The sequence below is a fragment of the Lampetra fluviatilis genome, chromosome 31 (genome assembly GCF_964198595.1).
Source record: "Lampetra fluviatilis chromosome 31, kcLamFluv1.1, whole genome shotgun sequence".
In the NCBI taxonomy this organism is placed as follows: domain Eukaryota; kingdom Metazoa; phylum Chordata; class Hyperoartia; order Petromyzontiformes; family Petromyzontidae; genus Lampetra; species Lampetra fluviatilis.
Window position 1 is genome coordinate 10,010,640 of NC_136305.1, and position 60,948 is coordinate 10,071,587.

Below are 60,948 nucleotides of genomic sequence, written 5' to 3' on the forward strand. Positions count from 1 at the left end.
CTGCTGTTCTCACCAAGACCTCGGAGAGGCGATCGTTATAAACAAACAAGTGGCTTCAAAGCGAAATGTTACATTAAATGCGCGTGTGATATTTTCACGCGTGTTTAGTGTCAATTGTGACTCAAGCATCATTGTCTCTTTACCACGGCGTATGTGTTTTTTGTTTGTTGTTGTTGATAATAATGATAAATCTTCACTTTTGATTTAAAGCGTTCGTGACTGCAGGAGTTCATATCCTTGGGTATTTCGGTAAAGTCACGTAGAAGGGAAATAATAAAATTAAATAAATATAAAACAATACAAATTCTCACGACGTTTCGACTGCAACACAAGCAATCATCAGCAGGTGTGAAATCCCTTCTACGTGACTTTACCGAAAGAACCAATAATATTAATCTCGAATAGAAGATTTCGTGACTGCAGGAGTTCATATCCTTGGGTCTTTCGGTAAAGTCACGTAGATGGTTCAAAGAAAATAACGTTTCGATCACAACACAAGCGATCGTCATCAGGTGGAGCTCTTTCCTCCTCTTTCCTCCTGATGACAATCGCTGCTGTGATCGAAACGTCGTCGTTTTTTTGTTATTTTCTGTGAACCATCTACGTGACTTTACCGAAAGACCCAAGAATATGATAATAATAATGTCACGGGCGGAACGGGGAGTTTTAATGAAATCACCGTTGTGGTGTCTATGGTAGAAATCATTACAGTACAGGCTCTGCGATGTCCACTCGAACGGGGACAGCATTAATCCGCCACACGGATGAATGATAGATTCTGTTTATGTTCAGGGCAGCCAACGGGCGTCTATGGGCGGGCTAACGTACAAAGATCCCACCGTGGCAGAAAATCACCGAACCGATTTAAAGAAATGTGTCTCTGCTCGATCACAGCTTGATGCCATGGGCCCGAACATTTACATAATTTACCAGAATCAGAATCTTTATTTATCATGGAGAGATCCGATGAGCCATGTTCCACAGACGCCCAGCAGAGGCGGGTCAGAAAGTTATAACGCCTAATTATACAAAAAAAAAACGATAGCAGTGCACGGTATAAAAAAGGTAAACAGAATCACGAAACGTGAACATTTGTTTGCTTTACCAGCTAAAGCCACTGAGCTACTGGTTATTTTTTCGAGAAGCGAACCCGGTCAAATTCACTCTGTCACGGGACTCATTCTGCCCCCTGAAAGCGCCTCTGCAGCCCCTTGTGGGTTTTGCCTTTTGTGTCGATGCCGTCTTTAGAGCGATCCTCATTTTCAGTGTCTCTGGCAACAGCGTTTGGCATTCTCCAATATTCCATCTGTTGCTTTACATGTAGGTGTCGGCCGTTGTTCGTACATTGCACGATATTCTCATTAGCTCCTGCTTTCTTTTTGCAGCGACTCACAATAAGAGAAGTAATCTCGCGCAGCAAGCAAGCCAATCCTCGTGTTATTTTTAGCCGTACGCATGACCCACCGCACGCTGTATAACCCACATTCCCGGCATAATGCACTCGGCCGCACTCCTCCACTTGCAGCGATAGTTGCCATCGCTGCAGGTGGGGGAGCGGTTTCATCCTTGAGCGCCATGCGATGCCCCATTGCCACGCAGACACACGCACTCCTAATGCCGCCCAATATAACCCGGGCCACACTTTTGAATCTCGTTCAAAAAATAAACAAGGCACGCTCTGCGTACACTAACGATGGCGTTAATGTGGTTGTTGTTGTCGTCACGTGACATGCAAGTCATGCTGCAGCGACCCGAGATTGATGGTCACCGCAGTGAATTTGCCGTCTATAAATCACCTTCTGGGTGTGTTATCATCGTTATTACGACTGCTGCTGTATTCATCGTTTCCAGCCTGCACGTACACGTCTGTCCGACGGGTATGTCCCGGTGTAGAGGGAGTTAGAAGCGGTTCGTTAATTTTTCCTACTCCTTCCTTGCCCCTTTTGTGCCGTTGGGACCATGACCGCTGTACAAAAAGAAAGCTTCATAGCTCATCGGATTCCTCCACTCTGAATACAGATTCTGATTCTGACTGTTTCTTGCACCGACAGCTCCTTACCAGCGTCTTCTCTCTCGCTCGCCATCGCTGCGTCGTTCAACTGAGTCGCCTTCCGTCCAACATTTAATGTTTAAGGTCGTTGCTCTATGCGCGTGTGCGTTGAACTTCTTTCGCAAATGTACGTAGCCAACCGTACCAATCGGAGGCGCGGGTGAAAGCACAATAAACTAAACGCAAAACGCATTTCCTTTCCCCCCTCCCTCTCGCACAGGGGGTCTGCAACCAACGTAACAAAAGAGGAGACTTTCTTTTGCCGTTTCAAATTCCGTGAGACAAAACAAATTAAACCTCAATATTTTTCGATTTAAAGCTTTCGTGACTGCAGGGATTCATCTTCTTGGTTCTTTCGGTAAAGTCACGTAGAAGGGAAGTAATAAAATAATAAAAATAAAACATAATAAAACAATTCTCACGACGTTTCGGCCACAACGCAAGCAGCCGTCCTCAGGCGAAGAATGAGAACATTATCAAGCTAGGAGCTTATGTAGGTGTAGCGAGGAGGAGCGCCTTAACAAAAGAATGTGCATATGAAGAGGAATTTAGCATACCAATGGGCAATGAGTAGGAGGTGGGCGGAGGGGTTTCAAAGTCCCATTATGCCCATGCATTATGCAGGATAAACAGCACCACGGGGGGGCGCAAGGAACAACGTTAATAAAGGAAAGGAATGTTAATGATATGTAGCTGCATTTACCCAACAACCACGTAGAAAACCAAAGTAAAAGCTACATAAAAAACTAAAATATAAACTGATACTTACTATACTCTACAATAAGCTGAGTTGCTAACAACAAATAATAACTTACAATTCTACGTCGTAAGAAGTATATAATATACTTCCATCTAAACTTTATTCTCTTAGCATATACAGTACTATATACTGCCATAGATAAACCCAACATTAAATTATATACTGTATTGCTGTAAACCACCCTATACTTTATACATTTTAATATAACACTATGTATTATTCAACTCACCCTAATGTGTATCGAAATGGTTTATTACGTCCTTCCAATGATTGCTAAGCCTGAATCCATCTTCTCGGTTAAAATTGTCTCTGTGTTTGTATATGTGGATCGCCTCATGAACGAATCTCTCATGATAGCCAGATGGCTTGCAGAGAACCTCCGTCTTGGAGAAGTCAATGTCATGTGAGCCCACTGAGTTGTAACAGTGGTCTGCCACGGCTGAGGTGTTTGTCCTACCGTGTTTTAGATCAGCTTTATGTTCACGAATGCGGTCTGAGACGTGTCGTTTGGTTTCCCCAATGTAGCTGCTACCACAGAGGCAACTTAGTTTGTAGACGCCAGGGTACTGTATGTCTGGAATCACATCTTTTACAGACGGTACCAGATCACGGATTTTATGTACTGTGTTGAATCGGACCTGGATCTTGTGTTTAATCAGGATTTTGGAGATCTTTTTTGTGACCCCAGCAATGTAGGGTAAGGTGATGGTCTTGAAAGGCTCCTCAACAGGATCTTTCTTGATGGTTGGAGTGATGGCTTTGCGGATTGTGTAGTCGGAGTAACCATTAGCCTTAAGAGCTTGGCGTACGTGTTTGAGTTCACTGGAAATGTGTTCATGGTCGGAGATGCATTGGGCTCTATGATATAGAGTCTTGATGAGGGAATTCTTCTGGGATGGATGGTGGTGGGAATCCGGTTTTAGATAAGCATCCGTGTGGGTGGCTTTCCTGTAGACAGAGTGGCTCATTGAACCATCAGGTCTCCTTTTGATTAGGACATCCAAAAAGGGTAGCTTGCCATCATTTTCGACTTCCATGGTGAATCTGATGGCTGGGTGTATGGAATTGATGTGGTCGAGAAATTGGTCTAGAGCAGGCCGGCCATGTGGCCAGATGACAACAGTGTCGTCTACGTACCTCTTCCATAAGGTCGGGCGTAGAGTGGCAGTCAGACCACTGTTACAACTCAGTGGGCTCACATGACATTGACTTCTCCAAGACGGAGGTTCTCTGCAAGCCATCTGGCTATCATGAGAGATTCGTTCATGAGGCGATCCACATATACAAACACAGAGACAATTTTAACCGAGAAGATGGATTCAGGCTTAGCAATCATTGGAAGGACGTAATAAACCATTTCGATACACATTAGGGTGAGTTGAATAATACATAGTGTTATATTAAAATGTATAAAGTATAGGGTGGTTTACAGCAATACAGTATATAATTTAATGTTGGGTTTATCTATGGCAGTATATAGTACTGTATATGCTAAGAGAATAAAGTTTAGATGGAAGTATATTATATACTTCTTACGACGTAGAATTGTAAGTTATTATTTGTTGTTAGCAACTCAGCTTATTGTAGAGTATAGTAAGTATCAGTTTATATTTTAGTTTTTTATGTAGTTTTTACTTTGGTTTTCTACGTGGTTGTTGGGTAAATGCAGCTACATATCATTAACATTCCTTTCCTTTATTAACGTTGTTCCTTGCGCCCCCCCGTGGTGCTGTTTATCCTGCATAATGCATGGGCATAATGGGACTTTGAAACCCCTCCGCCCACCTCCTACTCATTGCCCATTGGTATGCTAAATTCCTCTTCATATGCACATTCTTTTGTTAAGGCGCTCCTCCTCGCTACACCTACATAAGCTCCTAGCTTGATAATGTTCTCATTCTTCGCCTGATGACGGCTGCTTGCGTTGTGGCCGAAACGTCGTGAGAATTGTTTTATTATGTTTTATTTTTATTATTTTATTACTTCCCTTCTACGTGACTTTACCGAAAGAACCAAGAAGATGAACCTCAATATTTGTTTTTAAAGAGCCGCGATGCAACGTGAATAACGTCACAAAGCGGCCCTTTAAAGAGCCGCATGCGGCTCTGGAGCCGCAGGTTTTGCCAACGCCCCCCCCCACCCCCCCACCACTTCATTCGAGCACCTCCCTGTGGTGTCCTCTCCTTCGCCGTCCTTAGCTCGCACTCCTGCCTCAAGGTGTTGGGTTTTTATTTTGTTAAGTTACAGACGCACCGTGGCACCTGGGCAGCAAAATAATTCGCTAATCCAGGACGCGTTTTTGTTGTTGTTGCGAGCGTCTTCTTACGATACACAGCAACAAACAATGATGCCAAGGGATAGGCGTCTCGAGGAGAAATCAATGAATGAACGAATGCAGAATGGAAACACATCTCCAAACGAGGAAGCGGGTGGATTTCCCTGGACGCGGTGTGTTAGGTTGACCGATCGCCCCGTTCCGACTGGCAGGCGACGTTGGGCCGCCTTCCGTGTGCGCGCCACTCCCCTCCCATGAACAGCTCCGGTGATTGAGCGTCCTGCCAGCGATAACTTTCCCCGTGCATCTTCGCGCGCGCTGACAACGCGAAGGTGAATGCCGCACAAGGCGACACGCAACGCATAAATCTGACGTCCCAAGTCTCGCGTATCTTTGTTTATTTAATTCAGACTTGTTTTTTTTGCGTAAGCGTAACACTGCGTCCTTGTTCTCCGTGTGCTGCGACACACTCTCGACGGTTAAGTGAACGCGTGCTTTAATAGCCTGACAATGCATTGAAGTCGTATTTTATTTTTTCCGTGCCATTGCTGGCCGCCATTGAAATACAATTTCTGTCACAAATTGTCACATTAGCTGTGAGTCACAGTTCGCGTGACATCTTATCTGGAGTTTCGCAGAGCGCCCGCCGTCTTTCCCTGGAGCCGAGCGCAGAGGGAGGCTTTTCGCTGCACACAACATCCCCCTGCAGGCAGCAGAGACGCCCTGCCGTGCGAGCTCACCTACCTTCCACGCAGACAGAGGCAAAGGTCCCCCGTATAGCCTTTAGCAAGACTGGTGGGGCAAGTGCTGCGAGCGAGCACCCGGCGAAGGCATGCCCGGCACACGAATGGTCGCGCGGCCGACACGCCAGTGGTGATGTTTAAACACCGCGCCAATTCGAGGCTGAGTCGACCTAGAGGAGGCCCAGCACCGTTTCAGATAATCGTCACCGGTGTTGGCCGGGAGCGGCAATCGAACTCCGGTCGCCGGGTTCGCAGCGCAGCTTGCCAGCCGTGGCCCCACCGCTTCCACGCAGAACGCGCAGCAGTGCCACCAGCGATGGCATCACGACACAACCCGCCGCGCGAGGCCCCGTGGCAGCTTTGCAAGGCCGAAGCGATCTTGTCACTCCCGGGGTCACGGCCGTACCAGCATTCTCGTCGACAAAACAGTCTAAGTGGTTTCCTTCCCCAATTGGCATTGAGGCCGTGCTCAGCAGTTCACAGCCATGAGCCAGTGGGTGGGAATTACACATTGCTATGGCAGGGAAGAGTCTGTATAGGACAACTCCTTGTTGACGCTCCCACACAGTAGTAGGTATTTGATTGACCTGGCCACATTCTGTTTTGGCGAGGTCATTTGCTGTCATTGCCCTCTCCCTACGCAATGGTGCTGAATTCCAGTGAGAGAGTGCGATTTGGAAATGCGTGAGCCAGGCCATCTCTGCGGTGTATGCGTGAGGTATTTGTGTAAACATCACCGCCTCGACTGAGACCCTCAAGTTTGCATTGCATGATAATATTGTTTACCTGCAGATCCACCGCGTGAACCTGGGATCTCACGGGTGCTGGGCCATGACTTTCTCATGAGTCAGACCCCTTGAGTGTGCACTGCTTCCAAATTTCATTTATTATAGAGATTGGTGCGTGTATGCGCGTGTGTTTATCACGGATCTGTGTGCCCGTGTGTTTGTGTCTTGTGTGTGTGGGGGAGTAGCAGTTATCGCGCTGCGCAACGAACCCGGCGACCCGAGTTTGATTCCCGCTTAAAGGCCTACAGCAGTGGCGGTTATCTGAACCTGTCATGGGACTCCCCTAGGCCGGCTCAGCCTCAAATGAGTACCTGACGCGGTGTGTAAACATCACCACTGGGGAGACAAAGGCGGCCGGGCGTGGTGTTGGCCACCTACCCCCTCCTGTGCCATGCAGGCCTTCATAGGTGCTACTCGCTAATAGCACTTGCCCCAACAGTCTGTTAAAGGCTCCACGGGGGTCATGTCTTTGTGAGTGCTGTACGTGCACGGTTTGAATCTCACTCTGCTGCCAGCCTCCATTCCGAACTCAGTCAACTCACGTGAGCTCGCCGATTTAAAAATAAATGCTCTCTTCTTACTGAGCGTGAAATTCTGGTGCGTCCGTCACTGAGGCCTCGGTATTCTAGAGCGACGTTCTCATGTCTTGCATTTGTCAGACACAGGAGGCGCCACGGTGGCTAGGATAAGTTATCTCCCTCGCCGAATATGCAGGAGGTTCGTGGGTTCGATCCTGACCCGGATGCCTGTTGTATGTTTGGAGTTCGCGGTGTCTCTCTCCCCGTGGTCGCGTGGATTTTTTCTGACTCCCCATTTAAAATCCACGTGCATTTAGAGTATTTGGCTGATATACATTTCTACGTGATAAGCGACTTCGTTAAGCTATCATTTGTGGCCAGGTCGCTTCCAAAAAGAGCTATATATTTCCCTTACCTGGTGAAATAAAACATATATATTATAAAATAGTAAATAGAGAACCAATATCCCCGTTGCAGACAATACGTGACCGTGGCCACTTCATCTCTGGCAATATAAGGATGAGTTCTGCCTTGCCAAACAGGGCTCTATTATTCAAATTTCACACAGGTACACTGTGTGGCTGCGCTGAGTAACTGTGGTTGAGTCCAGGCAGACCGCCTGGGAGTAAATCGGGTTCTCTAGCGAAGGGAATTCATCGTGTCCGCCTGGTTACAAATGCACAACAAAATACATGAACTGCTTTTTTGCATCCACATTTACTTTGGCTAAAATCCGCCTCTGAAAATGTAATTATTGTTTTGTCTGCCATGCGATGAACATTAATCTCATACGCAGAGTGAGAGGAACCGTGGTGCCATCTCTTGTGCTGCCTAAAGGTCAGTTGAAGGCATCTGAGATATCATCGTCATCACGATCAATGGGCAGACAGCCCCCGAAGGGGTCCACTGGACATTTCGTCATTTGTTTCCACTCTCCTCTGTCTTGTGCCAATACGCTCAAGCAGTGCCACATCTTTCTGGCACCAATCTCGTGTGATGTCGTCGTCCAGCCGTTCCTTGTCCAGGTCTTCCTCTCTTTCCGGTTCCTTCCATTTGTCCAAACAGCAACAACAACAACACTTTGAATGTTCCTGTTGTTGTCCATCCTACACATGTGTACAAATAGTGCCACTTTCCTTCTCATCACAGCCTGCATCATCAGGTTGTCTTCTTCTATGTGCCAACTTTCTATTACTTCTACGTTGCTCACTCTTTGGGTCCAGCTTCGATGCAGTCCCCTTACATAATAGCAACACATGTCGAGTGCCAATATCTTATCTCTGTCAGTATTTTTTAATGTCCAGGTCTCGCAGGCATACAAAGCTGTACTGAACACGCCATGTTTTTAAGATGTTCAGTTTGGTCTTGTAGCAGATAATATTGAATCTCACAGGTGGCTGTGTGATATCTGCTTCCGTGGGCCGCTCTCTAACACGAAAGGGTGGCACTGCTGTGGAAGACATTGGAAAATAGACTTTGTCTCGTGGCACCACCCCGAACGCACAATCAGAATAGAGTTGCGAGACTGAGCCCGCCGACGAGCCCCGGTCGGCTCCCTTTTGAACCACGGCACCTTTTAATAAAGCGGCAAATGACCACGGTGAAAATGAGAGGTTGAGCAAGTGGCGATTAACGCAAAATCCGCAAATTTCACCAATCCCAAAGCGACCGACCCGGAGGCACCAACCAAACGCAACTCCGGCTCCCGGTCCGCGTGAATCACGTGACTAGCTCCAACGCCTTTCAGGGGGACAATTAAACGCGGGTACGGCAGCTCTAGTGTTCTGTGCTGCACTGGTGAGTTTTCCGCGCGATGATGAAATATTGTAAATCTTTTGAGCTTTTGATTTTACTCCTGGAGGAGGCCGAGTGGCTCAGAGGTCAGAACGCTGAGCTGGCACCGCTGGGATCCTGGGTTCTAATCCAGACAGCTGCCGGCTGTGATAAAAAAAAAACAGATTCTCAAGTGTTGTGAGTTGATGGCCTCAGCCCAAATAATCGTTACATTAAATACGGTTCTGCACTTCATTCGTCTTATAATCAAGCTGAGAATTAAATATATCTGTGTCATTGCCATGTAATGAACATTACTGTCAGTGGCAGAGTGAAACAATACTGCCACTTGCTTTGTGAACCAGAGGTCACTTGCAAGGAATCTCAGAGGTAGCTCTGTCATGTCCGCTTCTGTGCACCATTCTCGAGCACGAAGACTCGCAACTGTTCTGCGAGAGATTTGAACGGAGAATTTGTCTCGCGATGCAACCCTGAAGTAAAAAATTCAGGAAAAAATGCAGAAAATGTTACAAACGATACAAAAACGTTAACAAAATTGCGTGACAGAGACGCTCGATACGCAGCACATGTGCGTGTATCATAGCGCATGCACCGGGGGTTAAGCTTGCACGGCAGCTCTTCATTGCCAAGATTTTGTGTTCAACATCTGCGTGCATATTGACCCCGTGAAACGTAGTGGCCAATCATTGCGGCGGGTATTACATTAGCCAAAGTCCCTCGTTGCTAACGGAGAGAAAGGCCCCCGGTGAGAAACGATGTGGGGGAAAAAGAGAGAGAGAGCAAATATTTGGGTGCCATTAAAGGGCGCCGCGCGGATTTCCCATTTTCGCATGGATTATTCAGGAGGCGCGACACCTCCGGTGGAATAGAGGGGTAAAAATAATGCCGGAGTGGATCCCCAGCAGCACAGGGGTTCAGACGGAGTGGCTGTGAGCCTTCGCCGAGTAGCTGAGCCAACATGGTGGGCGGGTGAGTGGGAGAAGAGAATCACTGAGTGGTATTTACAATCGAGGACTCTGAAAACAATAATACAAAATAAAGAACATTTTGAATGCAACAATATTTTTTCGAAGCTTACAATGAAAAGTGTTGAATAGATTTTTTTTATTTCATTTAAAATTCCATTGTGCGAGACGGTGCTATAAATGCTTTAATATAATGCCAGTTGCATACGTACAGTTTGGATTGCGCGTGTTTAGAAAATCAGTCTAATATGGCAGTGATTGATGACGACGAAGGTTTCCGTTTTTTTGTCGCCAATGAGTTACATCAATGTACGGTGGCATAAAAAAAGCTTTTGGTGTTAATTGAACAGTGAATTACATAATAAATACCAATAACAATAGCATTCGCATTCCTCTTTATCATAGCACCAAGTGAAACATGACATTGAACTGTCTGCCAATAGCTGTAACAAAAAATATTATGTACACATTTTAAAAATACATAATGCACGCGTATATCAAATATAACGTGTGTGTGTGTGTGCGCGCGCGGGTCCTGTGTAAGGGCGGTAAGTGTAGCGGTTGGCGCACTGCGGTAACATCCCTGGTGACCGCAGTTCGATTCCCGCTCGCGACCAGTGACAGTGGCGAATATCTGAACCAGCCCTGGGCCTCCTCTAGGTCAACTCAGCTTTAAAATGAGTACCTGGTGTGGTGCGTACTAAACATCAGCAGTCAGGAGCCAAAGCGTGGCCGGGCGTGGTGCTGGCCACCGATGCTCATTGTGTGCAGTGGTGGCCTTCAGAGATGTTCCAACAGTCTGGCAAAGGCTATACCGGGGACCTTGGTCTTGTGAGTATTTGTAGTGAAATACATTTCTTACGTCTGAGTCCCTTTGTTTTCAAACATGTGTTTTTTGTTATACAAACATACCGAGTACAAATTCTTTGGCACCGTACGTCGCTAACTGTGGTGATCGGAGGTGCGGTGAGGCAGGATAACAAACTAAACATGAGACACGTCGGCTGTCAGGACCAATATCATCCATAATAGAGGTTATTGAGGGTAGATCGCGTAAATATAAATGCGTCGTTAAACCCGCCACCACCCGACACAGCCAATCAGTAAAAAGCGTAAACAAAACGTGTCAATTCGTGACTAGTACAGCACAGGTGTGTTGGAGAGCAAACACACAACATTGATAATTTCGAGGACGACGTTTCGCTGGCAATGACAACCAGCCTCATGGGGCCACAGCCAGGTGGTGGCGGGTTTAACGACACATTCATAGTCACGCGATCTAACCCAACAACCTCTATTGTGGGTAAATACGAGACGCTGACTGCTGGCAGAGGCTCGTTTGGGGCAGACTTACGCAGGGAGTGGGGAGAGAGATACGGGAGGGGGCCGGGTGCCGATTTCTGTGCTCACCCAATTGATGGGTTTTTTTTCTCCACCACGCCTGGGGGTTTAATTTCAGTCGGGTCAGTGACCGGGAAAATATTCCCGTACTTGGCACGCCACATCCGGGATACCACTCACACTTTGGCTGCAGCTACTCGTCACCGTATCTGGTGAGAAATTAAGCCCTACGCGAGTTTGTGGGTCTCCACTGGAGTCTATGCCAGGCTATGGGTCTGGCATGATACCAGGGCTTGACTTCAGCAGGGTTTGTCCGGGTTGCACACGGCACACCACCTCCAGTACACTCCTCGCCATGGCTGCGGCTACATGTGCCACCTACTCCAGCCTATTCAGTGGTAAAGTAAGCCCAGGCGACTTCCATTAGGCTGCGGTCAACGCAGCGGTTGCGTGGCATTTCCAGAATGAATTTCGAAAGAAAAAAATGCTTTCGTCTATGATACATCAGTAAATCTTGGCTTAAAGCTTTCGCGACTGCAGGAATTCATATTCTTTGGGTCTCGTAGATAGAAAAAATAATCAAAATAATAACAATATCACGACGTTTCGATCGCCACACAAGCAATCTTACATTGACATGCTAATCGCTCACAATACGATGGCCACCCCCAACAGCTCCGTAGTACCTCCCCCACATTGGCATTAGCTGCCTGCCTCGGCAGATTTACCCCTCGTTTTCCACCTGAAGACGATTGCTTATGTTGCGATCGAAACGTCGTGATATTGTTATTATTTTGATTCTTTTTGTTCTATCTACGTGGCTTTGACCGAAAGACCCGAAGAATATGATACATCAGTATTTGATTACATCACCTAATCATGGAGGCATTTTTAAAATGATGAAGAAAAAAATCAGATTCATAAACCTTCACAAAAAAAGGAAAGCTTTATAGAAAAGTGAAAATTATTTCCGTTTGAGTGAATAGCAAATCGCCACGCATGATGCACGTGCCTGGCTCGAGCCAAGCCACGTGATGGCTTTGCCATCTGCTGACACAAGCCGGGAACTGCAGACGAGGCGCTCCTCGCACGCCCCCCACGACAGGAGTGCGAGGAGCCACCAGGGTCAAGCGCAACAGCAGCAGGAGCAGCAGGAGCAGCAGCAGGAGCAGCAGCAGGAGCAGCAGCAGGAGCAGCAGCAATAGTAGCGGCAGTAGTAGCAGCGGCAGCAGCAGGTTCAGCATCTGCAGCAGAAGCAGCAAGAGCAGCATCTGCAGCAGCAGCAGGAGCAGCAGCAGGAGCAGCGGCAGGGGCAGCAGCCAGGGGCAGCAGCAGGAGCAGCAGCAGCAGCAGGAGCAGCAGCAGCAGGAGCAGCAGCAGCAGGAGCAGCAGCAGCAGCAGCAGCAGGAGCAGCAGCAGCAGCAGGAGCAGCAGCAGCAGGAGCAGCAGCAGCAGGAGCAGCAGCAGCAGGAGCAGCAGCAGCAGGAGCAGCAGCAGCAGGAGCAGCAGCAGCGGGGCTACCCCAGGCGAACACGTGGGCATCGCATCACGCTCGCCTCTGCGCACACTTCAATGAGCCAAGCAGCCACATTAATCTCCTGGCCGGATGCGCGCGTCAGCATTTTCTCCCTCGGTGGGAAGACGTTAACTACATCGCCTGAAGGCCGTGGGTTCGATCCCGACCCTGACGCCTGCTTTATATGTGGAGTCTGCGTGGTATCCCCGTGGTTGCGTGTATTTTTCTCCGGGTCCTCTGGTTTTTACCTCCACGTTCAGAAACTTGCGTTCAGAGTATTTGGCTGATATACATTCTTCCACGTGATAAGCAACTTTGTTGAGCCATCATTTGTGGCCAGGTCGCTTCTGAAAAAGAGCAATATAGCTCAGTGGGCGTTACCTGGTAAATAAAAATAGTTTAGTTGGTTTTAGAACCAAGAAAAGCCTCATTGAGTAGAAACACTTTGTCAGCATGGTCTGGCCAAGTTTTTGCAGTCGGGGAAGCGATGTGGCTGCTGTCTGTTTTCCAAATAAGTAATTTGCAAACACTTTTTTAGCTGTGGGAGAAAACCTGAGAACCAGGGGGAAACCCATACGGAACAGGGGGAAAACATACAAATTCTATACAGTCACACTCACTCACCTTCACACACTCTCACTCTGCAGAGTAAGGGGAGCACATACAAACCCCACTCTCACTCTCATGCACATTCACTCACACTCACTCTGCAGAGTAAGGGGAGCACATACAAACCCCACACTCACTCTCACGCACACTCACTCACCTTCACTCACTCACTCTGCAGAGCAGGGGGAGAACATACAAACCAACAACAACAACAACCGCCATTCACCACTAAGTGGCGGTGACGTCATCACGACGCTTGTGCCAGGCCATGTGCACCTTGAGGCCACGTGAAGTGTTGAACGCCCGCTGGCAGGAGGTCACGGGGCAGACCCAGGTGCCACGGGTCGACTGACTGAGATGACCGAGATGACTGGCTGATGCACCACCTGTGCACCCTACTGTGCCAACTTGCTGAGCTTTAGCCACCCGGCGCTCCGCTCGTTGTTGTGAGCGTCGCACTTCCACCCTCCGTTGTTGCTGGAGGGCGACAGCCTCCAACTGCCCAGTAGCGTCCTTCACGAGCCTCCTCCACAGAGGCCGATCTTGACACCGCTGGTACCAGTCATCGGCAAGTCCACTCAGCTCCACGTCCTCCTGTACCACATCATTCCATCTCTTCTCTAGCCTGTGCCGCGCCCGTTTAGCCCCCTCGATCTGGCCGAACAAAAGCTGTTTAGGCATGCGGTGGCTGGGCATGCGGTCTACATGACCCAGCCAACGCAGCCTTGCCTGCCGGAGGAGCTCACCGATGGGACTTTGCCCAGATCTTTCAAGGATTTGTGAGCTCCTCACACAATCCAGCCTGGTTAAACCCAGGATGGATCATAGGCAGGCCAGCCTAAATGTTTCCAACCGACGAAGATGCTCCATTAGGGGGGTCCACGTTTCGCAAGCATAGAGAAGGGAGGGAATGACTGTGGCCGAAAAGACCTGAAGCTTTGTGCGGAGCGACAGACCAGGTAGCTTCCACACAGCGTTACGCAACCGATGAAAAGATATTGCCGCTTGACTGATTCGGAGTGAGACCTCTGCTGTTAAACTGGAGCCACATACAAACCCCACACACTCTCACGCACACTCACTCACTCACACTCACTCTGCAGAGCAGGGGGAGAACATACAAACCCCACACTCACTCACTCTCACAACAACCGCCATTCGCCACTAAGTGGCGGTGACGTCACCACGACGCTTGTGCCAGGCTATGTGCACCTTGAGGCCACGTGAAGTGTAAAAAGCCCGCTGGCAGGAAGTCACGGGGCAGACCCAGCAGGTGCCACGGGTCGACTGACTGAGATGAATGGCTGATGCACCACCTGTGCCCCCTACTGTGCCAACTGGCTGTGCTTTAGCCACCCGGCAAACCACACAGTCACTCACTTTCACACACACTCACTCACACTCACTCTGCAAAGCAGGGGGAGCACATGCACACCCCACAGAGAAAGGCATCCAAATCGAATCGCTCCCAGGGCCTTCTGACTGTGATGTGCGAGTGTGACCACTGCGCCACCCTGCCACCCGAGGTGACTGTGTCTTCTCTATTCTTTGAGCACCGCTGTGTTCTTCTACAATATGTAGCATTTGTCACAAATTAATTACTGTGCAGCACAATGATAATAATACAAATACATATGCATTGTTTCTTGTAGAAAACAAAATACAAAGCGTGAATATAAAAATTATACAAAATACTTTTGCATTTTGAAAAGCACCAATATTTTCTGATAATTTTTCAAATCTCCAGTGTTTTTGTTGTTGTTCCCCTGTCACCCGTCTTAAATAGATCGATAATTAAGAGCACCGATACTTTGAGAGGTTTCAGTTCGCCGAGTGGAATCCAGGCCGCCGACTTGCCGAGCAGCGACATATTGCACTCGCGACCATCGCAACCGTCGTGTCGTCACGATGACGCGTTGAAACGTGACATCACAACGACGCAATAACACGTGACAACGCGATGACACGTGACAACATAACGACGTAACGACACGTGACAACGCGATGACGCGACGACACGTGACAACACGACGACACGTGACAACACGTGGCGATGCGCCAAACACCCTTCCCCGGTGTGGGTCTATGGTCCTCTAGGCGAGAGGCCGGCCTTTATTTCAGCCGGCTCTGTCCCGGTTTGGCAACCAAGAAATCTATCCGCACCTGGCACAGCACATCCAGTATACCTCTCATTGCAGCAATCTATTGCGCGCAACTGATATCTGCGGCCAAATACGAGCAGTTGCACAAAGTGGTTTCTCACAGTAGAAACAGACTCCATTTTGAAGCGATCTGCTCTAAGGACTACGATGTTTCCATGGCTAAAAACCTTGCACTGGCTCCCCATGAATTCAAGGATACAGGACAGCTAATGCTTTTTTCATTTTACCAGGTAAGGGCCACTGAGCTTCCTACGGAGCTCACCGAACGACCGGCTCATCGCATCCAGCACTAGCGCCATCCTGGCTGAGCGGTGTTTCCCCATAGCTACACCGGCAGTGGCCGTCTGCAACTTTCTCTCTCACTGCTGCAAATTTTTAGCAGCATGTGAGCACCATCATCCACCTTCATGCATCAGCTCAAGGCTCTGACCTGTCCAGGCTCTCACCTGATCCAGGCTCTCACCTGATCCAGGCTCTATCAACTGTGTAGGCTGGTGTATGAAGGACTTTGAGCTTTGGCTCTGCGCCTCTGAGTTCCCGATAGAATATTGCGTCCGATTCCTGAAATACGTGCACGTCATGAATCATGTTCATGATTATTTGCAGCGACTGTTTAAATGTACCGTTTAGTTTTTCTGTATTGCGCAACTGCTCGCTCAGATGTGGACTAAGCAGTTGCGGACGGTTAAGTCTCTTGAAATTTGAGAGTGATTTGGTTGCGCAACTGATTGCTTGGGCGTGGTGGCCCTGGCTTTTAAAAGCACACCGCTAGCCAGCATATATTAAATGTAGCAACGACATAGTTCCTTACAATTCCATAATATTAACAATATAATCCGATATATTATATGAAAACATAGCATTGTAGTCGTGGAAATTATTCTCATTATTATTTATAGTGAATGTATTTACACCTGAATGCGTTGGTTAAAACTAATTTTGTCTTTCAGCAGACGTGCCAAATGTTGGCTTTGTGCAACCGGTAAGAGACGCTGACGACTGTGAGTGCTGTTTTAGCTGCCCTTGCCCCGCACCTTCGATTGGCACGGTTGGCTACGTATGGTGCGAAAGAAGTTCAATGTACGTACAAATCGTACACCGCGCGCAAGCAGCACCTGCATCGAAGCGCCATCGAGGAGGACAACATCGGGCGGCTGTCCACACGCTAACGTCCTCTCACTAACGTCGCCCCGCTAACGTCGCCCCGCTAACATCCGGCGGCACGGCAAGGGCTCATGTCCGGCGGTTCCTTAGCAGCGATGCGTTCGGCTCACCAGGGCATGGCGACGAGACGCAGCGTGGAGACGCAACAACAACAGCAGCAGCAGCAGCGTTCAAAACAATCCCCGTCCTACCCCCGTCCCGCTCACTCTCCTCTTCTTCTTCCCCAGTCCCCTCCTTGACTATTCCCCGATTTTCTTCTCATCCCTCCCTGCCCGCCCCCCCTCTCCAGCTTCCCATCCAGTTTCCTAGATCACGGCTGGTAACACAGCTAGCTGCCTGTCGACGCGTTTCCCCCATCGCCCACTGAACCGTCCACTTCGGTTCCGTACTGCTGTTGTTGAAAAGCATAAATAAAATATATATTTTTTATAGAGGTTTTGTTAAAAACCTCCTGCTTGTAATGGTTGACGTCACGGGCCTCAGGGTGCATCTCAGTTGCCCGTCCAGCGCGATGCGAGCCACGCGGGGGGCGGGGGGGGGGCAGTGAGGATACCGCCGAGTTCCAAATGCACCCCTGCCACCCCCCCCACCACCACGGCTTTCGCGTCTCCCACAACCGCTCATTCCCCCCACCCCCCCAACCCTCCCTCACGACACGTTGAGCCTGAGCACCTTGGACACCTTGTCGTGCGCATTGGAGTAGAGGAGGTAGCGCTGGTCCCCGATGACGGCCTTCTCCCAGTCGGCGCACGCCACCGTGGGCAGGCGGTGCACCGGCACGAAGCGTTCGTAGCCTTGCCACCTGTGGGGGGGGGGGGGGGGGCACGCGCGGAGTGGGGCACGCGTTACACACGCGCCCGCCGAACCACGGCAGAGAGGGGGGTTGAGTTTTAAAGGGGGCCCCGGTGCTGATTCGATGCGCCCCCCCCCCCCCCGCCACCTCTTTTGTTTGCTCAATTCCTTCCCTGCCAGTCGGGCAGGCTGGCCGAGTGGTCTGCGGGAGCGGCACGCAAGAGGGAGGTGGTCGTGAGTTCTCAACTCCTCCAGGGTCGAGACAAAAAAACGAACAGTGGCGTAGCTAGGATATTTTGTGCCCGGGGACCAACTATTAAATTGGCGCCCCCTCCGTTTAATCACATACCAAAATATAATTACATGACATGTAGGCTGTGTGTGGCGGGATATATAAACTTTAAGGTTGAGGTGTAGATTTGTGCAGTAGTTTCAGGATGCCGCGCCCGCCGCAATAAGTTATAATGTAACGTCATAAGCCTCATTTTGGCGCCCCTTTACCTTGGCGCCCGGGGACATATGTACCCCCCTGCCCCCCCCTAGCTACGCCTCTGAAAACGAGCGCCACTTTGCAGAGCAGTCAACAGCGGTTGGCCTGTGGATAGACTGCCCCCCCCACCCCGGCATAGGAATGTGGAATTTCCACCGCTGGCTCATGGCTGTAAACGGGAGATGAGTGCTGCATCAGTGATCATTTGGAGAGCGGATCGCTTCGACTTAAAAAATAAATACTCTCTACCACCACCCATGGCCGATGTCAAACGCTCCGTCGTTATTCACCTTGGCTATTCAGCTCCGGTTTCTAAATACACGAGGTGAGTATTATAAAGCCGAACCAAAGTGAAAACGGACAAAACCCCTTTTCATGTCGGCCCATAACTGCCCCTGTTCAGCATAGTGAGGTCTATGGGTTTCCTTTCCAAATGAGGGTTTATCACAGTGCCTGCATTCGACCGTTTTGGCTGGGCTCTCAAACTTCTAGGCCCTGGGCCAGAGCCCCTAAAGGACCCCGGCCTTATCTGGCCCCGAGGGGGCACAGATTGAGCGACTCCCCTTAAATGCCATCATTACCGATCAATGCCAACTCAATTAAGGATCGTTAGTGAATTCTCGAGGCTGCATCGCATGAGCCTCGCGCAAACGCTGCATCTCTCGCGGAGAAAAAAACACCGACCGCCCTCGTACAGGGCGATCCATATATAGGTACCCCCACTGATTTCTAACGACCCTCTTTTGCTTTCCTTCTCGACAGGCGATTGAGTATCGTGAAAGCGACGGCTCCGTATCTTACGCGGGGGGGGGGGGGGGCAGAGTGATAAGGTGGCAGCACGCTTCGGCAGAGCGTTAAAAGCACGCAAATGAGTCGCGTAGAGTTTTTTTGGGGGACGTGTCGAGACTTTCAAACGAGACTCGTTGTACTCCACATCAATTCTCCCCGTTATTGTCAGGGCGGGTACCTATAAATGGATCATCCTCTGCATATATTTTTTTCACAACGGAGCACGCTATCCGGACGACGACTCGCCGATGGCTCCGCGCGATGACATGATACCAACCTCGTCGACGTCACGGGCGAGTACTCACCTGTATATAACACTGTTTAACGAGTAGCTTGAGCCGTCGAACGAGTTGGCGACGATGAGGTATTTTTCATCGCCAACGGTGAAAAACTCCCAGTCGGTGGCGCTGGGAAAACAAATCAACGGTTGAACGTTGTGGGGAGGGGGGGGTGTATTGGAACCTCGTGGAACACATTGCCACCTCGTGGTGTGACGAGGGTGGCTCTCTGTGTCCATGCCCGCCGGCCGTGTGAGGAGGGTTTCCTTCGGTGCGTGCGTACAGCTAGCCACTGCTCTGAACAATTCAATGTATCTGTGTGATTGTCGTGCGATGGACATTGATCTCGGCGGCAGAGTGGCTGGGGAAATGCTGGCCACCTGATTTGTGGATGAGAGGTCACTTGAAAGGGCTCTCAGAGGTATGCATTTTGTTCCATATTTGTTTTATTTTACCAGGTACGGCCCCACTGAGCTATGAAGTTATTTTTCAGAAGGTAGTTAACAAACGCTTTGGTTCTTTCGGTAAAGTCACGTAAGTAGAAAAAAGAATAGATCACGACGTTTCGATCGCAACACAAGCAACCGTCAGCAGTCCTCCTGCTGTGTATGTTTCACACCTGATGACGGTGTTGCGATCGAAACGCCGTGATCTATTAGTTTTTCTACCTACGTGACTTTACCAAAAGAACCAAAGAGTATGGATTCCTGCAGTCACGAAAGCTTCAAATCAAGGTAGTTGACGTCTCACCACCGCGGCACCCCTGTGCGGGAGCAGTGGTGTAGCGCCTGGTATGCAGGAGGTCGTGGATTCGATCCTGACCTTGACGCCTGCATATATGGAGTTTGGATGTCCTCTCTCCCCATGGTGGTGTGGATTTTTCTCCGGGTCTTCCGGTTTTCTCTCCACATTTAGAAACGACATCACACGTTTAGAGTGTTTGGCTGCTATAAATTTCCACATGGCGAGCTATCATTTGTAGCCAGCTCGCTTCTGGACAAGGAGCTATACAGCTCAGTGGGCCTTACCTGGTATAATGAAAAATACTAAAATAAAGTTGTACCCCCTGAGATCACTTTCAAGTGACCTCTGGTCCCCAAAGCATGTGGCAGAATGTTCCACCCACTCTGCCACTGAGAGTGATGTTCATCACATGCCAATCAAACACAAATTTATTTACTTCTCAGACCTTGATTATAAGACAAATTAAGTGCAGCACCATATTTAATGTAACGGTCATTTGGGCCGTCACGATCTGGTTTTCATCATCACAGGCTGCCGCTGTCTGGATTATAACCCAGGGCCCCAGCGGTGTCAGCTCAGTGCTCTGACCTCTGAGCCACTCGGCCTCCTCAAGCGATACAAATCTAAAGCTCAGGGAATCCAACTATTTAATCATCGCGCGACAAACTCACCAGCGCAGGACACAAAACTAGAACCGTCGTATCCACATTTACTTGTCCCCCCTGAAGGCGTTGGAGCTAGGCACGTGATTCACGCGGACCGGGAGCCGGGGTCACGTTTGGCCGGTGGACGAGTCGGTTGCGTTCGGGCTTCGTGAAATTAGCGGATTACGCGCTAATCTCCGCTTGCCAGGCCTCTAATTTTCGCGGTGGTGATTTGCCGCTTTATTAAAAGGTGCCGGAGGCTCGTGGACATGCGCGGTCCCGCCAGCCGTCGAGGCGTCTGGCGGGGGTAGCGGAGCACACGCCCGGCGCGGGTTCACCTGTAGGTGAGGATGTCCTGGAACTTGACGAACATGAGCTCGGCCACGTTGAGCTCGTAGATTGTCGAGTTGATGGCGTACTCGCTCGTGTTCATGATGTGGGGCCCGAAGTTGACGCCGTTGGCGACGGCCAGGAACGTCCTGCCCTCGATCGTAAACGCCTCCCAGTCGGTGGCACCGCACGTCTGCGGGCGGACAAGCGGACATCACGGCCTCTGCACCACGGGACATGGGTCGCGACCGAGGTGGTGGACATCCCGCTGAACCTGTATGGGTGAGTATCCTCCCTTCACGCATCGCTCGCTCCCTCACGCACTCACTCAATCGTTCACTCACTCGCGCACTCACACATTTGCTCGCTCCCACACACACACACTAACTTGCTCACTGACTTGCTCACTCACTCACTTTCATACTCACGCGCACGTCCACTCACTCTCACACTCGCTTTCTCACTCACTCACACACTCACTCGCTCGCTTACTCACTTACTCGCTCACTCGCTCACTAACTTGCTCACTCACTCCCTCACACACTCAGTCGCTCACATACTCACTTTCTCACTCACTTGTTCACTCAATCACTCATTTGCTCGCTCAGTCACTCTCTGACTCACTCGCTCACTCAACATCTGCTAAACCTGCCAGCAAATCCCCCCACCATGTCGAGCTTCGAGCCACGAGACTCAACCAACCCAAATGAGCAATGAGCGACTCCGTTTCTCTCGTGGTGTTTCCATGGGGGAGGCTCTATGAGAGAACGTGCCCCCTAATGGACACTGCCCCTCATGTGCCACCCCCTTCATCCCATTGAGACGCAGCTCCTCTGGGTGACCGAGCAGGCACTCATCTTGCAAAACCCATCCCTTCCTTCTGGCAGATATCACCGCCGCCACACAGCTGAGACGTGACCTCCGCCATCGCGAGCAGAGTGCGGCATAACACAGGGGGCCCCGGAAGCAGCCAACCGGGGGGGGGGCAATCTATCCTGTCAGCGGGCAAGACAATACGCCAATCAGCGCAATTTACACCACTGCCACTTGCCTAAGGGCCCCGACAAAAGATCTACCCCTATGACTGGGAGGCAGCCTCGCTGGCAACGGTCACTGCACACGGGCACCTTTGCGCAACCCTTCCACGTTTTGATTCTCAACGTCGCCGCTACGTCATTGTGTTTAACAGCGTTCTCTTTCTCGTGGGTTCGGCTAGAGGTCAGAATCAATAACAAAAGAATCCTCAAAAGTACAATTTAACACCAAGGGTTTAGCGACCCAATATCATCCATAATAGAGGTTTTTTGTTTGGTTAGATCACCTGATTATAAATGCTGTGGGTTTATTCTCGAACACACCAGTGTGCTGAACTAGTAACTAATTTGCACGTTTTGTTTACGTGACAAACTTTACTGATTGGCTGAGTCGGGTGGTGGCGAGTTTAATGACACATTTATTTTTACGTAATCTAATCCAACGAAAAAAACCCCTCTGTTATGTAAAAGCACAATTAGGCGCAAGTTCAGTCTGATTTGCTTTTGCGAGTGGGGAACACGTTCACATTTAGCGTGTCAGTGCGCACAAACCGCACCGGCTGTGTTCAGAGTGCCGGAACCTACAAACCGCGATGCTTTGTATGCCACAACCCCGGTGCCTTGTTGCGGGTTTCTAGAGGCCCTGATGGTGGTGGTCGCTGTCAGGAGTTGAAAGGCCTTTCGCGCAGAGCCGTGCGCTCGGGCAAAAGACATGAAAGTTACACACGTGGAGGTGCCAAAGATAAGATAAGCGTGTGATAACAGCCGAGATGCCGGATAGCCGGAGGCAACCTCAGAAGTTACTGTAGACATTTGTGAGCATGCGAGGGCTCCGTAGAGATAGAGATAAAGAGGGGGATCCACGCGCCCTCCCGCACTCAAGATAAGTTCGTCATAATTGTACGCACGCACACGCTGACGACACTTTACTCTCGAGTCCAACCGCAGGGAGCCGATGCGCGTAAAAGCTGGACGCAGTGAAACACGTACGGCAATACGTAGCGTACCACGTGGTGAGTTAGATCTAATGCTGCGGCATAGAGTGATTGGCGTAGGCCATGTGCGCACCTTCGATTAGCACAGGTGGCTACGTACTGTGTGCAAGAAGTTCAACATACATAGATATGGCCAGGTGTATGGAATGCAATGGGGTCGCCCTGTCAGATTGGCTACGCACTGCGCAGCCCGGCGTCTGGGCCCCATTGCAGTTTCACCACCAAGTAGAGAATGAACCTGTATGGCCTCTTTTGATTAATTCAGCAGGTTCATCAGAATTAATTCTGCTGCCCGTTGTAGAGATACTAAAACGAAACTTTTTACTTTGTTTTACCAGGTATGGCCCACTCAGCAATATATGTATTTTTCAGAAGCGACTTGGCCCCAAATAATAGCTCAACGAAGTGGCTTATCGCGTGAAAATTTATGACAGCCAAATACTCTACGCACATTTTGATTCTAAATGTGGAGGGAAAAACCGGAGGACCCGGAGAAAAATCCACGCGACCGTAGGGAGAGAGAACACGCAAACTCCAAATATACAGCAGGCATCGTCAGGATCGGGATCTATACGACCTCCTGTATACCAGGCGGAGTAGTAAACATCTCGCCACCTGCGCCGCCCCGATACGAGGCCCCAAGCCACAGTGGGGGCGGACTCTGGGGTGGCACAGAGCGGCAGCGCAAACCCGGCGGCGACGAGGACGTGACGAGGCCGGGTACCTCGATGGCCTGAAAGAAGACGAAGCTGCCAGTCTGGAGCACATAGACGCGCGACTCGACGCGCGTGGAGGCGCCGTCGTAGGTGTTGGCCACGGCCAGGAAGGAGAAGGCCCCGACGCGGAAGAACTCCCAGTCATAGGCGCCGGCCGTGGGCACGCGCTGGAACTCGTCGAAGCGCCGCTCGTGGCAGTTCCACTTGTAGATGACACTGTCCGTCAGGAGGTTCTGGTCTGCGGGCGTCATCGCGCGACGGTTACTTGTTTTGTTGTTGATATTGAAAAAAAACCACGATCGGTTTTAATCGTCAGGTTTTGCATTTGCTGTCCGTTATATCGGGGGATGGTTTCCGTGTGCGCACTGCTGGCCCAAGTGGGTTACGGGAGATATCAGCTGTAGCCGAACATTGTTGGCAAGCCTGACCACGGACTACGCTGGCTTCGCCAAGTGGGGAATGATACAACACAGGCAACAGCGCAGTTGTAATGGCCTCTCATTTAATTTTCATGGATTTAATGACTGCTGGCTGGGCACAACGTGGGCAGCACCTGGCATCTCTGGGTTTCTGAACCCATGAGATGGCACGGGCTGGCTTCCCATTGATATTATTTTTCCCGTGTTCATGATGCTCTATGGCAGTGGGTGTGAGTGTGTGAGTGAGTGACTGGCCAAAGCCAGTGACTGGCCAAAGCCAAAGCCAGTCACTCTTCTTTAAGCCGTGGAGTGTGGTTTCACTGCACTACAAACACAGGTTCAATTCCCGCTCATGGCCAACACCAGTTACGAAAATATATAAACAATCCTGGGCCTCCCCTTGGTCGACTCAGCCAATGGTGGAGCCAGGATTTTCAGGTAGGGGGGGCAACCCTTCCAACAATGAAAAATTATAGAGGAGTTGTTAGAAAGTAAGGACTTGTTCCTTGCTTTTTATTCGACGCGTGTGTGGCGATAGCGCAGCCATTGATCGAGGGTCGATTTCGAACCGTGTGTGATCGACATCGCGCTCGCTGAAGGTGAATGCCTTCGGGAAAGTCGTGTACTGTATACGCAACTGTGCACAATTCTGTGAGTCACTTATAACTGCTTTGCCGTTATTTATTGGCAATTATGGATTCAGACTATTGTCCTATCTTCTAATAAAGTCCCTGGCACGTAATAATATGCTACAACGTGGCAGTGGGGGTCGCAAAATGCCGATTTATTACTAATAAACCCCAATGATCCAATCGAAATTAAGGATTTCTATAGCCTCAAATGAGTACCTAGTGAGGTGTGTAAACATCGCCCCCTTGGAGACAAAGGCGGCCGTGCATGTGTATTTATTTTGCACAGAGTCTGGCCACAATTTACCGTGGTCACATCACCGCTAGTTAGTGGAGAATAGCGGTTGACTCACGCTGTGCCACAGTGGCGAGATGTTAACTACCTCGCCTGCTATGCAGGAGGTTGTGGGTTCGCTCCCGATCCCGACCCTGACGCCTGCAGTATATTTGGAGGTTGCATGTTCTCCCCGTGGTCGAGTGGATTTTTCTCCGGGTCTTCCGGTGTTTCCCTCCACATTTAGAAACACGCTTTTAGAGTCTATTTGGCTGCTGTAAATTTGCACTTGATAAGCCACCTCATTGAGCTATCATTTGTGGCCAGATCGTTTCTGAAAGAATAGCTCAGTGGGCCTTACCTGGTAAAATACATTTTTCAAAAGTGTTAGTTCTGGATAGATGTACTAGTGTGTGTGTGCGACAAAGCAGGGCACCTTTTGCGTGGTTGGCCACTGCCAGGTAGGTCTCGCCGCCGATGCGAAACGATTCCCAGTCGCGGGCGCTGTGCGTGACGATGCGCTGGTACGGCACGAAGAGGCGCTGGCGCCGGTTCCACTTGTACACCACCGAGAACTCCTGCCCGCTCGCGTCGCTGCCCAGGTTGGCGACGGCCAGGTACGACTGCCGCACGAAGCACACGCGTGGATCTCACGTGCGTCTGTACGCGTGCGTTGCGTGCGTGTGTATCAGAGAGCGGCGGCATCGTGGTTTTGTGCACCGTGCTGATTCTCCCCGTGACCCAGGTTCAATCTCTAGCCGAGAACACCGCAGGTGGCAGCTCAAATCTCTTAACCCTGCAACGGCGCTCGCTCAGCCGAGTGAGCATCGCGAGGGGAGCGATCGCGGCGTGCTGATGGAGGGGGCCGGTGACTGTGCGGGAAGCACCGCAAGTCAAATGGGAGCATCCACCCTGAGGCTCGAAACCCTCAGGGTCCCTCCTGGCAAAGCACCCCCCCCCCGCTCCACCCTCCCCCTCCGAAGCGATCTCCCTTCTCATCTTCTAGTCTCGACAGTAGCGGTCGATCTGATGACAAGCCACGAGGACCTGTGGTCACCACCCAACCCCCCCCCCCCCGGCCTCAGCCTCGTACAGCCGCAGACATCCTGACGAGTGGGGCAAGAGAAGATCCACTCCTCGCCCAGAGGGCCATATTTGACATTCTCCTGTCATGTGGGTCAGCGATCCTCAACCGGGTCTCCGGCAGTATCCCTTTAGTTGGACACAAACTATTTTAAACTGAACAATTGTTTTCTTCTATTTTACCAGGTAATTCTCACTGAACTATATCGCTCTTTTTCAGAAGCGACCTGGCCACAATTGATAGCCCAATAAAGTGGCTTATAACGTGGACATTATAGCAGCCAAACACTCTGAACGCATGATTCTGAATGTGGGGGGGAAAACTGGAGGACCCGGAGAAAAATCCATATGACCACGGGGGGGGAGAACACGCAAACTCCAAATATACAACAGGCATCAGGGTCGGGATCGAACTCACGACCTCCTTTATACCAGGCGAGGTAGTTAACATCTGCTAGCCACCGTGGCAGAAAAGGCCCTGCGAAGAGACCTGGTAACGACGCAGCAATACATCGGGGGGAAATAACCGGCAAAGCCAAAAGCGGACGCACGTCTTTAGCGATCGTGAAGAACTCCCACTTCTCCGCCTTGTTGGTCTGGATGACCTGGTAGGTCTGGAACGTTCCGTTGCTCCACTTGAAGATGATGGAGCCCGCATTGGCGTCGTCGCTCGCCACGGCGGCAAACACGCCGACGTTCTTGATCTCAAACACCTCAATGTCCCGCGTCCCCGAGTTGGCCACCAGGTTCTGGTGGTCGTCAATGTAATTGAGTCTCTCCCCAGCTGGCCCGAATAAAACATGCCAAACGGTTACGGCAGTCAGTTCGCCCCGAGACCAACGCAGCGTCGACGCACATGCAGTGTGTAGCTCACATTCACGGTTATATTACTGTATCAATGCTTTATTCACGTCTTAATACGTTTTAAAATCATGCTGTTTTCTGAGTTTTACATTTTTTGTTCTAGATCAGGGGGTCGGCAACCTGCAGCACCGGAGCCGCATGCACTCGGCTCTCTAGGGGACCGCCTTCGTGACCGCTCTTTAGTAAAGAACCACCACCGTTGCGCATTCACGTGCACATTGAACGTTCTTGAAATATTTTTTTGGGCGGGGTGGGTTTGTTGTTACCGAATTTCCCCCCAAACAAATGGCTCTGCTTGTTATTTTGGTTTCCGACCCCTCGCTCTAGATTGACATCTTGTTGGAAATGGTAAAAAAACACGTCCCGTTGGCTCTCCCCCCCCCGCCCCTCCCCACCATGAACGGTGATGGAGCCATTGGTAAATTTATGCCAAAAGTCGGAAAGAAATGGAGCTCTCATCGAGAGAGATTCACATTTAACCAACGAGCCACAGGCACCACATCGGCTCAAACTTATTATCCGAAAATATCTCATATTTACCCGAGATCACTGTCCTCAAAAAAAAATTATAATAATAACGCCGGAAAGTGTTCATAACGAACAACGTTTACACAACCAGGCGTCAAGAGCAACGGCTCGTGGAGCCGCGCGGGTGCGTGCGGCGGTTTAGCAAGACGTGCGACGGACCGCACAAACCACACACGCTCTCACACGGCCAAGCCTTTAAAGCTGCCCCGAGTTCGTTTCGCATCTGCAGGGGTTACGCGTCGGCCCGCGAGTGTCGTGTCCGTGTCTAGGCGCGCGTGCTTCTCGCGAGCGGTCACCTCGGAACAAGGACGCCCAGTGGGTGCCGTTGCACAGACGCAGGGATTTCTTCCGCGCGTCGAACCAGACCCTGCCGGCGAAGCCGCCGTCGCAGCGGGGCGTCCCTCCTAGGGTGATGCGGAGGTCCGTCTCTGGCGGTCGCAGGGCGCCGACGAGCACAAGGGAGAGGACGTGAAGCCACGCGTGGCGGCGCGGAGACCGCGGCCCGAGCGCGAGCATGCCGAGGTTTCAACGGCAAGTGGAGAGACGGGGGGAGGGGGGAAGGGGGAGGGGGGGCCCTGGCTGCCCGTTGCCAAACGCGGAAAACATCTGCCGAGGAGGAAATGTAGTGGATATTGGCGATGACACGCATTCCTCGCGCGTTGTCCTACTCACGAGGCGCGCGAGCGCGGCCCCTGGGCCCCGCGAGCGGTTCGCCCCGTTGACGTGTCCTCCGGGTTCTTTCTTTCTCCCCCCCCCCTACACTTTGAGAAGCAACATCGCGCATTTGCGGGGGTTTTTTTCGGCTGCTATCAATGTTCACACGATAAGCCGCTTCGTTGGGCTATCATTTGTGGCCAGGTCACTTCTGAATAAGAGCTATATAGCTCAGTGGGCCTTACCTAGTAAGATAAAAAAAAAATCGTTAAATATTGGTAAGTTAACCCATCGCTCCCAGCACGCCGGCCCGCCTGCTCGCATTGCAGCACTTTGCTGCAATGCGAGCGGGGACTCAGCGGCTCTCATCAACGCTGCTTGCGCGCCCCGTGAAGAGGGCTCTGCGTTGCGTTACTCTGTCCGTGCCACCAAGCACACAGCACTCTGACCCTACGGGACTAATGGAGTGTACGGCTCAAGTCTTGGAGAGACGTAGTGCATTGCGCACTGCACTTAGACGGTGTCGTGGAAATGCATTGTCAAGTCAAGCAGCTTTTGTAGATCGTTTGCATGTTGCCAGCATTGATGCTGCGCACAGCCTTCCACGCGCGTCCACAGCATTAATGCTCTGCACGTTAATTTGACATTTCCGCACCTCCGATTAGCCGCACTTCCTGATTTAGTACCTCCACTTAGCACGGTTAGCTACGTACGGTGCGAAAGAAGTTCAACATATACACATGCATTTCAGCTACTTCTCAGGTAGTTACTGGAGGAGAGAGCCCCCTACAACTGGGTGAGCCAATGGGTCTTTTGTTCTGTTATTTATCACACTGATCCCGTGCCGACTGGTGAGAGAGCAGAGACCCCAGAACCAGTTCGGATATCATTCTCCATCAGATCACTGGTTCTAGAACGCAGTGTGCGTTAACCAACACACCACTGCCCCCCCCCCAATCCCCCACCCCCCCCCCCCCCCCAACGATAATGTAATATTTCAATAACAGCACGTGAGTGGACAAAAACACAACAACCCGATTGCATGTAAGCTATGCGCTGTCGTATAGATGCAGCCCTCGAGTTGCGCTTCACTGCGGAAGGGACAGATGCCATCTCACCAAAAGACACACGACAGTCGAATAGATCCCATCTGAGCAGTGGAGGCACTGTGCACAGGAATATATCTCATCTTTCCAGAAGACACACTGCCTCGTGCCAATACAGAGATTACGTGCGGTTGGGACAAAGAGTGGAAAACACCATCCTCTTCCAACCTGTCTGGGCAGTCTGTCAGAGCCACACGCCTGTTGGACGGCGAGTGCGTTGTGTGTGTCTGTGTCTACGGCTAGTGTGGGGAGCGGTGGTGCAGCGGTTGGCGCGCTGAGCTACGAACCCGACGACCCGAGTTCGATTCCCGCTCACGGCCAACACCGGTGATGATTATCTGAACCGGTCCCGGGCTTTTCCTAGGTCGACTCAGCCTCAAATGAGACAAAGGCTGCCGGATGTGGTGTTGGCCACCCACCCCCTCGTGTGCCGTGCCAGCCTTCATACATGCCTGCTAACAGCACTTGCCCCAACAGTCTGCTGAGGCTATACGGGGGTCTTTGTGTGTTTGTTCTTTGTCTACATCTGGTTGTGTGTCTGTCGGGAGCGGTGGCGTCGTGGTTATCGCACTGCCCTATCCCCATGCTGAACCGAGTTTGATTCCCGCTCACGACCAATAACAGTGGCAAATATTTGAACCCGTCCCGGGCCTCCCCTAGGTCGACTCAGCCATAAAACGCCACGACACCCACGTGTGTCATTCGAGGCACACAATAGGTGCTCACCAACAGCACTTGTCCCAACATCCTCCAAAGGAATCTTTGCCTCTGGTGTGTGTGTGTGTGGGTGTGAGACCGTCGGCGTGCTGTAGGGCAGGGCTCACCTGTTTATAGTTATGAGATTCCCATCTGCCGCTGCCATCAGCGCTCGCTCTTTGAATCTCTGTCCCTTCAAAAAAAACTGGAAATATTCCCTGTCTTTTGGCATAAAGGGCTTTCCGCTGGGGTTACCTGATTGCGGCTGGGAATAAAGGCTTCTGCTGATAACGTCGTTTTCCGGTGGTAACCGGGCATCTCCGGCCCGAACCCCAACCCTTCCCAACGGAAACCCCACAACGCCTGCCGGCTCCTTTCATAACTCTCAGAGGGCAGGGAGAGGGGCGCCACGGTGGCTAGGAGATGTCAACTAGTTAACTACCTCGCCTGGTATGCAGAAATCCGTGTATTCGATCCCAACCCTTGACGCCTGCTGTATATTTGGAGCTTGCCTATTCTCTCTCCCCGTGGTCGTGTGGGTTTTTCTCTGGGTCCCCTGGGTTTTTTCTCCACGTTTAGAATCAACATCACGCGTTAAGAATAGTTTGCTGCTATGAATCTCAATATGATCAGCGACTTCGTTGAGCTATCATTTGTGGCCAGGTCGCTTCTAAAAAAAGAAAATAGCTGAGTGAGCCTTACCTGGTACAATAAAAAAAAATGTTTTTGTTTAGTTTAGAGGGCAGGGTGAGTGCGTGGTGGGGTGAGGGCGGGGTGATCTCACCGAAGGGAGTGCGGCTGCGAGGGGGCCCAGGTGGGATGAGGGCGAGAGCCGGGGGGATGCGCAGTGCGGCCGTCTGCGGATCAGGGCTCGGGCACAGCATGTGCGTGGCGTCGGCGCCCGGCAGCAGCACGAGCTGCCTCAGCAGCCCCTGGCGAGGGAACACAAACCAGGGGATGAGGGCGCGCTCAGTGAGTGACCGCTGACTTCGGGCGCCCCTCAAGCCACGATGTTCGCTGACGTTGCCAACTGCTAAAAGTGCAAACTATTTTAATTTGAATTTCGATTTAAAGCTTTCGTGACTGCAGGGATTAATCTTCTTGGTTCTTTCGGTAAAGTCACGTAGAAGGGAAATAATAAAATAATAAAAATAAAACAGAATACAATAATTATCACGACGTTTCGGCCACAACGCAAGCAGCCGTCCTCAGGTGAAGAACAGGTCTGCCCTCTAAACTGTCGACAGACCTGTTTTTCACCTGAGGACGGCTGCTTGCGTTGTGGCCGAAACGTCGTGATACTTATTTTATTATGTTTTATTTTTATTATTTTATTATTTTTATTTGCTTTACCAGGTGAGGCCCCCACGTGGCTCTGTTTCAGGAGCGACCTGGCCACGAATAACAGCCCAGTGAAGTGGCTTATCACGTGGACATTTGTATCAGCCAAATACTCTAAACGTATGTTGATTACTCTTTGGTTCTCTCGGTAAAGTCACGTAGAAAGAAAATAAATTCAATAATAGAATACGAAGTTTCGATTGCAACACAAGCAATCGTCATCAGGTAGAAAACAAACCTAGTGAGCTTAGAAATACAATGCAATACAACACAGAGAGTCGACTAACACAGCAGTCAGCACCTTACCTGGTTGATTCTAAATGTGGAGGGGAAAAGCAGATGACCCGAAAAAAATTCCACGCGACCACATGGAGAACACACAAACTCCAAATACACAGGTGTCAAGGTCGGGATCGAACCCACGACCTCCTGTATACCAAGCGGGGGAGTTAACATCTCGCCGCCACCACCACCCAGTGGGGCGGGTTGGGGGGGCATGGGTAATACTTTTTCAGCTGATATTTTTGGCCAAGTAAAGATATATCTAAAACATCTTACGATTGCAATTATTGTTTTTAAATTCTTTATATTAAGTTCACTTGCTTGCTTGCTTGCGCGCTTACGACCGTGCAAATCTTTTGGTCGTTTTTTAACCCACTTCCCGTGATCCAATCGAGCTGACATTTTGCACACAGACTCGTTGTGCGTGACAATTTATTTTCGTGAAAAAAAATTCCAAAATTTTACACTTTTAGCAAAAAAAAATTATATTTAATTACCAATTGCTTAATGGTGGCAGGCAATCATCTGACCCATAGGTGGCAACCATCTCAAGCCAGAGGACGAGAGGACTCTAGCCGCCCGTTTCAAAGACCAATGTGGGCTGGGTTGTGGCCCATTGAACACGCATATAAAGGATTTATAGTGAAAAACTTTGTTTTTACGGGTTAATTTTTTGTTATTTTGTTTGAGTAAGGGAAGGTGAGGGAGACTGTTTGTTTTCTTATCAGTGGGCGAAAGGTAAGCTCGCAGAGCGAAGCCTTTGCTCCAGGGATGTTCCACTTTGAGACGTATCTCTACTCCTGGGCCACGGGAGACCTGTCACACTTTTACCTGGTCTCTCTCTAATTTGTATATATTTTGAGCTTCTTTCGCACCATACGTAGCCAACCGTGCTAATCGGAGGTGCGGGGTAAAGGCAACAAATTGAACACAAACAGCACTTCTAAAATAAATGAGCTTTCGATCTAGATTCAAAAGTGCATAGTGGCTTCCTAATATCTGAAGGAAGAGCGTTCCAGACAGTGGCAGAAGCGCGTCTGGAAGCGCCGCGCACGATCCGGTGGCCACCGTCTTTGCACGACGGCGAACGATGTAGGAACACTGCGCGTTATCTTTCATGCACCACAGACCTTCAGATCGGAGCACACGCATATCCAACATGAAACAACAAGCGCCAAAACATTCGCCACTGAATTGTAAAGGAGCAGGAGGGGAGGGGAGGCGCTCAAGATGTGCGGGGGAGATGGAGGAAAGGACGAGATAAATGATGGCGGTGACAGAATGGATGAGTTGATGTCGGAATAAAAAAGATATACTGTAATTGAACGACATCTATGATGCACGTTAATTCGTCCGTGGCGTGTTGTTATCGTTCGCACTTTGTCGGCCTTCGAGTGGAATTGCCTCATCAACACGTGGCACTCACGGGAGCGAGGCGAGCATCTGACAATGTTTGCCAAACTGGTTGGGCCGTGGGCCATGTCAACGGAGGGATTACCCGTGAAGTGACTGCGCCTAACGAAGCATTTCGACAGCGCTTACTGGCTTCCCCATCGCCAAGTCAAATGTGCAGGCGTTGCATCAAGATGATGCCCGTCACCGGTGCCGCTTTTGAGTACATCTTAAAATCATTCAATTGTCCGAGGCTTCGACACGCAGCCGCGGAGACAAAAAATAAAACGCCATGGGGGAGCACGCTAAAACAGACAATTTCGCGGCCAATAAACGTCACTCACGCCCGCAGCAATGCTTTTAAAGGCCGGCGAAACGTGAGGAGGTCACGCAGCTTGCCTCGGAATCGTTCACGAGTCTGTGTCAGAGCGGGGCAGCGCTGGCACGCGTCGCAAGCATCGAACCACGGCCGCCCGGAGGCCGGGGGCATCGCGGCGCGAGACACTGAACTCGAGAGGACGCCCAGAGAGGAGCCAGTCCCGTCCGCGGGCGCAACTCGGAGTCAACGCATCTCCTATCCCATCCGTGTTGCTGTCCGGGTGCCGTGCGTCTGCGCCTTTTTAAGAGCATCTAGATTAACAACGCATTTCTGTAGAATTGATTTTTTTGCGTTAAGTTTGTGGTCCTTCCCACGCATCTCCGATCAGCGTTGGTTTGCTCACGTACGGTGCTAAAGAAGTTTTACATACATACACACCAGCTCACCTGAGAAGATATGCGCGGTGCGTCCAGGAATTCTCAAAGGGACGTTCGCAAAGCGAAACATGACCGCGCAGCAGAACGGTAAACTCCCAAATAAGGAAATAAAACCACGCCGCGCAGCGAAGGGCTCTTGCAAGTTATTATTGTTTTTAATCCGGAAACGAACTTGCGTTGTCTGTAAGCCCGATGTTAATGGGTTCCAAGCCAGCACAGGTGTGAGGCCATGCGGTTTGCAGCGTTCCTTACCGTGAACGTGCCCTTCGACCTGCGGCGATTGCCGACGTAAAATGTCGCTCGGTGCACACTCATCTGGGACGGGAAGGTGGTTTCCATCTCCCTGTAGCAGACACACACACACCGAGAGAGAACGAGAGATGAGGCACAAACGTGGTTGCTGTGGTGCATTGGGAAAGGCGGTGCTGCCAGCGGCTCCCTGCCTCCCTCTCTCGCAAGGCTGGCGCGGGCCACGCAGGCATGACCCTCCACGTGGGCTCTTGCTGATGTGCGCGTGGGTGGGGACGTGACGATGGCGATGGGGGAGGCACGTGTGGCTAAGCATCCACTTCTGACATGTGGATGGGTGGGATGATCGTGATGACGATGTGAACGACGATGGCAGGCACCGAAAGATGAGTATGCTATCGTCGTCTGCATGGGTGGAATGATGATGACAATGGTGCCAATGTTGATGATGATCATGACAACGGTGACGACGATGGGATGCGTGCACTGCCCACTGCTGACATGAGTGTGGATAATGTGACCATGACAATGACGACGATGATGATCTTATTATTTGGTTCTTTCGGTAAAGTCACGGAGATATGAAATAATTAAATAATGATAATAATAAAAATGTAATAAAAACCAAAAACTCACGACGTTTCAATCGCAACACAAGCGGTCGTCATCTGGCGGAGAGAGGTTTTTTATTAATATTTTCTATCTACATGACTTTACCGAAAGCACCAAAAAACATGAATTCCTGCAGTCACGAAACTTTGAAGTCGATGATGATCTTGTTGACGAGAATGAAAATGACGGAGGGGGGGGGTGGGGGCAAGGGGAGGGGAGGGGAGGAGAGGGAGGGGGGTGTGCGCGCATCGCACGCTACTGACGCGAGCACGGGGACCCCGCAGTCCACGGCCAGGGTGGCTCCGTCGCCGGCGACGCTCATCACGAGCGTGTGCCACGCGGCGTCGAGGACGCGCACGCCGGCGAACGAGACGAGGTGGCGCCCTGTACCGCCGGGGTCCCCCGGCGAGAACTCGAACAGCAGCTTGGTGGGCGACACGTGCAGCGCCAGGCGCACCGCCCCCGTCCCCTCGTGCACCAAGGCCAGCAGCGTCTGCCGCGCCTGCGACGTCTGGGACCCGCCGGTGCGCACGCGCGAGACGCCATGAGAGCCAGGCCCAAACATAGACACACAAACACGATCGAGGGTTAAGTTTCAAGCGAGTGGCGCAGCTTCGCGGTGCGCAGCCGAGGGTGCTAGGGGGGTGCCCGGGTATCGGGCTAAGGAGTGGGGTGACATGGGACAAGCGGCCTCGTTTTCATTTATTTTGCACCTGGTGGGGGGGGGGGGGGCGGACGTGGGGGGCTTGCCAACCTCGCCGGCACCACTGCCTCAAGCCGTGCGTAAAGTGGCTCCTCGCTCAGAACCGGTTCGAGTCTTGCTGCTGCTGCTGCTGCTGTTGCTGCGTCTCCCGGCTCGATTGAGCAATGTGCTGTTGCTCGCCTCTATGCGAGTGGGACTTGGTGGTGGGAATGGCACGTTTCTGTTGCTGGAGCCACTGGTGACTTCGCACGAAGTAGAACTCGTTTATTTAAACTAAAACTAGTTTTGACTCAAAGCTTTCGTGACTGCAGGAATTCATATTCTTTGGGTCTTTCGGTAAAGTCAAGTAGATAGGTTCAAAGAAAATAACTAAAAACTACGACGTTTAGATCGCAACGTGACTTTACCGAAATACCCAAAGAATATAAAACTATTTTTATTTCACCAAGTAAGACCCACGCAGCTGTGTAGCTCTTTTTCAGAGGCGACCTGGTCACAAATGATAGCTCAACGAAGTGGCTCATCGTGCGGAAATGCAAAGCGGTCAAAATATTCTAAACGCAGGTTTGTAAATGTGGAGGAAAAAACCGGAGGACCCGGAAAAAAATCAACGCAATCACAGGGAGAGAGAGACTCAAACTCCAAATATACAGCAGGCGTCAGGGTCGAAATCGGGATCGAACTCACGACCTCCTGCATACCAGGCAGGGTAGTTGACATCCCGCCACCGTGGTGCCTGGTGACACGATGGGCTGAGTGAACCCGCTGACCGCAATCTGAACTCGCAGTTTTGTAACTGTGGGTTAAGAATTCTGTCTACACGCGCACTATCCTCGGCTGCGTTTCATCTTTTTTTTTCTTCCATGATTAGTGTTTGTCTACAATAACAGAACTCTTCATGTGGAGGAGACGCAGACGCCCTGTGATTGCACGCGACAGCACTAAAATACAGCGGCTGCAATCTCCCCATCACCCGTGTGTGTCTGCTCGCTAACAGCACTTGCACAAGCAGTACGTTAAGGCTATACGGGGGATATTTGTCTTTGCTCCGTTTGAGCGGAAGTGGTTAGCGTGCTGCGCTACGAATCTAGTTCGATCCCCGCTTACGGCCAACACCAGTGACGATTATCTGAACCGGTCCTGGGCCTCCCTTAAGTCGACTCAGCCTCAAATGAGTACCTGGTGCGTTGTGTAAAAAAACATCTCCACTGGGGAGACAAAGGCTGTCGGGCGTGGTGCCGGCCTTCACAGGTGCTACTCGCTAACAGCACTTGCCCCCAACAGTCTGTCACAGGCTACACGGGGCATCTTTGTCTTTGTTTGCGCGAGTAATCGCCAGGACTCGACGTGGAAGGAGTCAGTGGGGCAGTGCAAACACGAAGGGCGCCTGTGTGCCGATCCGCGCCAGGGAGTCTCCCAACTCAGCCAAAGACCCCTGCAGCGCCGAGATTATTAAATATAGGAGAGTGCACTTTAAACACACACACACACGCATAATGGAGTGCGTGAGGGCTATTTGAGAGAGCTATCTTTCTTTGCATTTATTTTCTGGCCCAGCAATAAACGAACAATATAATCCCCGGCATATATTTTTTTAGGAAAACAAGTCTGAAGAGGGCGGATTTGCAGATATGGGTGTGTGTCTTCCTCCGTCTCGCTAGTTAAATGAGACCAACTCTTAGCCACTATCGCATGGCCGTGCTTGATGGAACACAGGGGGGGGTGGAGTGGTTTTTACAATTCCACTTACGAGGCTATGAAAGTAAGTATGTACAGTGGAAATGTGATACAATGCCATGCGGACTTGAGCGTGTTCTCGTAAAGCCTGTGAGTATGCCACTAATGAATGGGCAATCGAGTTTGCGGAGATGTTTATTGGTGTTCAAAAAAACATTTACACGTCCCCATTTATCATACACTCCTAATGCGTGTCCTTAAGAAGCCATTACATTCGCACGGGATTGCTAGAGCGAGCGAAGAGGTTTACTCTCCAACACCACCGTTGTGCTGACGTAGTGACTAATTTGGACACGTTTTGTTTCCGTGGCAAACGTTACTAATTGGCTTTGTCGGGTGGTGGCGGGTTTAACGACACATTTGTTAGCGTGAGAGAGAGATGTCCACGTACACTCAATTGGGATCGCTGGGACTCGTGTTGGTCCCCGTTGTTGCCGATCGTGCTCTGGGTGCCACTGAGTGCGGAAGCTCACAGACAACGATAGGCGGCACGTGTCGGAGTAGGGGGCCACCCATTTAGTAGGTTGGCAAAAATCTGTCAAAACTTGACCCCTCCCCCCCTCCCTGTACGCTCGCGGACTTTTTACGCCCCCCTCCCCCACCTGCGTACGTACGCTTGACGCCCCCCCCAATCCTATAGAACGGCCGATATTTAATCCACGCAGAAACTATCGAGCTTTAATAATATTAACGTGTTTAAGTAAACAGAGAGTCCATCGCCGGCTGCGTTAAATAATTAAGTCGCGTACCTTGGCCACTTATTTTGCCGAGCTGCGTGACAGCTGCAGTCAGGGGCACGGTGACACACGAGTGACACCTCTCCCACAGTCCCACCTCTCCCGGCAGGACTTGTTGTCTGACAGCTGAAGAAACTGAACTGTGGCTCATTTGAAGGCCAATGTAGGCAAATTATTATCGAGGCTTCACCTCCCCTCCCCCCGTTTCCTATGGGTCTAATGCCCTTCTGCCGCACCTCCGATTAGCACCGGTCGGCCACGTGCGGTGCGAAAGAAGTTCAACGTTCAACGCACGTAACCCGCCCGGCGTGGTTGAAAGCCCTGGTCCTGCAGTGGGACTGACACAGCTGAGGGGCTGTGTGAGGTGAGTGAGGGGGGGGCACATCGCACGCGACCCATCGGAGGCGGTGCTCGAGTTGGATGATGCAGAGGTGCGGCTGTCACCGTCGAGAAAGCGGCGCGTTGCTGCTGCTGCTTCTACGGCTCCTGCTGCAGCTGCTGCTTCTACGGCTCCTGCTGCAGCTGCTGCTTCTACGGCTCCTGCTGCAGCTGCTGCTTCTACGGCTCCTGCTGCAGCTGCTGCTTCTACGGCTCCTGCTGCAGCTGCTGCTTCTACGGCTCCTGCTGCAGCTGCTGCTTCTACGGCTCCTGCTGCAGCTGCTGCTTCTACGGCTCCTGCTGCAGCTGCTGCTTCTACGGCTCCTGCTGCAGCTGCTGCTTCTACGGCTGCAGCTGCTGCTTCTACGGCTGCTGCTGCTGCTTCTACGGCTGCTGCTGCTGCTGCTGCTGCTTCTACGGCTGCTGCTGCTGCTTCTACGGCTGCTGCTGCTGCTTCTACGGCTGCTGCTGCTGCTTCTACGGCTGCTGCTGCTGCTTCTACGGCTGCTGCTGCTGCTTCTACGGCTGGAGCTGCTGCTCGCTGTTGTGTTGACGTTGCGTTTAGAAGCAGCGACCCCTGTCTGCGTGCAGAGCATGACAGCGAGTCGGTGTGATTGTTCACTCCAAGTGCTGTTCACTAATTTTGTTGTTAATTTTGTGAATGTTAACTCAAAATGTTGTTCACTAATGTTGTTAATAGTTAATTTCGTGTTTGTTAACGCCCAGTGTTCACGATAAATTTATTAAATGTTGTGATTAATAACTAGCCGGTGTTCTTGACAAATTTAGTTAATTCTTAATTTTGTGATTGTTAACTCCCAGTCATCTTCACTAATGTTGTTCATTGTTTATGTTGTTATTGTCAACGTGCGGTGTTGTTCACTAATTTCCAGAGGGGGCGGGGCAACACTTTCGCCGATAAGACATCAATCACATCAGTGTGTGTGTGAGTGCCACTACACGTGTTAAACCATTGGGGGGGGGGGGGGGTTGACAGCAGCACGATGATGATGGGGGGGGGGTGTTGACTCGTTGTGTAGTGGCGAGGGCCGCACTAAAAGGCCCACCAGGGGCAGTGAAGCTCACCGGGTTACTGTGCGCGACATGAGACGCGCCGCTGATTGCGCGATGAGTCCCTACACACGTATTCTTAGGTTGTTTCGGTAAAGTGACGTAGGTAAAAATTTAAAATTAATAAAAGTAAAATAAAAATAAAATAAAAATCACGACGTTTCGGAGGCAACACAAGCTTCCGTCTTCAGGTGGAACTTTCACAGCACGATAGCTGTATCACTTGATACAGCTATCGTGCTGATACAGCTATCGTGTTGATACAGCTATCGTGTTGATACAGCTATCGTGCTGATACAGCTATCGTGCTGATACAGCTATCGTGTTGATACAGCTATCGTGCTGTGAATGTTCCACCTGAAGACGGAAGCTTGTGTTGCCTCCGAAACGTCGTGATTTTTATTTTATTTTTATTTTACTTTTATTAATTTTTTTTTACCTACGTGACTTTACCGAAAAAACCTAAGAATATGAATCCTTGCAGTCACGAAAGCTTCAAATCTAGAATCCCCACACACGACCACATCACCCATCAGAGACGTGCGCCCCTCCCCTCCCCCCATATATGGAATAAAGTGGGCGTGGCGTTGCCAGAAAAGGGGCGGTGTCTTTGCCCATATATGGGCATGCGTGGATCGCCAACCTCGGGCAGAAAAAATTGCATGGATTCGTAGCAGTCGATCCGGGGCAGTGGCTCAAGCAAGTTGATCCGGGCAGCATTCTCGGTGGTGCAGCGGTCAGCGCTGCGCTACGCTACGAACCCGGCGACCCGAGTTCGATTCCCGCTCACGGCCAACAACCCTGTGACCATTATCTGAACCGCGGTCCTGGGCCTCCCCTAAGTCGACTCAGCCTCAAATGAGTACCCGGTGCGATGTGGAAACGTTGCAGCTGGGGAGACAAAGGCGGCCGTGCGTGGTGTTGGCCACCCACCCCCTCGTGTGCCGTGCCGGCCTTCATAGGTGCTACTCGCTGACAGCACTTGCCCCTACAGTCTGTTTAAGGCTATACGGGGGATCTTTGGGCAGCCATCTTGAAAATGTCCATTCGTTCATTCAAATGGATTTAAAAGGGGGGAATGCGTTGGGTTAGATCGCGTAAATCTTATCGCGATCTAACCCAAATAATAAAAAAAACATTATGGTGAGATTGTTAAAGGAGGAGGTATCTTTGGAAGAACGGAGGGAGGAGGAAACTCGAGCGAGATCCGACTCCCACGGGGCACCGTGTGCAGGGGGGGGGGGTTGTGTTTGAGGGGGGCCCTGGGTTGTTGTGTTTTTGTTGTGGTTATTAGGGCTGGAGGGTAGGGGGGGCTCTTTCTACAGTAACATCTCGATTTCGCTAATACTTCGTCACTTCATCATTAACACCGCCACCTGATTTGCGTCGCCTCAACCTCCACGCTCACGTCGCTGTCAGCGTCATCGTCGTCCGTCCCTTCCTCGTCATCCGTCGCCTATCAGCCGTCGCCTCCACCACCCACCACGACCAACCCTGTAAAAGCCGCTTTGGTCTCACCTCGTTTCGATATTCGTCGTCGCACCTTTACAGGAACGCATCCCCGACGTAAGCCGGGGTATGGCCATACATTCAATTCCCTCCCGTGACTCTTTGACCACCACCACCTCATGTCCAAAGCCTAACCACACGCAGTTACTTAGCTTGTTATTTTTTTTCATCGAAGTTAAGAGAAACAACACCAACGTTTAATGTTGTCGCGTAACCGGTAGGAGTTGCTATTTGTTAAGGGGCCGTTCATAAATGACGTCACGCGATTTTGGACGATTTTGACCTCCCCCCCCCTTCGTCACACGGCGTCACAAAAAGTCAAACCCCCCCTTTCAATATGACGTCACAAAGCTCTGCCACCCCCCCAAAAAATAAAACATGCCTCAAATCGCTTTAAACTATTGTCATTGTAGTGCGTATTTAATGTGGCGCTGCACTCCGATGTTGTAGGAGAAAACATTTATTTAAAAAGTCTATTTAATTCAGTTGAACGTGTTGTCTATATTTATTTCAAGTTACGTCACATTCTTACCCCCCCCCCCCCATCATCACAAATGTCTGACCCCCCCCCCCCCCCAGGTGCGTGACGTCATATAAAGGACGGCCCCTAAACGCACGGTGATGCTTCCTATACCATTCATAGCCAAACGGCACCCTGGACGGGGGGCATCTGCCATCGTATATATGTTGAACTTCTTTCGCGCCGTACGTAGCCAACGGTGATAATCGCGCCGCAGCGGTGCGTAGCGAAAGCTCGAGAGAGGCAAACGCCCCAGCGCAGCGCAACCCCCGACGCAGCGCGTAAACTCACGAGTTGAAACAGCGCGGCACCATCGCGTTTCACCCACGACACAGCAGCGCCCATTAAAATAGCCGGGCTGTGGTGGCACGCCTGTACTCCAGCACTGCGGGGGGGGGGTGGATCGCACAAATGTTGCGACACTAGGAGGTGCCATGCCCTTGGCTTGCCAGGGGGGCAGTACAGCAATTTCGTGGACTCCGCACATTGGAATGTTTCCCCCTCGCACGCAAGGTTGTTTTTTCTTCTCTCTGGGAGCTCCAGAGAGAACCACTGATTAAAATGTCCCCGATAACACCTTCACATGTAGAGGAGCGCAGAGCTTCGGCAATCATTGGTGCCGGATCACCGCGTGGCTGCCTGCCTTCCTGCTTGTCCGTGGCTCCTCACGCCTCTAAGTTGTTCTATGCGGTGGCGTTACAAGTTGACATTGTTATATACCCATACATTTGTGTATCTTTGGAGGAGAATGGGGGGTGCGGGTGTGGAGGAGCTCAAAATCAGAGACCCTGGGCTGCGACCCCTTAAAACCCCTCCTCCTCCCCCCACCCCGTGGGGCGGGCGTGAATCCAGAGAGCCCCCTGACCGTGCTTGACCTTGCGAGTGTCCGCCGCGAGCGTGACGACGACGGAGAACTCCTCGGGGAAGCGGTGGCAGTGGGTGAAGATGCGCGCCGCCGGGAACGAGAGGTGGCGGCCACCGCCGTGCTGCCGGGTGCCGCCCGGCCACGGCTCGTGGGGCGCGCGCCGCGGCGAGAGCCTCGCGCCGCGCACGCCACCCTCCTGCACGACGGTGACGCCGCGGGGGAGGTCTCCTGCCACCGGCGTCGCCAGCGACTCGGCCAGCAAATCGAGGGGCTCCAGCTCTGGGGGGAGAAGGGAGGGATTGCGGTAGAGCGTCGGTTGGGGGCAGAGGCGCGGGCGAGCCGTTCGTGGGTGAATGCGCCGAGGTGCGGTGTTGTTGTGGAGGTGCAGCCGAGGGTTTGTCATTCGTCCGAATCCACTGCTAGAAGAAGGTACCTCCCCGTTGTGTATTATTTAACCACACTAAACTGAAACTATTAACTGAATTTGTTATTTGTTTTACCAGATAAGGTCCACTGAGCTATATAGCCCTTTGTCAGAAGCGACCTGGCCACAAATGATGGCTCAACGAAGTGGTTTTTCACGTAGAAGTGTATAGCAACCAAATACTCTAAACGCGTGTTGATTATAAATGTATATGGAACAACCGACGGACCCAGAGAAAAATCCACGCGGCCGCCGGAAGAAAGAGCGAGAGACACGCAAACTCCAAATATACAGCAGCAGGCGTCAGGGTCTGGATCGAACCCACGACCTCTTGTATACCAGGCGAGGTGGTCAACATCTCGCCACCGCCAGATATTGCTCAGTCAGGGTTGGTGAAAAATTGGGGCCACAGCACCCAGAACCGGTTGAGATATCACTCGTCCACTGATGTCATAGCCGTCGCCTGGAATCGAACTCAGGTAGCTGGCATCGTAACGCAGTGTGCACGTGAACGACTTGCAAACACGGCGACACGTACCCCTTGTCGTTATAATATGATAACTATCTGCCGTCCATAATGCCCTGCCTTTGCTGGTACTTATATTTAATGCACAGATCTACTTACACTGAGCAGGGGTAACATGAATGCACGCCACTACGTATACATAAACCCACACGGAAAGTCACGGAGTGAGGTTTACAAAACAGACAGCTAGATGTGGTCGTAGTTAATCCGCAGGTCACGCCTCGACTGTCACGTGCAGAATAAATTAAAGCTTTTTACGGACGCATTTTTCGGAAACCTTTTTGGCTGAAGCCTAAAACCCGAAGTCGATTCTACGAGCAGCGCTGATATCTAAACATTTAATCACAAACGCTACTGGAGAGACCTTTGATTAAAGAGCGTGCAATATTTTGGCTGTCTGCCCCTTATAATCACCTGGGTACCACGCTATAATTTACCGGTCACAGTTCACCAGCTTGTAATTGTGCAGATCCTCTCATCCGTTAAATGTTATTCGTCCGGTGAGACTCATAAAAGCCTTGCCTTTTTTGGCCACTGTGCTTCCAAGCATTCGGTCTCTCGAGGGATTGTAATTGGAATCGGGGTCTTGATGGTTGTTGTTTGCTTTTTGAATTGTGACTTTTTTTTTCATGAAGCTACGAGGCACAGTGATAAAAGGCAAAGTGCCTTTCTATTTATTTCAGTTGGTGGGATTAAGCGCACTGATCTTGGCAGCCACGGATGAGCAGCCGTCACTCCCCTAATCGCGCTGCGGAAACACACCCACGGCGTCTCTCTTGCATCTCCATTGTCGCTGCGATGATTTTTTTGAACATTCGGGAAGAACGACTGAGAAGTGCCGCTGTGATGTTATAATAATTATCATGATCATCATAATCACAACCGCGACAACTGCAACGAATTCCAGCACCGGTGGGGCACAACACCGCAGGAGACGCCGACGCTGAAGTTTCACCAACTGGATGTGGTGCCGATTTGCGAGCCAATGCGCCCGCAGAGCATCAACGCAGCCTGGGACGCGGACGAGACATCGAGAACGCGATGCGTGTGCCCCCCAAGTCGACGCCCCCCCCCCCCCCCGAAGCGCGAGGGTGATTATCTGACACGCGCAGTCATCCTAAACAATGGCTCGCGACGGCGCTTATCCCGAGAGCAGCCTGGGAAACGCGCCGACACAAACGCAGGGGCAATGGCCGAATGATGATGCGCCGTGTTTGCAGATCATTGAACAGCGGTGGCAAGGCCGCCCTGCTGCTGCTGCTGCTGCACGCATCTGCCGGGGGGTACAACGCGGCGCGTCTCCGTAAACGCGCCGCACGAAGCGTCCGTCGGATGCTCCGCTCAATATAACGTCCAACATGAAGTGAGAACGTTTGTTTGTCTGGTGCCCTGAGCCGGGGAACTGTATTGACTATAGCCGCATTGATGGCGTTCATTTGCACTGACATCGTTCCTTTTGATGGCGTTACCGGCTTATGTCGCCGTGTTAACGATGTTAATGAAGGTGGGGGGGGGGACTTCTTTAACCGAGTGGCTCTGACCCCGCGGGGTCTGCGTGGCGTGATTGTTGGGGAATTTACGAGGCAATTAAAAGTCCTCTTCAATTCAAAACAATTGTCTGGGACGCGGTCCCAGATAAACCCGAGCCAAGCCCGTAGCCGGCGCTTTAAAAGGACGCCGCTTTTATTGGTGCGCTTCGCATGGAAGGTCCATTCACCGCGAGCCATTTGTCTTTCTAAACATCACTTTTGTTCCATCGCATTGATACGTCTGCGGAAGAACGCTGACACGGCATCCCTGAATGCCGCCGCTCTTTTGTGTGCGCCCCGCACGCATTCCCCTCGCGAGCTCGCACGCATCTCGCCCAGGAGCTAAAGGGGACATCGCGCGCTCGCTCGCTCGCTCTCGCTTGCTCTCAATCGCTCACTCGCTCGCTCTTTTTTTTACGATCAGACGAGAAAGATGCTCGGTCTTTCGGCACTTTGCTTCGTTCATCATTTCGTATTTTTTAAAATCCTTTATATTAAGTTCACTTGCTTGCTTGCTTGCGCGCTTACGACCGTGCAAATCTTTCGGTCGTTTTTAACCCACTTCCTGTGATCCAATCGAGCTGACATTTTGCACACAGACTCGTTGTGCGTGACAATTTATTTTCGTGAAATTTTTTTCCCAAAATTTTCCACTTTTGAGGAATTTTTTTTTTTAATATTTAATTTAAAATACCAATGTGATAAAAATGAAACTCTTACTCAAGAAAAACAGAAATGAATAATTAAATAAAACCAATGCCACGCATATAAAGGATTTATAGTGAAAAACTTTGTTTTTACGGGTTAATTTTTTTATCTTTGCTTTTTTTTTTCGCTCTGCTCTCCTTACCCCTTTCTTCTCTCTCTACCCCCCTCTCTGCCCCCCCTCTTTCTGTTCCCCCTCTCTTCATCTCCCCCCCCTCTCCCTATTGTCTCTCTCTATGTTCCCCCTATTTTCTATGTAACAATATTTTTTAACTACGACAAGTGCTGCATCTGTACCCAGCACTCCTTGCGGTCCTATGGTCTCCGACGGTAGCTCATATCTCTCGCTCTTTCGCTCTCTCGCTCTCTCCCTCTTTCGCTCTTTCGCTCTCTCGCTCTCTCGCTCTTTCGCTCTCTCGCTCTCTCCCTCTCCACAACATTGCGGGGAGAGAAGCGCTGCCAGGGAGATGCCCCCCCGCCCCGTTCTTCCCCCTCCTCACTGGGTCGGATTCGGATACCAGAAACGCAAGCATCGGAGCTCAGGTTAAATACATTCTGTCTGCATTGTTTCAATAAAACGCGCGCACCATTCGCACTAAGTTCCCAAAGACATCGATCTGTTGATGTCGACGAAACTTGCCAAAACTGCAAGAAAAAAATTGGGTGCGTGGTAAATTCAAGATGCTGTCTTTTTTTTTAATTCGCGGAAAAAAAAGAGTCGATGGCATATTTGCTTCCCTCTCCAGCAGCTCAGATTATTTTGTTTAAACGCAGGCTAATTATTGTTGTTAGAGCCTTAAAAGACAGGGGCATCGCACAGTTCACTAGACAAACCGAAATATTTAGAAAGCGACTCACGATGCCGGGAGAATCAAAGGGTCCAGTGTGCGTGTGTGTGCCCACGTGTGCACACCCCCGTGTGTCTGTATGTTCCTGTTTGCATGCGTGTCTGTTTGTCTGTGGGGTAGTGCAGCGGTTAGCTACGAACCCAGCTACGAACACGGCGACCCGAGCTCGATTTCCACTCATGGACAATACCAGTGACGATTACCTGAATCGGACCTGGGCCTCCCCTAGGTCGACTCAGCCCCAAATGAATACCTGGTGCGGTGTGTAAAGATCGCCATTCGGGAGACAAAGGCGGCCGTTCGTGGTGCTGTTCACCCACCCCCTCGTGTGCCGTGCCAGCTAGCTAACAGCACTTGCCCTAACAGTACGTAAAGGCTATACGGGGTATCTTTGTCTTTGTTGTCTGTGTGGTGTCTGCGCGCATGACATTAGTTTCCCCGTTTGATTGAAAACAGTCTTGGCAGCAAACACACTTTAAAAGGGAATACCTTTTTTTTTTATTTTGCAGAACTACGGAGTACAAATATTCATGAGAGACCATTCCATATAGAAAGTTACGGTTGCATTCAATTATTAATAAAAACACTGCTTCCTCGCTTTTTTCGTGGCAAATGCTCCGACTGGACGAAGACACCCCGCTTATCGCGCTCACGCTCCTGAAATAAAGATAACATCAGAGGACAGGACTCGCCGCATTTTATTTGATTCTTTTTGAAGCCAAAATCTCCCTGCACATTTTCCTGGACGATGGAGGAGAAAATAAATTCCATCTTGAAATGGCGAAATAACGCGGCACGCTCACCCCCGACCACCACCACCCCCTACTCCACCAGCGAGCGCGAGGCTTTTACCAGGCGAATGCTCAATGCGATCCGAATGCCCGCATCCTCCACTTAAGCTTCGGAGAACTAAACTAAAAACTTCATACAAATACTTGTTGCTTATTTCACCAGGTAAGGCCGGCCCACTGAGCTCTATATCGCTCCTCTTTTTCTCTTCCAGAAGCGACCTGGCCGCCACAAATGAGAGCTCAACGAAGTGGCTTATCGCGTGGGCATTTATAGCGCGATGTTGATTCTAAATTGTGGATGGGGAAAAAGCGGAGGATCCGGAGAAACAAATCCACGCGACCACGGGGAGAGAAAGAGAAACACGCAAACTCCAAATATACAGCAGCAGGCATCAGGGTCGGGATCGGACCCACGACCTCCTTGTATACCAGGCGAGGTAGTTAACATCTCCTAGCCACCGTGATGATGATGAGAGAGAAAAATACGAAAACTCCAAATATACAGCAGCAAGCGTCAGGGTCGGGATCGAACTAACGACCTCCTGTACACCAGGCGAGGGAGTTAACATCTCTTAGCCACCGCGGAAGAGGCGTCATTATCGATGTTTAACACGTGGGCTTTCGTGACCAATATCCATAATAAAGGTTAGATCGCGTAAATATATTTAAGTGCATCGCGTAAATATATTTAAATATATAAATATAAATATATTTTAATATATTTACGCGATCTAACCCAACAGAACCCTCTATCATGGTTGTCTGCGCTGTTTGCTGAAAGCGCCTCCGTGCCAAATCAGGACTCGCTGATTTTTTTGTTGTTTGCGCACACACGGCGACTGAAAGCAGACCCCTGATGTAACGTGCTCGCCGTACACACACACGCACCACGCCACGAGCCTTCACTCGCTGCGGACTTGCGTTGGTCATGGCCAATGGCAGCTTTGGCGCAGGGCACCCGTGGGGAGCTGTCTGTGGGTCCCGGCACGCGGATCGTCTCCACGCGAACGGCGTTCTTCTTCCCTTTCTTCTTCGTCGTCGTCTTCTGCGTCGTCTTCGTCTCCTTCTGCTCCTCCTTCTTCCCGAGAAGGGGGGGGGGCTGGCTTCTGTGCCCGTGTCTTCCCATGGAAGGATCGGCACGGCTCTTTGAAGATGATATCGCCGGCGCCGCATCGGACGATCTCGCCTGCATGCGCGCGCGCGCGCGTGCGTGCGTGCGTGTGTTTCAGTATCACACTAGCGAGTCGTGTCAGGTGTCGCGTGTTCTCCCCCCCCCCCCCACCACGCTATTGGCAGCTCGCATGACAGGTTTTGGAGCTCAGAAGCATTGGCGCACAAAACGCGATCGCTTATTAAAGGGCGCTGCTCCAGCGCGCATCACGCAGGCCCGCAGCCAGTGGCATAAAACACTTTAAAGTGACACCTCGTGGTATTACCTCTAAATCATCGTAAACCGAGAGAAAAGTTGATTGCGGCGTGTTATGCGAGACGCCCTTATAAAAGGGCGATGCGTCGCTGCTGCGGTAGACGTATGCCCCCGCGTTTCGTTTAGCTGCTGATGTAAATATATAAATATATAAAGCATGCAAACGGAAGCTTACGCGCATATTGATTATCGTCCGTCGCGTCGAGTCCACGATCGCATTAAGTCGTTTGGCGGCATCGCAGAGGCACGGAAACCTTGCGACGCAATTCGTAATGTAGAAAGTGAACTCGCGCGTGGGCGCACGCTCCACCGCGCGCACGCGGCCCGCGTTCTGCTGGCGCTGACCGGCGATGGCTTAGCCCTTCGTATGGTCCCGTGTTATGGCATCACGGGTGGCAACTGACGGGTGCCGAACCAGGACTCCCCGTTATCCTGGGGGGCTGCAGCGCACCACAGACCCAACGTCTAAAACTAAAAACTCGAAAAAAAATATTTTATTTTACCAGTTGCAGCCCCACTGAGCTATGTGGCTACTGTTCAGAAGCGACTTGGCCACAAATGATTCGCCCACTGTGGACATTTATATCAACCAAAAACTCTAACCGGATGTTGATTCTTAATGTGGAGGGGAAAAAAAACAGATGACCCGAAGAAAAATCCACGCGACCACCGGGAGAGAGACACGCAAACACCAAATATACAGCAGCATGCGTCAGGGTCAGAGATCGAACCCACAACCTCCTGTATACCAGGCGAGGTAGTTAACATCTCGCCACCGTGGCGCCCTGTGGCGGCACTCACAGCCTCGGGCATTGTTTACATGAGGGCGGAGTTGGTGTCATGCGGTCGGCACGTGCGTTCTCCACGTGCACCACGCAGCCTCGCCAACTCGTCACCTCGCTTCGTGCGGGAAGAGAAACTCACGGATGACGTCTCGTTCAAAACCCACGACGGCAACAACCCCCAACGGGTGACTTCACTCGAGTTCCCGTCAACGAGGAAACGGCGAGGTTGTTTCACGCGAGTCGATGGCCCAGATTCCCTGGGGAATTCCCCGCTTGCTGCTGCTGCTGCTGCTGCTGCTTGTGGGGGCATCTCCAAGTCTCCTCCAGAAGATCCGACGGAAGGGAAAACCCGCATTCGCCGAGGAGACGAACATCTGGCTCAATGAGATCCGTGCTTTAAATTTCGATTTTAAGCTTTCGTGACTGCAGGGATTCATCTTCTTGGTTCTTTCGGTAAAGTCACGTAGAAGGAAAATAATACAATAATACAACATAAAACATAATAAAATTATTCTCACGACGTTTCGGCCACAACACAAGCAGCCGTCATCAGGTGAAGACCAGGTCTGTCGGGGAGACAGCGTCTGAATACAGCAGCATGCGAGAGAGATCCGTGCTCTTTTGCAGCGTCTTAGGAAGGGGCCAGTGAGCGCCGTTGTGGTGGTGGTGGAAGCGGTCGTGGGTACACCGACTCAATCGAACAAATCACCTGCCATTCCTTATCTCCGCATAGCGGTGCAATTTCATTTGTTAATGCTCGACCGCCCTCGTGGCCCTCCACACGCGCCCACGAGCAGAACATGTGCAGTCATTGCTCTGCTGCGCGCTCGACGATTGCTTTGAACTGTAACGTTGTTGTTGTTTACCGTAGTCAAGGGACAACGATGTCGAGAGAGAGAGCGTGTACGTGTGTGTGTGCGTGCCCCTTACCAACGGCAACTGGCAGACCAGCAGTATTTGTTGACTGCTGATGAGCTGCAGAAGGGCGAACCCGGATCGGTGTTTGTGTCTTTGATCAAATTCTGCTGCTGCTCAATTCAAGCCGGTAATTCCGAAAAGCCTAGATGTTAAACGGTTTTAAATTGTACGTTTAAGATGTAGATCGGAGGTTGATTTGGTGTAATACCACCTCGACATAAGGCATGCCATACCCCCCCCCCCCCCCCCACGGAGCGCTCTGCAATACAATAACAGCGACGCTGCTGCGATCATTGCTGGCAATTGTCGATCTGTCGCCCAGCACGCGATTCGTGATCACGAGCCGGGACTTTTTCCAAGAAGGAGACACGAGGATGTACATCTCAAAGGCAAGATAGACGGCTACAAATCCCCCATCCTGGCGGAATATAATTTTTTTTCATCTTATTTTTATATGTAAAATTTCCTATAATTATCGCGTGAGTACGATGGTTGCCTGCCTTGTGTGATCAGTCATAATTGCAGTGCTACAGAATTCACGCAGAGCACCGCACTCTCACCACACACACCACACACACCACACTCTCACAGCACACACCACACACACCACACAACACACACACACCCCGCACTCTCACAACACACACCACACATACCACACACACCGCACTCTCACAACACACACCACACACACACCGCACTCTCACAACACACACCACACACACACAACACACCCCGCACTCTCAAAACACACACACCACACACACACATAACACACACATCGCACTCTCGCAACACACACAACATGCACACACCCCACTCTCCCAACATACACACCACACATACCACACACACACCACACACACCACACACACCATACACACACACACCCCACTCTCACCACACACACCATACACACACACACAACACACACACAACAGACACACACACCATACACACACCTCTATGTGTAAACTACAAACGTGCCTGCACAAGGAGTTTACCAATCCCGCATTGTCACAGCTGCAATAAATAAACATTCTCTGGATATGACGAGTAAACGAACGGTGACGATTTGTAGCGAAGTGTCATTTTAAAGACGTGTATCTCTGGTGATGTATTTTTTTATTTTAATGTTGCTTACCAGGTAAGGCCCACTGAGCCGGATAGCTGCTTTTTTTCAGAAGCGACCAGGTTATCACAGATTATACCGCAATACGGCGAGGCAATCGTCTTCTAGAGAGTGGGAATTACCCGATTATTCCTAAAAAAAATCGTAATAATGAACATTTATAGAGCCTCAAGGCTCGCTTGCACGAGAGGCTTGCTGCAATTTCTGTCCAAAGTAATACGTTGACGCCGCTGTTTGTGTCTCGTGTGACACGAGCAGCGTAAGTGGTGAGGCCACGGCCAAAGGAGAGCCACCGTCACCCACGCATCACCAGCCCGGCGCGCTCTTCTCCATCATGCGCGGGAAACGAGAGGCTCGTGCCACGGCGGTGCAAACCAAACTGTGGCCCACGTACCGCAGTAATGCCACAGAGACCCATAGGTGCCCATAGAGACTCAGTCAAACGTCGAGACTCAAAGGTTCCATATAGACTCACAGAGGCACATAGAGATGAATAGATACGCGTAGAGATTCATTAAAGACAAGCAACGGAAGCGTGATTGTGGCCGTGCAACCCAAACTTTGGTAAATATTAGTAAACCACTGTAGTTTGCGCTCCACCAACGGAGAAGTCGGAACAGCAAAACTACACGAACTTCTGACGGCCTCTCAGCGTGGCCAGAAGACCTCGACATTAGCTTTTAGCTGCCGAACGTTTCGCGGTCATAATGCACAAGAATAGAACGCCAACATTGATGTTTGACCGATTACATTAACGAGTGTTTTGCGCGACGCGAGGGAGCGAATTCAGAGCGCCCGGAGAAAGCCCCACCAGCACCGTCACACAATCGAGCGCATTAACTTCTCGGGAACGCCACTCTATAAAAGTATTTTTTTTAATATTTGACCAGTTAAGGCCCATTGAGCTATATACAGCTCTTTTTCAGAAGCGATCTGCCCACCACAAATGATAGCTCGACGAAGAGGCGTCTCGTCGTGTGTACATCCATAGCCGCCAAAGACTCTAAACGCGTGACGTTGATTATAAAAGTTAAAGAAGGAAAAAAAAACGAAGGACCCAGAGACAAATGCACGCGACCACGGGGAGAAAATGCAAACTCCAAATATCGAACCCACGACCTCCTGTATACCGGGCGAGGCAGATAACATCTCGCCACGGGGACGAACAGTCTTCCGTCACCATCGTCCGTCACCCGTAACGTTTAAACCGAATCAGCCGCGAGCCGATGTGCACGGGATGCGTCCGCTGGAGCGAAAATAAAAATGCAGAAGATAATTTAACGGAGATGATGACGACGACTATCATGATACGGCTGACGTGAGCGAGATCTGGCGATGCACGCTGACAGCATCACAGCGCTGCTGCTGCTGCCTCATCTCTGCGAGATTCTCGTCAAGGTTGAACTTCTTTCGCACCGTACGTAGCCAAGCCTAGCTAATCGTAAAGGTGCGGGGGAAGGACACCAATGTGTCAGCCTGTGTCTTCCCGTAGAGCTGCTCACCTCGCTGTGTCTATCTGACGAGGAGCTTGTCACGCTGTGGATCAGCCTCCTGGAGGGTAGCCCCCCCAACCCCCAACCCCCCCCAGGCCCCCCCCCCCCCGCTCGTGTTCCCACCACCTCCAGCTTCCATCTCCACGCGAACCCACGCCGCTGGTCTGGGGAACAATTTCCCTTTCCTCGTTCGTGGACATAATATCCTCCGCGCGTAGCGGCACCACAAACGCTGTTTACGTTTCCTATCTTAATGCTTCCTTTTAATGGCCCCCTTCTTATTCCACCAAGTGGGTCCCCTTCATTGCGAGCCGTGGCGACGTCTTGGCGGGCACAGACACCCGTCGACAATTTACGACGCAATCGCCGACCGCCTCGCGTCGCATTTCTCCTTCGATGACACCGCCAGTCCAGGCAGTGGCCCCTCTTTGTTGTTGTTGTTATTGTTGTTGTTGCGCCTCCACGTCCGGCGTCGTCCGCGCGGAGGAGCGACCCCGCAGCGGAGCCTCGCGCAGAGCTCAACGCGGACGCGCGCGGCGCGTGCGTCATGAAATGATTACTCGCCACTCGCAGTGGTGACCGGGAGCCACCACCCCCCCTCCCCGTCTCTCACCCTACCGCTTCACTCACCTGTGCAGAGGTGCCCGTTCGCTTCGGAGGACCCGGTGGCTCTGTTCGGAGCGGCAAGCACGAGGACGAGCAGAAGGAGCGGAGGCCGCGGCGCGGGTCGCATCACCATGCTGCTGTTGCGTCTTCTTCTTCTTCGTCTTCAGCAGCAGCAGCAGCAGCCAGCCGCGCCTCGGAAGAATGAAAACTCTCGCGCGTCGCTTCCCATCAATAGTCCGCGCCCTGGGGGCGCCCGGCGCGATCCGTCCCGCGGGGAGACATGGCCCGGGGGGTTCGCGGGAGGGGGGTGGGTGGCGAGGAGGTGAAGTCACAGCTCACAGCAGAGGAGTCGAGCCGCCGAGGATGGCACGGGTCGCGCAATCTGCCTCGACTCTCGACGCGCGACTCATGCCCGCCGGCTCGTGGCGCGGTGCGGCTCACGAGTGCGCAACCTGCATCACGCGCGTGGATCCCCCCATCTTCTTCCCCCGAGAGCCCCCCCCCCTCCCCCCCGCCTCCACCTCCTTCCTCGATCCGCGGCCCGGCACGGCAAACACGACGAGGATGCGGTGCGATGGTGACCAGCGCACCCAGTTCGATCCCAGGCGATGGAGGCAGGCGTGAGAGAGAGTGAGTGTGTGTGTGTGCACCCACAGCTGAGTGAGAGAGACACTCAGTACAGGTGAGAGAGAGAGAGAGAGGGAGAGAGACACTCAACACAGGCGAAACAACCAGCACAGGCGAGGGATCCGGAGCAGGAGAAGAGACGAACACCCAGCACAGGTGAGAGAGAGGCACAGGTGAATGAGAGAAACCCAACACAGGTGAGAGAGAAACCCAGCACAGGTGAGAGAGAGACCCAGCACAGGTGAGAGAGAGACCCAGTACAGGTGAGAGAGAGACACAGGTGAGAGAGTGAGAAACCCAGCACAGGTGAGAGAGAGAGAGAGACACTCACCCAGCACAGGTGAGAGAGAGGCACAGGTGAGAGAGAGAAACCCAGCACAGGTGAGAGAGAGACCCAGTACAGGTGAGAGAGAGGCACAGGTGAGAGAGTGAGAGACGCAGCACAGGTGAGAGAGAGGCACAGGTGAGTGAGAAACCCAGTACAGGTGAGAGAGAGGCACAGGTGAGTGAGAGACCCAGTACAGGTGAGAGAGAGGCACAGGTGAGTGAGAGAGACCCAGCACAGGTGAGTTGGCCGGCCCTGCCTCTGCGCCGCTGGGGTCGCTGTGACTGCGCGCGACGCGGCGCGCTCGGGGTCGCGATCCGGGGCTCGGCCACTTGTAAGGGAGCGCCGGGGCCGCGGGCGCGTTTGAAGTTCGCCGGTGTCGTCATTGCGCCTTCGTACGAGAGGGGGTGGAGGAGGAGGAGGGCGGCGGTGGTGGTGGTGGGAGGGGAGGGGCGGCGGCGGGGGGGGGGCCGTTGTGGCTGTGTCAGGGGGAGATGTCTCATCGATAAGAGTGGGGCTTGGGACTCCCGGCACCAGAGCAAGAGCGAGCGAGCGAGGGAGGGAGGGGCCACGGGGCCGTGCCCGCGGTGCGTAGCGGGGGCAGCCCCCGCGTCGCGTCGCATTTCGCGAACACTAGGCGGTCTTCACTCGAGCGCGACACGAACGTGAGCAGAGGGTTAACTGAGGGGGTCGCGAGGGGGTGAGAGCGACGCGTCCAGGTGACTTTGCGCGAGCGGTCACGAGTGGGCGACATGGCGCTTGTTGGTGGCTTCACGTCAATTTGGGGGCGCGCGTCGGTGGCTTGACACGCGCAGGTGATTGACAGCGCGTCGCACAAGACGACACACGCACACACACTCGTGTCAAAAGCCAAGAGAAAGTGCAACCAGACGTACGAGTTCACGTCTCCTTTTTCTAAATGCGCAAAAAAAATAATCACCGTCTTTCTGCTCGGGAAACTATATATATATTTTTAAATCAGTGAGCGAGATACCGAAACGCGTTTTTCGACGAGATGGATATTTATGCTCGAAACTGGATGTTCATTCGGCTGCCACACGGTGAGCTTTGCGTCCAGACTTGCTGCCTGGATGCGTGGCGGTTAAGCAGCTCGATGCGCTGCGAACCCGGCCACCCGAGTTCAAATCCGGCTCACGGGCAACTCCGATGACGATTATCCGAACCGGTGCCTCTCTCAGGTCAACTCAGTCTCAAGCGAATACCTCGTGCGATGTGTAAATATCGACAAAAAAGAGAGACAAAGGCGCGGCCGGGAGTTGTGCTGGCCACCCACCCCATCGCGTGCCGTGCCGCCCTTAATTGGTGCTCGCTAACAGCCCTTGCCCCAAACAGTCCGTTAAAGGTTATCCGTCTTTGTATTTGTCTTCGTGCACCTGCACAGTGCCCGTGTTATATGCACCGAGCGCACCTGTGTACACGCGCGGCTGCCAATGACGCAGACGAATTGAACCTCCAGCCTTGGCACAAAAGGCCCAGTGGAGGCATTCCAATTAACCTCTGCCTATCGCCCAAAGGCCGGGGGGTGGGGGGTAGGGGGGTGAGCCGCTCGCCACACGTGATTGTTTCTCACTGCCTAATGGCTATAATCAGGGTGGGGGGGCTCATTCATCTGCACGGGGGTGGGAGGTGGTACCGGGGGCCTGAGTAGTGCCACGCGGTATAGTGTCCGGACTTGGTGTGGCCCCTTTCGCCGGCTGAGCGGGACTGATATTGGCAGGTGCGCCCAGAGCTCGTGCGGAGGAATCTGAAAATACCCGCAGCTGTAAATCGTCACCGCAGCAGAAGCCGCGTAATCTATTGTCATGTGGAGCAATTATTTCCTCAAGTGTATAAAATTCACAGCGCTCACACACGCAACACGTGCACACATACGCACACGCATATATAGCAGCAGACTAACACGTTGGGTTTTTGTCACAGAAATGGGCACATGCCAAGAGTGAAGAGTCATTATGAGTGGGCTGCTCGGTAATTATACTCGTCTAGTCTGTGCGATGTGGCCCTTGTCATTGCATGGGTGTTTGCAAATGTATCGTTCGAACCCAAAGCTCAAACATTGCTCGTGTACCAATCGCCTTTATACGTCGTACGGATATGAATTGAGCAGTGGCTACATACATTGTGGCCTTAAGTTGTGAATCAAAGTCCTGGCTTCAGAGGACACTGAGAGAGAATCCCGATCGTGCCGTCGAAGAATGCTCTCAGTAGACACGACCTTACAAAGAGACCCATAGACTCATACAGAGACCCATAGACTCACACAGAGACCCATAGACTCACACAGAGACCCAAAGACTCACACAGAGACCCATAGACTCACACAGAAGCATAGACTCACACAGAGACGCATAGACTCACACAGAGACCCATAGACTCACACAGAGACCCATAGACTCACACAGAAGCATAGACTCACACAGAGACGCATAGACTCACACAGAGACGCATAGACTCACACAGAGACCCATAGACTCACACAGAGACGCATAGACTCACACAGAGACCCATAGACTCACACAGAGACCCATATACTAAATCAGAGACCCATAGACTCGCACAGACCCACATAGTCAAACAGAGAACCATAGACTCACACCACATAGAAAACCAGAAATACACATAGAGAACCATAGACTTGCACAAAGACAAATAGACTCGCACAGATAACCATATACTCACACACAGACCTGTAGACTCACACAGATAGGCATAGACTCACATCGAGACCCATAGGCTCACTCAGATACCAATAGACTCACACAGAGACCCATAGACTCACACAGCGAAACATAGACTCACACAAAGATCCATAGACTCACACAGAAAAGTATAAACTCACACAGAGACCCATATACTCACACAGAGACCCATAGACGCACACAGAAGCATAGACTCACACAGAGACCCATAAACTCACACATAGATCCATAGACTTACACATATACCCGTAGACTCACACAGAGAGCCATAGACTGACACAGAGACAATTGACTCAAACCGAGATCCATAGACTCACTCAGATACCCATAGACTCACACATAGACCCATAGACTCACACATTGACCCATAGACTCACACAGAGACCGATAGACTCACTCAGAAACCCAAAAACTCACACAGAGACCCATAGACTCACACAGAGCCCCATAGACTCACACAGAGACCCATAGACTCACACAGAGACAATTGACTCACACAAAGATCCATAGACTCACTCAGAGCCCCATAGACTCACACAGAGACCAATATACTAACACAAAGATCCATAGATGCACACAGACGCATAAACTCACACATCGACCTGTAGTGACATTGGGGATGTCACTGTGTGGTGCCGGCCCGGGAGGGCCGTGGCGTGCAATGTACTTACGTCGCTGACAGCATCGTGTGTGTTGCTGAGTAAGCCCGACTCCAGCAGAGCGCGGCGTGCGATGCACCGTCATCGCGTACACCCCGTAGGCGGGTGTAGTACCAGCCCTAGCGGGGCTTGGTGAGTGCTGGGATAGCGTGGGCACCACGCATGGCATGCAGTGCGGGCTCCCACAAGGGGGAGTGGGAGAGTGTCAGCCCAGGGACAGGGTTGCTCCGGGCCATGACACTCTGGTTGACCCCGTAGACACGTGATCTAGAGTGTCCATAGAGAGGGACCCAGGTGGGGGGGGGGGGGGCTAGGGGGGGATCGCGTGTCTGGGGAGAGCTCTCGAGAGGGATCGAGAGGGAGCTGGAATGCTCGCGAAAGTGGGCGGGGCCGAGGGAGGAGCTGGCCCCGACCCGGGAGGATATAAGGTGGGTCCCTGAGAGGGACCAGGGTCGCTTCGTTCTACAAGCTGGAAGCTCCACGTCCTACGTCTGAAGAGGCACCAACACGTGGCCCAGTCCATCGTAGCCGTAACTCCTGTATGGTAGTGTAGTTAGATGGGTGGTCACCACCCTAGGCTATATCTAGTTAAAGGGCTGTTACCCCTTTTGTATATACGTGTTGTGAAATAAATGTGTTGCCTCTGAAGAACAACGTCTACGACTCAGTTGGACTCACTACAACTGGTGTCGGAAGTGGCCAACATGCTAGTCTATACAGCTTGCGATAGACTATGTCTACAAGTCGCAGACGACGTACCAGGACGTCGGCCAGCGAGGAAGAGGACGTCGTGCTGCTTATGGCTCTGGAGGATAGAGAAGAGATGCTGCCAGCGGAGCAGAGCGCCGTCTGAGCGCGCGACGCCTCGCCATTGGCGGAGGTGACCCTCCGGGAGGCGCAGGGTCGCCTCGCAGAGCTCCTCCATGCTCCGGCTTCGATCCTCGCAAAGATCCATCCCATGGTCTCGCCGGTGAAGGAGGGAGTGCCGCTCGTTGACAACGACTCCGCCGCCATTTCGCAGCAGGCGGGAATTCCGGTGGCACAGCCTGTGCCCTCGGCCACCATTCTGTTGCCGGCACGGAGCACGCAGCCCGCCAAACTTGAAGATGCGCCGTCAGCGCCGATGGACATCCTGGCTTTCCGCCATCGCCTTCCTTTTATTAAAGAGTTTGCAGCTACCAGTGGTGACTGACTGGCCTTCAAGCGGCAGTTCCTCATGAACGCCAACTTGACTGGATGGACGGAGGCAGAGGCGCTGTGGGCGTTGCCTGCCGCCCTCGACGACGACGCCCTTGAGGCATTTCTCGCCATCCCGCCGATGGAGAGGTTCACCCTTACTGAGACTTTGGACCAGATGGCGTCAATCTACGAGCCTCCGGCGAATATGCGCCACATATTCGCCACGCGACGTAAGGGTGAAACCGAGTTAGACCTCGCCTTCCATTTTGGCGCTGGAAAAAGCCACCATCCCGAAAATGGACCACGATGGTATTGATGCGTTGCTCCTCGAGAGACTGCTGGCCTTGGCGAAAGTCCTCTACTCCATTCGTCCAGCCGAAGATGATGACATTTCGTCCCTCAAGATCGCTAAGTGCATCCAGGCCCAGCAACTTCTGCAACGGGACAGGACGCAGGTGACATGTGCCGCGTCCTGCATGGCGCCGTTGGCACCTGATGAAGCAGAGTCCGTTCCGGCATGCGTGTCAACTTGGGGTGGAGGCGACCGGCGTGACGGTGTGGCACGGCGGACAGATGAGCAGCGGTGGCCAAGCTCGTTGTCTCGTTCCGGAGGCGGTCGTGTCATTTGCTTCAATTGCGACCTGCCGGGGCACATGTCATTGGGCTGCCATGTACCACGACGGCGCCTCCCAGCACCACCACCATCGTACGCTTCCCTACACCCTATGGCGAGTCGCGACGCACTCCACACTCGACCCCTGGCTTCACCTCACCCATCTAGGTGGTTCGGTTCATGTCCCGGTCGCGCGTCGGTACAGGGGGTCTTATAAGTGATGGTGATGTTCGTCTGCTCTGACCGGATCGGTAGTCGGAGCTGGCCCATCAAGTGGTGGCTGCGACTGCGGGTTCGTCTGCCGTGCTTGGGTTTATCAAGGATGTAGAAATAAGAATGCTAGTTGACACTGGTGTGTCGGCGACCATCATTTCGGAATTAATCTATAATATTTTGCCCCCTAAGTGTAGGGCACTAGATCCCGTTCATGCACCATGTTTCCCTGCTAATGGCGATTCGTTGAGTATAATTGGTCAGATAACGGCCGAGGTGCACATTGATAATGTTGAATTGTCGGGACATATTCTTGTTTTTACGTCCCTGGCTGTTCCATGTTTACTTGGAACCGATTTCCTGGGAAGGATGCCCTTAAAAATCCGTATTGACCGTGGCTGCTTGGAATTGCCATCCGACTGTCGTATGGCTTTTTTGCCTTCCCCCACCCGTTTGTGCATGGCCAACGCTATGGTGCAAGCGCTTGTGCACCGAACGGTGAGAATCCCTCCCGGCGCACAGATATTAGTTCCCCTCCTTTTGCGGAAGCCACTCGATTTGGGGGCTACGAAGGATGGAATTGTTTTTGGACCTTCTAATAAGGTCAGTCGCGGCTCAGACGTTAGTGTCCAACGACCAGGAACCTTTAATTCAGGTTCTTAACGCTGGGTTGGACACGACGGTCATCCAGGAGGGTACTGTGTTGGCCCATGCATCGCCGGTGCATCCGTAAAGGGGCGTCATTGGGAATGGGGGTGCTGCGTCTTGCACACAACAACCCCGGGACATGGATGAAGGTTGGATAGACAAACTATGTGCTGAGAGTGGTGCTTTGTCTGCGGACCAGATGGAGAAGCTACGGGAGCTCTTGCGTGCATTTTCGGATATTTATGGCAAGGGACAATTTGATATTGGACACACGTCACTCCTCAGTCACCACATTGATGCGGGTGACGTGGCCCCTATCCGGCAGAATTCCTACTGGCTGAGCCTGGCAGAAAAGGAACATGTTCAGCTGGCGGTTGATGGGATGTTGGCTGCAGACACCATCTCACCATCCATCAGTCCCTGGGAAGCTCCGATTGTGCTTGTAAATAAGCATGATGGTAGCTTACAATTTTGTGTTGATTTTTGCAAGCTTTACTACTCTATGGGAACCTCATTTGCCAGTAAAAATATGATAATTGGTTTTTTACCCTTCTATCTGGCAACAAAACTGACACCTTTTTACAAGGAGTCATGTTTGCATAGACCGCAATACCTGCAGTCATAATACAAACAAAAGAACATAACTCTGATAATGTGCACTGTCCTTGAAGTTGATTGGTCCACACCCGAGACAGCTTTCCTTAGAGCCTAGTCTCACATGGGTTGGACCAGATGACGCCAAAAGGCGCACAACTCAAAGACAATGCACCATCAGAGTATGAGAGCTCGGGGCAAGCATCTACACTATGGGAACCTCATTTGCCAGTAAAAATATGATAATTGGTTTTTTACCCTTCTATCTGGCAACAAAACTGACAC

The 60,948-nt window shown here is 51.6% G+C and overlaps 1 protein-coding gene across 1 annotated transcript; it reads right to left on the bottom strand.

Annotated features, from left to right (window-relative positions):
• Positions 1-17,333: 17,333 nt before the first annotated feature.
• TSPEAR (thrombospondin type laminin G domain and EAR repeats) lies at positions 17,334-44,711 on the bottom strand. Its single transcript, XM_078870740.1, has 13 exons — positions 44,621-44,711; positions 43,795-43,863; positions 41,913-42,181; positions 34,646-34,893; positions 33,774-33,864; positions 30,535-30,682; positions 27,591-27,722; positions 26,454-26,686; positions 25,256-25,442; positions 23,506-23,735; positions 20,761-20,945; positions 19,062-19,163; positions 17,334-17,487 (listed from the first exon to the last, which is right to left on the bottom strand). The coding sequence occupies exons 1-13, from the start codon at positions 44,709-44,711 to the stop codon at positions 17,334-17,336; spliced, it is 2,139 nt and encodes a 712-aa protein (XP_078726866.1).
• Positions 44,712-60,948: the final 16,237 nt, after the last annotated feature.

Bases quoted from the DNA above. Each gene is read 5' to 3' on its own strand.
- TSPEAR (XM_078870740.1), bottom strand. From the start codon at position 44,711: ATGCGTGCGAGCTCGCGAGGGGAATGCGTGCGGGGCGCACACAAAAGA. The intron at 33,865-34,645 runs GTCAGTAGCGTG...TGTCTGCTACAG, and splicing joins TGCGGGGTCCCCGTGCTCGC to GGAGATGGAAACCACCTTCC. The intron at 19,164-20,760 runs GTGAACCCGCGC...TTGTTTTCCCAG, and splicing joins CAGGACATCCTCACCTACAG to CGCCACCGACTGGGAGTTTT.